Raw genomic sequence first — 60,150 nt, 5'->3', positions numbered from 1 at the left:
TTAATCATTATTACCTCATATCGGTGTCATTCCGACGTCGTTGGCCTCGTAAATCTGATAAATGATGATTCAGCGATACACAAATTGGCTTAATTATTTATTTGCTAACTAACTAAACAATAACACAGAAACACAGAAATACATATATCCTAACCTGGTTAAATAAAGGTGAAATATATATATTTTTAAACATAAACACACACAGTATAGGTTGATGTTCATGGGAATGTGAATACGTTGCACATGAACGACCGCTGATTCGAAAATAATTGCAATGTATATACACTGCTCAAAAAAATAAAGGGAACACTTAAAAAACACAATGTAACTCCAAGTCAATCACACTTCTGTGAAATCAAACTGTCCACTTAGGAAGCAACACTGATTGACAATAAATTTCACAGGCTGTTGTGCAAATGGAATAGACAAAAGCTGGAAATTATAGGCAATTAGCAAGACACCCCCCAAAACAGGAGTGATTCTGCAGGTGGTGACCACACACCACTTCTCAGTTCCTATGCTTCCTGGCTGATGTTTTGGTCACTTTTGAATGCTGGCGGTGCTCTCACTCTAGTGGTAGCATGAGACGGAGTCTACAACCCACACAAGTGGCTCAGGTAGTGCAGTTCATCCAGGATGGCACATCAATGCGAACTGTGGCAAAAAGGTTTGCTGTGTCTGTCAGCGTAGTGTCCAGAGCATGGAGTCGCTACCAGGAGACAGACCAGTACATCAGGAGACGTGGACGAGGCCGTAGGAGGGCAACAACCCAGCAGCAGGACCGGTACCTCCGCCTTTGTGCAAGGAGGAGCACTGCCAGAGCCCTGCAAAATGACCTCCAGCAGGCCACAAATGTGCAAACTGTCCACTTAGGAAGCAACACTGATTGACAATAAATTTCACAGGCTGTTGTGCAAATGGAATAGACAAAAGCTGGAAATTATAGGCAATTAGCAAGACACCCCCCAAAACAGGAGTGATTCTGCAGGTGGTGACCACACACCACTTCTCAGTTCCTATGCTTCCTGGCTGATGTTTTGGTCACTTTTGAATGCTGGCGGTGCTCTCACTCTAGTGGTAGCATGAGACGGAGTCTACAACCCACACAAGTGGCTCAGGTAGTGCAGTTCATCCAGGATGGCACATCAATGCGAACTGTGGCAAAAAGGTTTGCTGTGTCTGTCAGCGTAGTGTCCAGAGCATGGAGTCGCTACCAGGAGACAGACCAGTACATCAGGAGACGTGGACGAGGCCGTAGGAGGGCAACAACCCAGCAGCAGGACCGGTACCTCCGCCTTTGTGCAAGGAGGAGCACTGCCAGAGCCCTGCAAAATGACCTCCAGCAGGCCACAAATGTGCATGTGTCAGCATATGGTCTCACAAGGGGTCTGAGGATCTCATCCCGGTACCTAATGGCAGTCAGGCTACCTCTGGCGAGCACATGGAGGGCTGTGCGGCCCCACAAAGAAATGCCACCCCACACCATGACTGACCTATCGCCAAACCGGTCATGCTCGAGGATGTTGCAGGCAGCAGAACGTTCTCCACGGCGTCTCCAGACTCTGTCACGTCTATCACGTGCTCAGTGTGAACCTGCTTTCATCTGTGAAGAGCACAGGGCGCCAGTGGCGAATTTGCCAATCTTGGTGTTCTCTGGCAAATGCCAAACGTCCTGCACGGTGTTGGGCTGTAAGCACAACCCCCACCTGTGGACGTCGGGCCCTCATACCACCCTCATGGAGTCTGTTTCTGACCGTTTGAGCAGACACATGCACATTTGTGGCCTGCTGGAGGTCATTTTGCAGGGCGCTGGCAGTGCACCTCCTTGCACAAAGTCGGAGGTAGCGGTCCAGCTGCTGGGTTGTTGCCCTCCTACGGCCTCCTCCACGTCTCCTGATGTACTGGCCTGTCTCCTGGTAGCGCCTGCATGCTCTGGACACTACGCTGACACACAGCAAACCTTTTTGCCACAGTTCGCATTGATGTGCCATCCTGGATGAACTGCACTACCTGAGCCACTTGTGTGGGTTGTAGACTCCGTCTCATGCTACCACTAGAGTGAGAGCACCGCCAGCATTCAAAAGTGACCAAAACATCAGCCAGGAAGCATAGGAACTGAAGTGGTTTGTGGTCACCACCTGCAGAACCATTCCCTTTTTGGGGGTGTCTTACTAATTGCCTATAATTTCCACCTTTTGTCTATTCTATTTGCACAACAGCATGTGAAATTTATTGTCAATCAGTGTTGCTTCCTAAGTGGACAGTTTGATTTCACAGAAGTGTGATTGACTTGGAGTTACATTGTGTTGTTTAAGTGTTCCCTTTATTTTTTTGAGCAGTGTATTTACGCTTGTATGTCTTTGTCGTCTCTCTCTGTTGAAATCGATCGGTCTGTCTATGGGGAGTCGTCCGATGCAAGTCTCTGGTTGTCCACCAGAGGTCACAATGTCCTTAGTAGTAGTAGCCTTCTTTGTCTCTGAGTGTCCGTTAGAATGGATCCTTCAGATGTACCACAATGGTGATCATAGGGAAATGTTCTTCTTTCGTCTTCAGTCGAGTTTCCTAGACTATTTTACATAAACAGCTGCAGACTGTGAATGTCTTCACCTTCAGTCTTCACCTTCACTCATCGAGAGTGTGAGGGTCTTACCATTTTCTGGTCTCAATGGTTGATTATTCAGGGTACAGCTAGGACCACACACCGGCAGCAACCCGTCATGTTTTGGTTTCTAGAGATTTTCTTCTTCTCTCGTGTTGAGAGTTTCTAACCATTTCGTAACATTCAGCTCACTCAGCTCCTTTTATGCACTCTGGGAAAAGGGGCGCTCCATCATGTGGACACGAACTCTGACCTCAATCGGTCGTGGACACTAACTGCCACAAGTTTTGCAAGAAAGCAATACTCATTTAGAAGGCTAAAATCCAATTTCTATCTTTTCACAACTAGTTTCATATTTAATCATATACGTTTTACAACATTTAGATGCAAATCTGATATCTATATTGTGAAAGCTCTTAAAGATATAGTTATCTTGCCATTCCATCCCTAATGACATCACAAAAGCCTTCCACAAGAGCCTTCCACAAGCTTCCCACAATAAGCTGGGTGAATTGTGGCCCATTCCTCCTGACAGAGCTGGTGTAACTGAGTCAGGTTTGTAGGCCTCCTTGCTCGCACACGCTTTTTCAGTTCTGCCCACAAATGTTCTATAGGAAAATGATGTGGATATATTGAAGCAACATCTCAAGACATCAGTCAGGAAGTTAAAGCTTGGTCGCAAATGGGTCTTCCAAATGGACAATGACCCCAAGCATACTTCCAAAGTTGTGGCAAAATGGCTTAAGGACAACAAAGTCAAGGTATTGGAGTGGCCATCAGGGCTTTGTGATGGCCACTCCAATACCTTTGGAGAATAGATTTTTCTGTAGCCGAGCGAGATGTCCAGGTTAAAGTAAAATGTCAGACGTACTACCACTAGCTGTGTCGGGTGAAATTCCACATGCTTATTTGACGAGTTTCCTCTGAGAAGCAACCAGGTATATACTGTATATACTTTAGTTGTCAGTTGTCACGCAGGTGTTCCATTTAAAACCAAATTGTTATTTGCAGGGATTGTGCATTTTCTGTCAAATCTCACACTTCTTTGTTGAGTCCACTCTGTATTCTGATTCAGAGTCATTAACTATTACTCATACAAGAAACCAAAGCGACTGGCTGGAATTGGCTGAGCAGTAATGAATGCATTTTCTCGATAAAAGTCATTAATTGATCCATATAGTATGCGTCCAAAATGGCACCCTATTTCCAATATAGTGTACTACGTTTGACCAGAGTTCTATTGGGGCCCTGGTCAAAGTAGTGCACTATGAAGGGAATAGGGTGCCATGTGGGTCTCAGATGTAGTGTACTGAAGAAATGACAGGGCAGGAGTACAACCAATGGGGTTCTATTAATACAGACATAGAATATGGATATGGTCGGTACTACACACATATGGGTTTGAAGTAGGGTCTTTAACCTGGTAAGGGGATACATCTATAATAGCCTAGCTTACATCATAGCCTGATCTTAAGTTGATCATATGCTATATTATCGCTGAATGTGATTGATTTGGTTAATGTGCATTATGCAATCAAGTGTTTTATTTATTATGTATAATTCATTTTTGGCTCTGCTATCCTGTAAACTGTAACTAGGCCACTCAGGAACATTCAATGTTCTCATGGTAAGTAATTACAGTGTATATTTGGCCATGTGTTTTAGGTTATTGTCCTGCTGAAAGGTGGATTGGTCTCCCAGTGTCTGTTGCAAAGCAGACTGAACCAGGTTTTCCTCTAGGATTTTGCCTGTGCTTAGCTCTATTCCTTTTCTTTTTATCCAAGAAAATTCCCTAGCCCTTGCCAATGATAAGCATGCCCATAACATGACGCAGCCACCACCATGCTTGAAAATATGAAGAGTGGTACTCAGTAATGTGTTATGTTGGATTTGCCCCAAACATAATGCTTTGTGTTCAGGACAAAAAGTGCATTTCTTTGCAGTATTACTTGCCTTATTATAAATATGATGCATGTTTTGGAATATTTGTATTCTGCACAGGCTTCCTTCTTTTAGCTCATCATTTAGGTTACTATTGTGGAGTAACTACAATGTTGATGATACATCCTCAGTTCTCTTATCACAGCCATTTAACTCTAACTGGTTTAAAATCATCATTGGCCTTATGGTGAAATGCCGGAGCTGTTTCCTTCCTCTCCGTCAATTGAGTTAGGAAGGACGCCTGTGTCTTTGTAGTGACTGGGTGTATTGATACACCATCCAAAGTGTAATTAATAACATCAGCATGCTCAAAGGGATATTCAGTGTCTGCTTTTTTTCTTCTACCCATCTAACAATAGATGCCCTTCTTTGCAAGGCATTGGAAAACCTACCTGGTCTTTGTTGTTGAATCTGTGCTTGAAATTCACTGCTCAACTGAGGGACCGTACAGATAATTGTTTTTGTGGGGTACAGAAATGGGGTAGTCATGCAACTTATTATTTTACTCGTGAAGTTATTTAGGCTTGCCATGACAAAGGGGTTGAATACTTATTGACTCAAGAAATTTCAGCTTTATTTTTTATTATTTTGTAAAAATGTCTAAAAACATAATTCCACTGACATTACGGGGTATTGTGTGTAGATCAGTGACAATCTAAAGTTAATCAATTTTAAATTCAGGTTGTAATACAACAAAACGTGGAAAAAGTCAAGGGGTGTGAATACTTTCAGAAGGAACTATAACTGTCTTCAGCATTACGAATGACTCAGACACAAACTAGTCTGTAGCTGCAGCACTTCCAGTCCATATTTAGCCACAGACCTTTCTGATTGTCTAGCCACCACTCGAAGTGACAAATAACAGGCCGTGAAAATAATAACCAATGACCATATAGAAAAAAAACAGCAAATCTTAAGCTCTATCTGGCGTAAGACAAAGATATGGTGATATACAGTAGCCGCAAAACATCAAAGATATCTTCCGGAGTCGTAAGGCTGCCAACTCCGAACCACATATTGCCTTGGCGATGTGGATTTGAGTCTTGAATTCGGTCTCAGCCACTTTCTGTTTGTGGCCCTCATTTTTGTGTATCTCCTGCTCTACCTTCCCGCTGTCCTGTCATTCAAAAAAAATAAAACACAATTGTTGTCAGCTGTACATTCCCACTTTCCCCCTACTCTCTCTCTACAGTGTCTCCTCCAAGTCCTCTCCTATGCTGGTGGTATTTACCACAGGTAAGGACTCTCGGAGGGAGATGTCGTCCACCTGCTTGGCTCTCTCGTCTGGCTCCTCTGGGATGGATGGGGGCAGGCTATCCACCTCAGAGTTGCTGAACACGTAGCCGGGCAAGGTGGTGTGGGTGCCGACGCTGTGCCTGGCTTGGCTGCTGCGGTACACGTGGCTGGAGAATAGGGAGGAGGTGCCCGAGATCATGGCCGGCGGCTGCGGCTGACTGGTAGAGGTCTGGTTGAGACCGTACCGGTAGTTGGCACATGCCGCCGGTCCCTTCCCGTCAAACACCAGGTTCCAGCGGGTCCAGGTCTTCTTGATCTCTGCCTGGACCTGAAGAGAACAAGAGGATTGTGTGGGTCAGGTTATAGTACAGTATAGGTTGTGGTATTGTGTGGGTCATGGTATGTATGGTAGCCTATAGTACGGGTCATGGCAGAAAGTGGAGAGTTCTGACAACTTTTAGAACGGGCGCAATGTTAGAGCCTTTATCCTAAAACCTTTATTGATGTAACAATACAAGAACGCCTCCGACCATTCTCAATGAAATTACTTGCTGCAAACAAGAAAAACAGAGTAGTGAATTCAAATGTCGTTTTTACCGACTGGCATTCACAATGAAATTAGTTGACAACACAAAACTATGGAGACTTGAATACATATTATTGCCAATGCCAAAGTTTCTATTGTTTTGTGGTGCCAACAAATTTCATATTCGCTTTCACTGGACTTTTTCAGAGGTTTTAAAAGCTATCAGAAATAAAACAGCCCAAACCAGAAGCGTCAATTATCACTTAGCAACGAACATGGACAAGAGTAGGGGTGCTCTCAGAACATTCAGATCGAAATGACCAAACTCCCTAAATATTGTATATGGCTTCAGAGAGGACTTATAAATGAGGAAATTATAGACTTGGTTGTTCACCAGTTTGGGGGAAATGTAGTACTTTATTTTACAGTAGCTACTATTTTTACAATGGTATTTACCTGGTATTGACCAGTAAGTTATGAGGTAGTAACAATGGGTATTTTCTGGTAGCCTATTTTCTTACAGTACTTCAAACCCTGAAGGTGGGGATCACTGATGGGTACAATGCGTACGCACAGCATGCACTTGTGCACAGTATGAGTGTTCTATTGTTCTAATAAATTACATCACTAAGTTCCATTAGTTCTAATAACATATCTCTCGCTCTCTCATCATGGTCAGTTCCTAGAACTTCCTTCTATACTTATAAATGGGCAAGTGACTTAGGTTGAATTGGAGAGTCCAGCACGATAGATTCTCGAACGCGGAGAAGACCTTAAAGTGGAGAAGACCTTAAACCTTCTGGCCGGGTCTGGTCAATAGTACTCACCTCTCCATTGCAGTAGCAGTAGATAATGGACACAAAGAAACCCTGCGAAAAGGTGAAAGCGAGTTAGGTCAGAGGCATGTGTTGAAAGGTCCAATTCCGTCTGACAGTATAAATGATGTGACCTTCTCTACGAATGAGAGGTGTCCATGACCTTTGGAGAATAATATCGACATGATGTGCTCAGGAAAGAGAGCTCTTAGAGAAAAACAAATACATGATGGATGGGGTTTGTTTTGGCTGTATCTACTTTTCATCTTCTTTTTATTATACACAATTCCTTTAAAAAAAACATTCCATGTTTCCCTGGATCTCTACAAATCAGACCTCAAAAGTAGTGTAATGTTAAGATTGACGCACATCCTAATTTATTCATAGCTAGATTGTCATGAGGTGTGGTTTGATCTTGACATTAGACTACATTAGAGGTCTAAAAACATCTGAAATAATTGAAAGTGTAATGTCCCTTTTAGCAATGATGCTCAAATGTTCACATTTAAAATCGTATCAATATTGCTTTCTAGTGCTGAGCGATTAACTAAAATGTATGTTATTTTTCATTTTTTCGCACAACTAATTGACCGACGTGATTTCAATTATTTGAATTCTATTTCGTTTTTTTCTGGGAGCTCATTTCGCATTTCCTCACTGTAGTTTCTCAAATAGAGATAAATCAGAACAAGCCCATACGGTGTAATGTAGTAGGTACAGTTGAAGTCGGAAGTTTACATACACCTTAGCCAAATACATTTAAACTCAGTTTTTCACAATTCCTGACACTTAATCCAAGTAAAGATTCCCTGTTTTAGGTCAGTTAGGATCACCACTTTATTTTAAGAATGTGAAATGTCAGAATAATAGTAGACAGAATGATTTATTTCAGCTTTTATTTCTTTTATCACATTCCCAGTGGGTCAGAAGTTTACATACACTCAATTAGTATTTGGTAGCATTGCCTTTAAATTATTTAACTTGGGTCAAACATTTCGGGTAGCCTTCCACAAGCTTCCCACAATACGTTGGGTGAATTTTGGCCCATTCCTCCTGACAGAGCTGGTGTAACTGAGTCAGGTGGGTAGGCCTCCTTGCTCGCACACGCTTTTTCAGTTCTGCTCACACATTTTCTATAGGATTGAGATCAGGGCTTTGTGAAGGCCACTCCAATACCTTGACTTTGTTGTCCTTAAGCCATTTTGCCACAACTTTGGATGTATGCTTGGGGTCATTGTCCATTTGGAAGACCCATTTGCGACCAAGCTTGAACTTCCTGACTGATGTCTTGGGATGTGATGCCATCTATTTTGGGAAGTGCACCAGTCCCTCCTGCAGCAAAGCCCCCCCACAACATGATGCTGCCATCCCCGTGCATCACGGTTGGGAAGGTGTTCTACGGCTTGCAAGCCTCCCCCTTTTTCCTCCAAACATAACGATGGTCAATATGGCCAAACAGTTCTATTTTTGTCTCATCAGACCAGAGGACATTTCTCCAAAAAGTATGAACTTTGTCCGCATGTGCAGTTGCAAACCGTAGTCTGGCTTTTTTATGGCAGTTTTGGAGCCGTGGCTTCTTCCTTGCTGAGCGCCCTTTCAGGTTATGTCGATATAGGACTCGTTTTACTGTGGATATAGATACTTTTCTACCTGTTTCTTCCAGCATATTCACAAGCTCCTTTGCTGTTGTTCTGGGATTGATTTGCACTTTTCGCACCATAGTACGGTCATCTCTAGGAGACAGATCCTTCCTGAGCGGTATGACGATTGCGTGATCTCATGGTGTTTATATTTGCATACTATTGTTTGTACAGATGAACGTGGTACCTTCAGGCGTTTGGAATTGCTCCCGAGGATGAACCAGACTTGTGGAGGTCTACAACTTTTTTTCTGAGGTCTTGGCTGATTTCTTTTGATTTCCCCATGATGTCAAGCAAAGAGGCACTGAGTTTGAAGGTAAGCCTTGAAATACATCCACAGGTACACCTCCAATTGACTCAAATGATGTCAATTAGCCTATCAGAAGCTTCTAAAGCCTTAACGTCATTTTATGGAATTACTTGTGTCATACACAAAGTAGATGTCCTAACCGACTTGCCAAAACTATAGTTTGTTAACAATAAATTTGTGGAGTGGTTGAAAAACAAGTTTTAATGACTCCAGCCTTAGTGTATGTAAACTTCCGACTTCAACTGTAGTAGTAGTTTACAACAGGCCAATATTCAACATTGTTTAGTGCAGAAAACGTGCTAATTAACTACAATTACCATAATCCAATGGACGCCTACTTGTCCGGACACAAGAGAGAAGAACGCATGATCAAGAGGGATGGAGCAGTTGCATTGCGAGGTATCTCTAACTGAAAATACATGATCTAAGTGATTGATAGTTGGTATTCAGCATTCATAAAAGTATGCTGTATTTACTTTGAATAAATACTAAAATAGTGATTTTGTCAGACAGCATAGGCAGCAGCTCTATAGAGATGAGATGATGGCTTGGAATTAAATAACAAAGTATTCAAATAAAACAACTGTAATATTCCCAACAACAAATATTTTATTAAAGTAAAGTCATGTGAATAAATGATGGTTAATAAGTGATAAGAAGTAATGGGCAGTCACTGCCATTATGGGGATTTTATTCATATTCTGTGTTAATGCATAGTGCATTTCATGTAAAACATACATGTAAAAAAGAAAATACATTGAAAAACCGTGATTCTTTTTTTTTTTATTTAAACCGAAAATGAGCCGACCTCAAAAAGCACTAATCGCTCAGCACTATTGCTTTCTACAGTTCAAAAGCTATTATTAGCAATGTGCAATATACGACAGATCAGTTACATGCAATACAAAATAGGATCCCCAATTGGGGTGAAAGCGAGCACCTGGAAAGAGTTGAAAAAGAGCTCGCAGTACATTCGGACCTCCCATCCGACCCCTTTGAACGAGTGTGGCATGCCCACAAACACTATGTAGTGGACCCCGAACACCAGCACCAGCACTAGAGTGGACTTAGCCAGTTTCCTGTGAAAGAGACAGTAGAAAACTGTATAATCCTCTATTGAAGGAATCCTTTGTGCAGCCTCATACAACAATCAATGTACATATAACAAACCACCAATGAAACATATCTTAAAAAACAGACCTGCAACACGGTTGGAGATTATTGCAATACAATACATTAGGCCAGGGTTGGCTAAATCAATCTCTGGAGGGCAGAGTGTCTGCTGATTGTTTTTATTTCCTTTTGATGTGTGTCCAATTAAGACCTATACAACTGGCTGAGGGGAGTTCCTACCTAATCAATGCCCTTAATTGATCAATCAAGTACAAGGGAGGAGAGAACTCGCAGACACTCTGACCTCCAGGAATTGAGTTTGACACCCCTGCAGTAGGCTATATGAGAAAAGTCTGGTAAAGTGCATGGGATATGTGTCTGGAAAAGTGCATGTGATATGTGTCTAGAAAAGTGCATTTGATATGTGTCTGGTAAAGTTTTTTTTTTTTTTTTTTTTCACCTTTATTTAACCAGGTAGGCTAGTTGAGAACAAGTTCTCATTTGCAACTGCGACCTGGCCAAGATAAAGCATAGCAGTGTGAACAGACAACAACACAGAGTTACACATGGAGTAAACAATAAACAAGTCAATAACATGGTAGAAAAAAGAGAATCTATATACAATGTGTGCAAAAGGCATGAGGTAGGCAATAAATCGAATAATTACAATTTAGCAGATTAACACTGGAGTGATAAATCATCAGATGATCATGTGCAAGAAGAGATACTGGTGTGCAAAAGAGCAGAAAAGTAAATAAATAAAAGCAGTATGGGGGTGAGGTAGGTAAATTGGGTGGGTAGTTTACAGATGGACTATGTACAGCTGCAGCGATCGGTTAGCTGCTCGGATAGCAGATTTTTAAAGTTGTTGAGGGAGATAAGTCTCCAACTTCAGAGATTTTTGCAAATTCGTTCCAGTCGCAGGCAGCAGAGAACTGGAAGGAAAGGCGTCCAAATGAGGTTTTGGCTTTAGGGATGATCAGTGAGATACACCTGCTGGAGCGCGTGCTACGGGTGGGTGTAGCCATCGTGACCAGTGAACTGAGATAATGCGGCACTTTGCCTAGCATAGCCTTGTAGATGACCTGGAGCCAGTGGGTCTGACGACGAACATGTAGCGAGGGCCAGCCGACTAGGGCATACAGGTCGCAGTGGTGGGTCGTATAAGGTGCTTTAGTAACAAAACGGATGGCACTGTGATAAACTGCATCCAGTTTGCTGAGTAGAGTATTGGAAGCTATTTTGTAGATGACATCGCCGAAGTCGAGGATCGGTAGGATAGTCAGTTTTACTAGGGTAAGTTTGGCGGCGTGAGTGAAGGAGGCTTTGTTCCGGAATAGAAAGCCGACTCTAGATTTGATTTTGGATTGGAGATGTTTGATATGAGTCTGGAAGGAGAGTTTGCAGTCTAGCCAGACACCTAGGTACTTATAGATGTCCACATATTCTAGGTCGGAACCGTCCAGGGTGGTGATGCTAGTCGGGCGTGCGGGTGCAGGCAGCGAACGGTTGAAAAGCATGCATTTGGTTTTGCTAGCGTTTAAGAGCAGTTGGAGGCCACGGAAGGAGTGTTGTATGGCATTGAAGCTCGTTTGGAGGTTAGATAGCACAGTGTCCAGGGAAGGGCCGCAAGTATGTGATATGTGTCTGGAAAAGTGCATGTGATATGTGTCTGGAAAAGGGCATGTGATATGTGTCTGGAAAAGTGCATGTGATATGTGTCTGGAAAAGTGCATGTGATATGTGTCTGGAAAAGTGCATGTGATATGTGTCTGGAAAAGTGCATGTGATATGTGTCTGGAAAAGTGCATGTGATATGTGTCTGGAAAAGTGCATGTGATATGTGTCTGGTAAAATATGTGATATGTGTCTGGAAAAGTGCATGTGGTGGTGATGGAGTTTGAGAGGGACAGGATGGAAAATACCACATGCAGCTGGCATCGAGCTAAAATAATAGAATTTCTTGGCAGCCATCTTTATCTGACAGTCCCTTGCAGTGCTAGACTTGGACTGAAATATATGCTGGTACTCATTTTGGGTCCCGGTACTGTTTACATTTAGCTACATGTTCCGCAATAAGTTTGAGGTAATATAAGAGGAACAGGAGCTCAAGCAGTAGAACATTCGAGGTGCCGGTACTCCGCTCCGGTGAGCTCCGGCCCAAGTCAAGCACTGCTCCCTTGTGCATTTGTGCACTTTCCAAAAACAATCCCCTCAACAGATTTGTGATACAAATGTCAATAGCCAAGGAAGATTACACATTACAATCTGCAACGTTAGTATCAATATCGAGCCAACGTTTGCATCTAAATTGTTTGAAGACGCTCAGTAGTTTTTTTTATGGAATAAATCACGGCTAGAGAAAGAGAGTTAGAGGGAGCAAGAGGAAAAACAAAGTCTGCATCCCAAATGGCACCATGTTCCCTATATTGTGCACTACTTTTGACCAGAGCCTTATCAGTGTTAATCCTATCTACACCTGCGAGAATGGAGCGGCTCAAGACACAATGTGGATCTGAACTATTGTCCGTTGTTGTGTCTGTTTACTAATGACTGACAGGAGTGTTACCGCCTCAGCCTTCAGCCTTGGCACAGAGCTGCCAACCAACACATTACCCCAGACATAAGTGGGAATTAAACAAAGACTCAGGCAGCCCTATAGGGATGGCTTCACAGCATGTCAAAATGTGTCTTGCACTTAGATATGAGAAGAGCATGTACAAACACTGCAGCTGGGACAATGAGCTGGCAACCTCTGCAATGAACAGAGTAGTCAGGAAGTCCAGCACCATCATCAAGGAATACTCACCCCAGCCATGCATGGACTGTTCACTCCCGAAACGGTTACTGACCCAACGGTCTTAACCGCTAGGATACCTGATGCCCACAACTGGGTTTAATATGCTCAAGATTAGATTAGACCGGTGGAGGCTGCTGAGTGGAGGACGGCTCATAATAATGGCTGGAATGGATTCAATGGAATGGCGTCAAAAACCTGGTTTCCATGTGGTTGAAAAGATGCATTACTGTATCTCATGGCTACGATGCAATACATTTAATAAATAACATTTCGACAGCTACGCTGCCTTCATCAGAGTCACAGATTAACCTGCTCTAAATTCATAACCTGTATCCTAAGCCTGAGTAAATGACGTGAAAGGTTTGCAAACACATGGATCATGAATATAAAAGAAAAATGATTAAACTCATTAAAGGCACATTTAGAATAAGCTATTTCTATAAACTGCAAATTTAATGAAAAATGATATTTACACTATCTAATGTTTTTCCCCACAAAATCACATAAATAAGATTGACTAAAGCAACATGGCATTAAAGAAACACCAACCCTACCTGCATTGCTTCCGAGTGTCATATCTCCCAGCATTCGTCTCTCTGATTTTTGTGGCCAGCACTCGCACAATATTCACAAACAAAATAAAGTTGAGCTGAAAAACAAAAAAAAGCAAGCATGATTCACTGCTCATTGTAGTAGGCCTACCGTTCTGTAGGTGACATGGTCAGATTGTGTCACTGCATCAATGTTCTTAAGGTCCAAATACTGTAAATCCAAATGTATTGTCATGGACCAGAACTGACACATGCAGGAATCAAATAACATGAAATCCAACCAGGATTTCTAGAAAACCAAATCAAATATATTATTCTTATGTAGCATTTCCTCACAGATAAAATATGAAAGAGACAGCGGGAACTGAAGGCTTAGCCTGCAGCTGCACTCTGATTCACTCTGGTCCACACCGTCTGACTGTCTGGATCTACACTAGGGCCCCGAGGAGTAGATTTCAGCCGGGTCAGTCAGTCCTCTGAAACTCCTCCTACTGAACTAAACCCACTAATAATACTCTAAGGAGAGGCTCTATCAGCACATCATTTCAAAGGTCTGACCCACTGCTTTGGCATTCTCACTCAGGAGTCTGGATAGAAAAACTAATTGTGCAGTGCCTGTGGCCTAGCTCCCGGCTTAGACACATATTCCTCTCCCCACCGGATACCGGGTTTCAATCCCCACTCTACCCCTTTACTCTGTGAATCCCACCTGCCTGTCTCCCCCTCTGTCATTTTGGTCTCAATAAAGAAAAAAAGAAAAAAGAAAAAAAAACAAGATTCTGGGCATCGATACACAGCATATCAAATGAAAACCCTCACCGTTATCTCTAATCATGACATTTCTACCATGGTATCATTGAACTTGTACCATCAAAGGTTTGGATGAGATTACATTTGAATTGAAAGACAAGGCCTGTAGTCCACTTTGATTTCATTAGGAGAACCTAAGTCCTTGGTCCACCTCATGTGGCAGGTTAAGAGCAATAGTATTGAAGGAGATGCAAATGTATGTATCTCTGCTGAGACTGAGTCAGTGGTGTCAGTTTGAGAGTGTTGGTGGCTGACTAAGAGCAGACAGGGGAAGGTATACACTTGGCTTAGGAACTCAGGTAGGGGACAGGTATACTGTACACTAGGGAGTCACTAGGCCACTAGGGAGCAGGGACAGGTATACACCAGGGAGCAAGGTGTCACTCCACTCTTCCAAGGGGCAGAGAGAAAGCTTCTGGCCCGGAGAAAAGCAGATGAAATCCTCTCTTCGGATTTGAGTTCTTCAAGAGTATTATACATAACAAGAGTTACAGTCTGGGAGCTACAGTAAATAGCTTATGCATGATAAAAAGCCACCAGGACCATCACTTGTCAGCACTTGTATGCCAGCAGTTTTTGGCATCAGGCTTTCAACTTCTTTCTTATTTGTCTTGATTTAATTTCTTTACTTTATCTCCCAAAATAAGGACTTCGCCCAGAGACTCTAGGTGGGAAGTTGTGCAGAGAAAACTAAGCTACAAGCTTGACCAAAGTTGCTAAAACTTGAACATGAATCATGAATAGAGAATAAAACACTTAAAAAAAATATATATATATCAAGATAAGAGTCAGCAATGCAACCTTCTAGTAAGGTTGGGTGGGTGCAAACTACCGGATTCTCGTCTCATTGGCTATGATTGATGAATTGCGGAGAGGTTTTTACTGCAATTGAAGTCACTTACACCAATGGCTGTAAGGATGGGAACTTGATAGATCCATTTAATGTTACCCGCACTTAACTCCCAGCATCTGTTAAGAGAGAAAGATAGAGAGAGAGAGAGATAGAGAGAGAAAGAGAGCGAGCGAGAGAAAGAGAGAAAGAGAGCGAGCGAGAGAAAGAGAGAAAGAGAGAAAGAGAGAGAGAGAGAGAAAGAGAGCGAGCGAGAGAAAGAGAGCGAGCGAGAGAAAGAGAGCGAGCGAGAGAAAGAGAGCGAGCGAGCGAGCGAGCGAGAGAGAGAGAGAGAGAGAGAGAGAGAGAGAGAGAGAGAGAGAGAGAGAGAGAGAGAGAGAGAGAGAGAGAGAGAGAGAGAGAGAGAAAGATAGATAGAGAGAGAGAGAAAGAGAGAGAGAGAGAGAGAGAGAGAGATTAGAGTACATTTGTACTGCAGGAGTTCCTTACTGCTCTCAAAACAGTATGTCGTCGTGCAACAAAAGTGTAGTCTCTCTTGCCAGTCTCAGGGCGCTCCGCACACACAATGGCTGTGAGAAGAGGCTAAAAAAAGTGTAATGGTGTCATGTCAAAGGTGTGCAGCTGCAACATTAAGGCAAGTAGGCCGCTGACTGTGAATGAGAACAAGAGTACTGAGGTGGCAGGTAGCCTGGTGGTTAGAACGTTTGGCCAGTAACCGAAAGGTTGCTGGATCGAATCCCTGAGCTGACAAGGTAAAAATCTGTTGTTCTGCCGCTGAACAAAAACACGTTGGGAGATCCTATTTCCAAACCAGATGATTGTGGGCAGCCTAGACAGCTGATGCACAGAGTTGCTCAACAGGCTCCTGCATGCTATGCTGGGCTCCTCTACTTAAAGTGTGTTGCTGGAGGTGTCTGTGGAAGATGGTAGGTGAAGGAGGAAGTTGAGCGTCACTCTCACCCACCGTGCGTCTGCTAGCGTTGCCCGGACAACAGCCCAGGCGGCGACGAAGAGAGCAGGGACACCTGAAATTAGAGAGGACAATGATTGCTTACTGCCGTCTCAAGATCTTACAAGATTCAGTACACTTATTTAAGAAATAAAATTGATACTGGCAAGGGCAGTGGGATTTTTTCTTCTTCTTTTAAGATATAAAACTATTCCCACGCACCTGCAACAAGCAAACTCGTCTGTCTGAGTGCTTTTTCTATTTTGAATAACAGCTGTAGTAACATGTGGCCGTCAACAACATGAGCGCTGTTGTGATTGGGTGACTGCATGCGTATCTAAGACGGCAGAGCAGCTCACCCCATCCAACCAGGGTAAAGCCCCACAGGTATTTGGTGTCCGAGTAGAAGGCCATGAAAATGAGGCTGTGGAGGTACAGCCCTTCTACTAGGATCCAGTAGTAATTGGTTGCCAGGAAGTAAATGAAGAGCAACACAGTGATCTTGCATCCAACCTGGTAAAAACAACAGCTTGTTAAAAACACCCTGTAGTGCAGAGCTGTGGTCCAGTGGTAACACTTTCAGGTCCATACGCATACCGGCATGCTCCCTTCTCACTGTGTCTCCTCCTCGTCACTTCTCTCCCACTCTAATCTATCTATCAATAAAGCACAAATGAAAGGTAGTGATTGTTAGCCTAGCCCCACAAGATGAACCCCACAGAATGCTTTGTGACCGCAAAACATATCCCGGCTGATTGAATTATTAGTCGTAGCATGGATATCAGATGTGTTGGTGCCTACAGTTTTAGCTGCAAACAGATGTTTTTTCATCTATACACAAATAGTCACATCTGTATTATTTTTGTCATGATTTACCTGCTGAGTAATTTTTTCTAGTAATACAAACTAGATAGTTAATTAAATAGTATGTTTTTCTAGTAATACAAATTAAGTTCTGGGAAAAGAAAAAAACATTGAATATTATTCTCTGTCCCTGATGGTCTGTCGTGATGGAGATATTTGTATAGAGGAAATTGCCGCCTGCCTGGGGATATCCTGACATACAGGAAAAGAGCAACCGAGGTCTTCAAGTACATGACATTCTCAACCGTTGATCCTCTTTTCCCATTAATTTCCCACCGCGGCTAAGCTTAGACTCACAGTATGACAAACGGTACGAAGAGACTGTTGATAAAGTTCAGTTCAAGCGGAGGATTATGAGGACGACACAGAAGATGACTGATGCAGTGTTGTTTTTCATTGAAGTCAGATGGCGCTGCCACCGCAAGGTCGTCAACATTATCGAAGACGTTGGTTACGTGTAGCAGCGAGGAGCAGGGGTCGTGCTGCAATCGACCATGCACGCATGGGAGTGACATAGGTTTCAATCCCCGCCCCAGCCACTTTCTCCCCTCCACAAACTATACATCCACAGTACATCTACATTCTGAACTGTCGAAATAAAGATAAAAAATATGGGAAAAATTCTCTGGGCCTGTCTGAATACCCCTACCTGCATTCTAAATAGTACTCTGATTGGGTATACAAAAACAGAAAGATTTATAGTACGTGACATTTCTAAAAATGTATGCTGTAAAAGCCAGGATTTCATTTCATACGCTAGGATGAAGTCACTGCACACTGAAGATAATTGTCTTTCCGGACTCACGTGTTTGACTACAGCTGATAATCAGAGTACCAAAATAAACGAATCACGGGAAACAACACAATTGACTATCGCCCTGTAGCAGTCACTTCTGCCATTATGAAGTGCAGTCTAGTGAAGAAACACATATCACCTCCACATTACCCGACACCCTAGACCCACTGCAATTTGCATACAGCAACAATAGATCCACGGATGACGCAATCGCCTGCACGCTGCCCTCTCCCAGCTGGACAAGAGGAATACCTATGTAAGAATGCTGTTCATTGACTACAGCTCAGCCTTCAACACCATAGTACCCTCTAAGCTCATCATTAAGATTGGGGCCCTGGGTCTGAACCCTGTGTAACTGGGTCCTGGACTTCCTAACGGTAGGCAACAACACCTCCACTACGCTGATCCTCATCACAGGGGCTCCACAAGGGTGCTTGCTCAGATCCCTCCTGTACTCCCTGTTCACCCATGACTGCGTGGCTAAGCACATCTCCAACTTAATCATCAAGTTTGCTTACGACACAACAGTGGTAGGCCTGATTACCGACAACGACGAGACAGCCTACAGGGAGGAGGTGAGGGCCCTGGCGGAGTGGTGCCAGGAAAATAACCTCTCCATCAAAGTCAACAAAACGAAGGAGCTGATCGTGGACTTCAGGAGACAGCAGAGGGAGCACACCCCCATTCACATCGATGGTGCCGCAGTGGAGAAGGTGAAAAGTTCCTCGCTGTATACATCACTGACAATCTGAAATGGTCCACCCACAGAGACAAACAGTTCTTCAGGATGCTGAAGAAATTTGGCTTAGCTCCTAAAAGCCTCGCAAACTTTTACAGATGCACTATTGAGAGCATCCAGTTGGGCTGTATCACCGCCTGGTACGGCAACTGCACCGTCCGAAACCACAGGGCTTTCCAGAGGGTGCTGCGGTCGGCCCAGCGCATCACTGGGAGCACACTGCCTGCCCTCCAGGACATCTACAGCACCCGGTGTCACAGGAAGGCCAAGAAGATCATCAAGGACCTCAGCCACCCGAGCCACAGCCTGTTCACCCCGCTACCATCCAGAAGGCGAGGTCAATACAGGTGCATCCAAGCTGGGACCGAGAGACTGAAAAACAGCTTCTATCTCAAGGCTATCAGACTGTTAAATAGTCACCACTAACCGGCCTCCGCCCAGTAACCTACCCTGAACTTTAGTCACTGTCACTAACCGGCTACCACCCGGTTACTCAACCCTGCACCTTAGAGGGTGATGCCCTATGTACAGTACATATAAATTGAACACCGGTCACTTGAATAATGTTTACATACTGTTTTACCCACTTCATATGTATACTGTATTCTAGTCAAGGCCTATCCTATTTAACTATTGCTGTACAAATACTATTCTATCCATAATGTCTATACATGTCATCATATACATATATACACACACACTGAACCAAAATATAAATGCAACATACAATCATTTTACTGAGTTACTGTTCATATATGGAAATCAGTCAACTGAAATAAATTCATTAGGGCCCTAATCTATGGATTTCACATGACTGGTAATTCAGATATGCATCTGTTGGTCACAGATACCTTTAAAAAAAAAAAGTTAGGGGCGTGGATCAGAAATCAATCAGTATCTGGTGTGACCACCATTTGCCTCGTGCAGTGCGACACATCTCCTTCGCATAGAGTTCATCAGGCTGTTGATTGTGGCCTGTGGAATGTTCTCCCATTCCTCTTCAATGGCTGTGCGAAGGAGAACTAGAAGACGCTGTCGTACACATCGATCCTGAGCATCCCAAACATGCTCAATGGGTGGCATGCCTGGTGAGTATGCAGGCCATGGAAGAACTGGGTCATTTTCAGCTTTCAGGAATGATGTACAGATCCTTGCGACATGGGGGGCGTGCATTACCATGCTGAAACATGAGGTAATACCAGCGGATGAATGGTACGACAATGGGCCTCAGTATCTCGTCACGATATGTCTGCGCATTAAAATTGTCATCGATAAAATGCAATTGTGTTCGTTATCTGTAGCTTATTCCTGCCCGTACAATAACCCCACCACCACCATGGAGCACTCTGCTCACAATGTTAACATCAGCAAACTGCTCACCCACACAAAGCCATACCGCTGTCTGCCATCTGCCCAGTACAGTTGAAACAGGGATTCATCCGTGAAGAGCACACTTCTCCAGCATGCCAGTGTCCATTGAAGGTGAGCATTTGCCCACTGAAGTTGGTTACGATGCCAAACTGCAGTCAGGTCAAGACCCTGGTCAGGACGACAAGCATGCAGATGAGCTTCCCTGAGATGGTTTCTGACAGTTTTTCCAGAAATTCTTTGGTTGTGCAAACCCACAGTTTCATCAGCTGTCTGGGTGGCTGGTCTCAAACGATCCAGCAGGTGAAGAAACCTGAGGTAGAGGTCCTGGGCTGGCGTGGTTACATGTGGTCTGCGGTTGTAAGACTGGTAGGACATACTGCCATATTCTCTAAAATGACATTGGAGGTGGCATATGGTAGAAAAATTAACATTGAATTCTCTGGCAACAGCTCTGGTGGACACTCCTGTAGTCAGCATGCCAATTGCACGCTCCCTCAAAACTTGAGACATCTGTGGCAGTGTGTTGTGTGACAAAACTGCACATTTTAGAGTGGCCTTTTATTGTCCCGAGCACAAAGTGCACCTGTGTAATGATCATGCTATTCAATCAGCTTCTTGATATGCCACAAGTGGATGGATTATCTTGGCAAAGGAGAAATGCTCACTAACAGAGATGTAAACAAATTTGTGCACAACATTTGGGAGAAATACGCTTTTTGTGCGTATAGAAAACTTCTGAGATCTTTTATTTCAGCTCATGAAACATGGGACCAACACTTTACATGTTGTGTTTATATTTATGTTCAGTATATATACACACACACACACACACACACACACACACACACACACACACACACACACACACACACACACACACACACACACACACACACACACACACACACATTGCCTTCGGAAAGTATTCAGACCCCTTGACTTTATCCACATTTTGTTAGGTTACACCCTTACACCCTACACACAATACCCCATAAATCAGAATGCAAAAACAAGTTAAGAAATGTTTACCATTTTATAAAACCTAAAAAACTGAAATATCAAATTCACATACACTACCGTTCAAAGTTTGGGGTCACTTAGAAATGTCCTTGTTTTTGAAAGAAAAGCACATTTTTTGTCCATTAAAATAACATCAAATTGATGTTACAGTGTAAAATACAGTTAAAAAATGTATGTTGTAAATGACTATTGTAGCTGGAAACGGCTGATATTTTATGGAATATCTACATAAGCGTACAGAGGCCCATTTTCAGCAACCATCACTCCTGTGTTCCAATGGCACGTTGTGTTAGCTAATCCAAGTTTATCATTTGAAAAGGCTAATTGATCATTAGAAAAGCCTTTTGCAATGATGTTAGCACAGCTGAAAACTGTTTTGCTGATTTAGAAGCAACAAAACAGGCCTTCTTTAGACTAGTTTAGTATCTGGAGCATCAGCATTTGTGGGTTCGATTACAGGCTCAAAATGGCCAGTAACTTTCTTCTGAAACTCGTCAATCTATTCTTGTTCAGAGAAATGAAGGCTATTCCATGTGAGAAATTGCCAAGAAACTGAAGATCTCGTACACCGCTGTGTACTACTCCCTTCACAGAACAGTGCAACTGGCTCTAGCCAGAATAGAAAGAGTGGGAGACCCCGGTGCACAACTGAGCAAGAGGACAAGTACATTCAACTGTCTAGTTTGAGAAACAGATGCTTCACAAGTCCTCAACTGGCAGCTTCATTAAATAGTACCCGCAAAGGCCTTCCGAGTGGCGCAGTGGTCTAAGGCTGTGCCACTAGAGATTCTGGGTTTGAGTTCAGGTTCTGTCGCAGCCGGCCGCGACCGGGAGATCCATGGGGCGGCGCACAACTGGTCCAGCGTCGTCCGGGTTAGGGGAAGGTTTGGCCAGCAGGGATGTCCTTGTCCCATCGCGCACTAGTGACTCCTGTGGCGCAGTGCATGCTGACACGGTCGCCAGGTGTACGGTGTTTCCTCTGACATATTGGTGCGGCTGGCTTCCGGGTTAAGTGGGTATTGTGTCAAGAAGCAGTGCGACTTGGTTGGGTTGTGTTTCGGAAGACGCACAGCTCTCGACCTTCGCCTCTCCCGAGTCTGTACGGGAGTTGCAGTGATGAGACAAGACTAACTACAAATTGGATATCACAAAATTGGGGTAAAAAAACGTTTTTTTTATAATAATAATATTACCAGCAAAATACCAGTCTCAACATCAACAGTGAAGAGGTGACTCTGAGATGCTGGTCTTCTAGGCAGAGAAAAAGCCGTTTGCAAAGAAAAAGCCGTTTCTCAGACTGGCCAATAAAAATAAAATATTAAGATGGGCAAAAGAACACAGACACTGGAAGATTGGAAAGAAGTGTTATGGACAGACGAATCTAAGTTTGAGGTGTTCGGATCACAAAGAAGAACATTCATGAGAAGCAGAAAACATGAAAAGATGCTCGAGGAGTGCTTGACGCCATCTGTCAAGCATGGTGGAGGCAATGTGATGGTCTGGGGGTGTTTTGGTGGTGGTAAAGTGAGGGATTTGTACAGAGTAAAAGGGATCTTGAAGAAGGAAGGCTATCCCTCCATTTTGCAACACCATGCCATACCCTCAACTCATTTCATGTATGTTTTCATGGAAAACAAGGAGATTTCTAAGTGACCCCAAACTTTTGAACAGTAGTGTAAGTATTCAGACCCTTTACAGCCTCAAGTCACACCTGTATTTGGGGAATTTCTCCCATTCTTCTCTGCAGATCCTCTCAAGCTCTGTCAGGTTGGATGGGGAGCGTTGCTGCACAGTTATTTTCAGGTCTCTTCAGAGGTGTTCGATCGGGTTCAAGCCCGAGCTCTGGCTGGGCCACTTAAGGACATTCAGAGACTTGTCCCGAAACAACTCTTGCGTTGTCTTGGCTGTGTGCTTAGGGTCATTGACCTGTTGGAAGGTGAACCTTCGGAAGGTGAACCTGAAGCAGGTTTTCATCGAGAATCTGTCTGTACTTTGCTACGTTCATCTTTGCCTCGATCCTGACTACTCTCCCAGTCCCTGCCGCTGAAAAACACCCCAAACACACCCCCACAGCATAATGCAGCCACCACCATGCTTCACCATAGGGATGGTGCCAGGTTTCCGCCAGACTTTGTCGCTTGGCATTCAGGCCAAAGAGTTCAATCTTGGTTTTGTCAGACCAGAGAATCTTTTCTCATGGCTTGAGAGTCTTTAGGTGCCTTTTGGCAAACTCCAAGCGGGCTGTCATGTGCCTTTTACTCAGGAGTGGCTTCCTTCTGGCCACTCTACAATACAGGCCTGATTGGTGGAGTGCTGCAGAGATGGTTGTCCCTCTGGAAGGTTCTCCCATCTCAACAGAGGAACTCTAGAGCACTGTCAGAGTAACCATCGGGTTCTTGGTCACCTCCCTGACGAGGCCCTTCTCCCCGGATTGCTCAGCTCTAGGAAGAGTCTTGGTGGTTACAAACTTCTTCCATTTAAGAATTATGGAGGCCACTGTGATCTTGTGGTCCTTCAATGCTGCAGGCTTTTTTTGCTACCCTTCCCCAGATCTGTGCCTCGACACAATCCTGTCTTGGAGTTCTACGGACAATTCCTTGGACCTCATGGCTTGGTTTCTTGCTCTGACATGCACTGTCAACTGTGGGACCTTATATAGACAGGTGTATGTCTTTCCAAATCATGTCCAATCAATTGAATCTACCACAGGGGGACTCCAATCAAGTTGTAGAAACATCTTAAGGATGATCAATGGATGCACCTGAGCTCAATTTCAAGTCTCACATCAAAGGGTCAGAATACTTATGTAAATGTGATATTTCAGTTTTTAATTCTGTATAAAAATGTGCAAAAATGTCTATTATGGGGTATTGTGTGCAGATTGCTGATACATTTAAAAAAAAAATTGAATAAGGTTGTAACGTAACAAAATGTGGAAAAGGTCAAGGGGTATGAATACCTGCCGAAGGCACTGTATATTTATACTCCGGACTCATTGATCACCCTAATATTTCTATATTTCTCAATTCCGTTCTTTCCCTTTTAAATGTGTGTGTATTGTTGTGTATTGTTAGATATTACTACACTATTGGAGCTAGGAACACAAGCATTTCGCTACACCCACAATAACATCTGGCTAAATATGTGTATGCCACCAATAACGTTTGATGTGATTTAGATTTTTGATGTCTTGTATTCAATGTGTATTTGTCGACCCCCCTATGTTGCTGACACTTGAGAGCAAGCTTTTAAGCGCCTGTCATACAACAAACAAACTGACCTTGAAGTTGAAGGGAAGAACATCACTGTACTCACAAACTGGGAGTTGTCAAGGGGCATAGCAGAGATGGTCTTGTAGTTGTCCATGAGCGCTGTGTCAAATTCCTGCAGACCTCCGTTGGTGTGGACCACCTTGTCTTTGACAAAGATGCTGACGGCACGCAGCATGAAGGACATGAACAGGTGCATGTGGATGTAGTTCCTAGTGCAGTGGAGGCGTCTGCATGGCAGGCAGACAGGGGTAAAACACTCAAGGCTCAACAATCAATATATTCAATCAATGAAATACATTTTATAAAACCCTTTTACATCAGCAGTTGTCACAAAGTGCTTTACCCAGCCTAAACCTCAAAGAGTAAGCAAAGCAGTAGCAAAAGGACAGTGGCTAAGAAAAACTACCTAGAAGGAAGAAACCTAGGTAGAAACCTAGAGATAAATTCTAGGCATCGACACATTTGTTTTTGGCATTCAAACATAGTTTATTGTGTTGAGAGGATTTTGGAAATGTACTGTTAATACATATACAGTTGAAGTCGGAAGTTTACATACACCTTAGCCAAAGACATTTAAACTCAGTTTTAAACTATTCCTGTGTCACGTTCCTGACCTTATTTGCCTTTATTTTACTTTGTTTAGTTGGTCAGGACGTGAGCTGGGTGGGTAGTCTATGTTATGTGTTTCTATGTTTAGGTTCATTGGTAATTAGCCTTATATGGTTCTCAATCAGGGACAGGTGTTTGACGTTTCCTCTGATTGAGAACCATATAAAGGTAGGCTGTTCACACTGTTTGTTTGTGGGTGATTGTCTTCCGTGTCTGTGTATGTCGCACCACACGGGACTGTTTCGTTTTCGTTCGTGTTTGTAGTCTGTTCCTGTTCGTGCGTTCTTCGTGTTGTTATTGTAAGTTCGTAAGTTCAGGTCTGTCTACTTCGTTTATTGTTTTGTAGTTTGTTCAAGTGTTCATAGTGTTTTTTCTTGTTAAATAAATTCAGTATGTCATCATACCTCGCTGCGTGTTGGTCCGATCCATGCTCCTCCTCGTCTGAGGAGGAGAACGACTTCGACGACCGTTACATCCTGATATTTAATCTGAGTAAAATTCCCTGTCGTTTGTCAGTTAAGATCACCACTTTATTTTAAGAATCTGAAATGTCAGAATAATAGTAGAGAGAATAATTTATTTAAGCTTTTATTTCTTTCATCACATTCCCAGTGGGTCAGAAGTTTACATCCACTCAATTAGTATTTGGTAGCATTGCCTTTATATTGTTTAACTTGGGTCAAACGTTTCGGGTAGCCTTCCACAAGCTTCCCACAATAAGTTAGGTGAATGTTGGCCCATTCCTCCTGACAGAGCTGGTGTAAGTGAGTCAGGTTTGTAAGCCTCCTTGCTCACACACACTTTTTCAGTTCTGCCTACAAATTTTCTATACGATTGAGGAAAGGGCTTTGTTGTTCTTAAGCCATTTTGCCACAACTTTGGAAGTATGCTTGGGGTCATTGTCCATTTGGAAGACTCATTTGCGACCAAGCTTTAACTTCCTGACTGATGTCTTGAGATATTGCTTCAATATATCCACATCATTTTTGATCCTCATAAGGCCATACATTTTGTGAAGTGCACCAGTCCCTCCTGCAGCAAACCCACCCTACAACATGATGCTGCCACCCCCGTGCTTTACAGTTGGGATGGTGTTTTACGGCTTGCAAGCCTCCCCCTTTTCCCTCCAAAACAAAACGATGGTCATTATGGCCAAACAGTTCTCCAAAAGTACAATCTTCGGTTTGCAACATGTGCAGTTGCAAACCGTAGTCTGGATTTTTATGGCGGTTTTGGAGCAGTGGCTTCTTCCTTGCTGAGCGGCCTTTCAGGTTATATTGATATAGGACTCGTTTTACTGCTGATATAGATACTTTTGCACCCGTTTCCTCCAGCATCTTCACAAGGTCCTTTGTTGTTGTTCTGGGATTGATTTGCACTTTTCACACCAAAGTACGTTCATCTCTCGGAGACAGAACACGTCTCCTTCCTGAGCGGTATGACGGCTGCGTGGTCCCATAGTGTTTATACTTGCGTACTATTGTTTGTGCAGATGAACGTGGTACCTTCATGCGTTTGGAAATTGCTCCCAAGGATGAACCAGACTTGTGGAGGTCTACAATGTTTTTTCTGAGGTCTTGGCTGATTTCTTTAGATTTTCCCATGATGTCAAGCAAAGAGGCACTGAGGTAGGCCTTGAAATACATCCACAGGTACACCTCCAATTGACTGAAATCAGAAGCTTCTAAAGCCATGACATAATTTTCTGGAATTTTCCAAGCTGTTTAAAGGCACAGTCAACTTAGTGTATGTAAACTTCTGACCCACTGAAATTGTGATACAGTGAATTATAAGTGAAATAATCTGTCTGTAAACAATTCTTGGAAAAATTACTTGTGTCATACACACAGTAGATGTCCTAACCAACTTGCCAAAACTATAGTTTGTTAACAAGAAATTTGTGGAGTGGTTGAAAAACTAGTTTTAATGACTCCAACCTAAGTGTATGTAAACTTCCGACTTCAACTGTACAATATAAAACCTAATTGCATTGAGTAACCTGAATTGAATAAAATAACCTGAATTGAGTAAAAAACACAAAATTCCACGGTTTATAAAATCAAAATGGTTCCCCACAATCAGTTTCCTCAGACCATTTTAGTTAGTTTTACAGTGTACTGTGTTTTTTAATTTAAACTTTATTTAACTAGGCAAGAACAAATTCTTATTTACAATGATGGCCTACACCGGTCAAACATGGACAACGCTGGACCAATTGTGCACCGCCCTATGACTCCCAATCACAGCTGGTTGTGATACATCCTGGATTCAAACTAGGGTGTCTGTAGTGACGCCTCTAGCACTGAAATGCAGTGCCTTAGACCACTGCGCCACTTGGGAAATACTGAGGGAAGATGCTTGAGTAATACTTCCTTCTCTAATTGCATTCATGATATTGACAACTCATAATGAAAAGCTTTGAAATGTTGGATTCACGTCTCCAACTCAACCAAGAATCAAAGTTAAAGAATAGGCCAAAATCTAGTCTAATTAAAGTTTAATTTCATTTAGTCGTATTCTTTAACTTGTACAAAGCGTGTTTTGCTCTATTATTAGGGAATTATGACAGTCCTATTCTTTAACTTTGATTCTTGGTTGAGTTGGAGACATGAATCCAACAAATCAGTATTTAAGTAGTAGACAAACTGGAATTAAGGCCAGACTAAGTCAGTGGCACAAAAGATACATCTCATTAAATGTTGATATTTGGTTGTTTTGACAACCAAACACAATTCAGTTTTGGTGTGCAGTAACTAGCCTGTTAACTTTTCGACAAGTTAACAAATAATATGTAGGATTCACGTCTCCAACTAAAACAACAAAAATTAAGAATATGATTAAGCCAGTGGCTCAGATGAAACTATCTAAGCATTAGATATCTTTTAAATTTTTGATATTTGGCTGAGTTGTCAACCAAACACAATACAATAATAAATATGTAATACAGCAAACAGCCTAAAGTTAAGGCTATCTTACAAACTAATGTAACAGTGTTTATTCAACCTTGAAATAAGTCACACATCCATGGCCAAATGTTGAGGTTAGCCTACTGTCACTATAAATGTCTTCTTATGTAATCAAAGAAAGTGTGCATATTCAAGATAGCATGCAAAGGTCACAGGTCTGTGGAGATCTTTACAATTTATATAATAACCTGTGAAGAATCTTGAACAGCATTGATCACTTGCACTATGTACTTTTCATGTAATCTCATATAAAATCCAGGTAATTTGGTTGCGCTATTTGATGAATCTTTTTGTGTTTATCTTTATTTCACCTTTATTTAACCAGGTAGGCCAGTTGACAACAAGTTCTCATTTACAACTGCGACCCGGACAAGATAAAGCAAAGCAGTGCGACAAAAACAACAACACAGAGTTACTCATAAACAAACGTACAGTCAATAACACAATAGAATAATCTATGTACAGTGTGTGCAAATGTAGAATATTAGGGAGGTAAAGGCAATAAATAGGCCATAGAGGCAAAATAATTACAATTTAGCATTAACACTGGAGTGATAGATTAATGTGCAGATGATGATGTGCAAGTAGAGATACTGGGGTGCAAAAGAGCAAGAAGATAAATAACAATATGGGGATGAGGTAGTTGGGTGTGCTATTTACAGATTGGCTGTGTACAGGTACAGTGATTGGTAAACTGCTCTGACAGCTGATGCTTAAAGTTAGAGGGTTATATCTCCAGCTTCAGTGATTTTTGCAATTCGTTCCATGAAGCACAGTAATGACACATTAAGTTGTTGTATAAATAGAAAATATGACATTGTATTCCCATTTGAATTTTGTTGTGCTTTTAAATGGTTGAAAGTTCAGTGATAACACATTTAGATGACAACTAAACCAAATATCGAACATTGTTTTTCCATTGGAATTTGGTTGTGCTTATAGATGGTTGAAAGCATAGTGAAAACACATTGGGAATTCAACAAACCTCTGGCAGTTTTTTTGAGTGGGTGAATAAAGATAGAAATCTCATTGATCAACGTCTCAACCTAATATTACCCAAATTTCCACATTGAAATGGCATGCTGTGCCCAGTGGGTCTTCAGGTAATGCATTTTTTTTTCATCTTTGGGATGGCATTTCACAGAGAAATTGGAGATGAGTCAAGAGGATTGGCCAGGATATTTATTTTTACTTATCATTTACTGTGAGGCTGTTTTTGGAAAATGGTGATGAACAAATGAGGCCTAGTGCTATATGATCTCAGTGGCATTTACACAGGTGGATAGAGCAGCAAAGACTTTTCATTGAAGGGAACCCTGATACTAGGGAACTTGTCTATTCTGCAATGGTCTATGACTGAAAGGAAATGACTGGGTATAAGAATTTAAAAAACAATTATACACTTCTGGAGAAAGGACCAATTGTTGGGATACGAGGCTGTCTTACCTGAAGTAGCCTATGATGACAATGGCCCCTAGAAGAGAGATGAAGGACAGTGCATATCCAATGGTGTACATGACGTACAGCCGGTCAAAGAAGTCCTGCTAGAGAGAAATGGATATCTTACAGGCCTGCTACACTGTTTACGCCGGCAAAAAGTTAGGCGTCTAGCATAGAAGCTAAAGACCTACCGTTTTCCCAACGCCCCAGTGTAGCTACGCTGTTAGCGTGAGTCAGAGAAACTCAAGTATTGTCATGAGTCAAGTGTGCAACCCCAACAATGTTAATTGGAATCTTTGGTGTGACTGAAGTGGTGATTGGGATTACCTTTTCCTCCTCTTGACCAGGTAAAAGGAATCTCAAGCAGTCAGAATAATTGGACCACGTTCGGTTCAACCCCTCCACAGAAACCCAGGAACCGTTGACATCACACTTCCTGTATGCATGACCTGGACACACAAGGTCTGGTCATTTACATTGCAACATACAGGTAACTGCCAAAACAAAGGAAACACCAACATAAAGCGTCCACCACGAGCCAGAACAGCTTCAAAGCAAACTTGGAATGGATTCTACAAGTGTCTGGAACTCTATTGGAGGGATGCGACACCATTCTTCAAAAATAAATTATATAATTTGGTGTTTTGTTTGTGGTGGAAAACGCAGCCTCAGGTGCCGCTCCAGAATCTCCCATAAATTGAACACTTATGGGAGATTAGGCTGAGATCTCGTGACTGAGACGGCCATGGGGTATGGTTTACATCGTTTTCATGCTCATCAAACAATTCAATAGGTTAAATCCATTACATGTACATTGCTTGGGATGCTGGCCCATGTTGACGCCAATGCTTCCCACAGTTGTGTCAAGTTGGCTGGATGTCCTTTGAGTAGTAGACTATTTTTGACACACACGGGAAACTGTTGAGCGTAAATAACCCAGCAGCGTAGCAGTTCTTCACACAAACCGGTGCGCCTGGCACCTACTACCATACCCCGTTCAAAGGCACTTATAGTTTTTGGCTTGACCGTTCACCCTTTGAATGGCACACATACACAATCTAGGTCTCAATTGTCTCAATGCTTAAAAATCCTTCTTTAACTGTTCTCCTCCCCTTCATCTACACTGACTGAAGTGGATTTAACAAGTTACATCAATAAGGGATCATAGCTTTCACCTGGATTCACCTGGTCATGTCTTAGAAAGAGCAGGTGTTCCTAATGCTTTGTATACTCAGTGTATATTCTACAAGAATCAATGGGTGTATACCATTAATGTTCAAGTCCAAAAATGGATATAGCAACTAAATATTCTAGCTTTAAGGTAAAGTGTAAACAAAGACTTCTTTGGGGGTTTTATACCTTTCAACAACAAAAAAAACAAACTTTGCACCTAGCGCAAACGCTTAGTAAATCTGTCTCCATGAGTATAGCAAGTGTGTTGCCTATCTATACCCCAATACCTTGATGGTTGAAGTCGTAGATGTAGCTGGGGCAGGGGACCTTGGTTAGCGCTCCGGGGGATCCCTGGGGCCAACAGATCAGACCGTCCCAGCCAGGGGGACAAAGGTAATCTGGACACGTAGAGGAAAAGGGGAGTAAGGTAATGTTAGTGGTGGGCATCAATACTGATCATTCTATATGATATTGGTTTATTTGCATTTGATATCGATATACGGACGGCATATTATGACGTTGGTTTAACCTTCCTGTTAACTTACACTATTATGTAAAAACCCATACTGTACGTGACTGTTCCTGCATGCACAAACCCCTCTCATAGACCTTCTCACAGGCTCTCAACTTAGTGACTTAATTGCCTGCTGATTTGCCAAATCGTGGTGAATGGACTTATTAAACTGTAGATTTAGCTTTCACATAGGTTCCAATGAGCAATCAGAAAGCACTTGTCTGGACTTCACAGAGCTGTGGAGGTGAACAGAAAAGTAAAAACAATGTTTTTATAAAACCGATATATATCGATATCATATCAAAAAAATTCAAGTGATATATTAGTATGGATTTTCCATATTAGTGCCCACCACTAGATAATATACTATGGTAATATGCCAAATATGTAACATTTACTGACATATTGCCATTATACGTCAAATCTTCACAATCACAAACGTCAATATGTGTGATGTACATATTTGACGCTTTTACGTTCATAAGTGACATTATTTGGACATTGTGATGAAGGGTATCGTCATCAAGGGAACGGAGGCTCCCAGGCCTCCCATGGACACTCCTTCAGATAAATCTGAATTTAAAAGAAATCACTGCTATGGAACTCAAGGCATTATCATTGAAAGGTTTCATTGACTTGTTGCTTTTGTGCCTGTCCATGGTATGTGCTGGTAATCCTGCGGTCACTCGATTTTGATCCACTCAATTTAAGAAAGGGCAAATATCCAGCAGTGTCCACTCAGTCCACATCAATGTCATCAATGAGACAAGTTCAAGAAGGATCAATATACTACAACTCGGCTCCAAAGAGAAAAAATATTTCTTCCACTATGTCTATTTAAACCTCCTTGATTAAACACATTTCTAATATTAATCTATATTCCACGATGAGAGGGTGAGATGGAAAGACAAAGCTTATGAGTCACTCATTAGCGACAAGTGCAAGAACATTGCTCATAGTCATTACAGCTATATAAACTATCTGTCCACCAGATGAGTAGACTAGTGGGAGAGCACTATGAGTAATAGGTTGTCGTCTTTTGTCAGCTAGCCCTCCGGATGGTTCAGTGAAACAAGTGACTAGGGTGGGTGTGCGTCCCAAATGGCACCCTGTGACCTGAGACTGAGTAATAAAGACCTAAGTGGGAGAGAAAATAAGATGCAAATAGATTAGAAATAAATCCATATATTTTATGATTGCAATCCAGGTCTAAAGAGAAGTGGATATTTGTAGGTTTCAGTGTCTCAGCTGCAGTAGCCTTCCTATGTGTATATTGTCATACTTCATTATCTCAGAGCCAAATTGGATCTGATTATAGCTGGTTTGAGTCACATTATCATTTGAGACATCAACGCATGTTGTATCGATTTAAACTGACAGACAGGAAATGTGCCATATTGGGGTTTGGGACCCACTTGCCAGGTCAACACATGGGCGGACAGTGTGAAATACCTTAAAGTGGAACTGACAGTGTTTTAACTACTTTGAAGATATGAAACAAACAGACCATCATAATATCAGTCAAAAATATCAAATTCCCAGGTTATGCTTCAAAGCCAACTTGATGAGGTTTTAAAAATAGGTTCTATTTCACTCAAAATTCCATGACGTAAAGTAAGGCATTGTTGGCGGAATAAATGGATTAATATCCTTTAACAACACATTTTTTGGTAGTCCAAAAGATATTGCGATAAGGTTGTAAATCACAGATGGCCTGGTACATTGTTTGCTGCCTCCACCCATCAGGGATGCACCGTTTCAGTTTCAATGACCCAATATTTTGACAAAAACGGACAACTGTAACTAAGGCTGGTGTCACGCCCTGACCTTAGAGAGCATTTTTATGTCTCTATTTTGGTTTGGTCAGGGTGTGATTTGGGGTGGGCATCCTATGTTTTGTTTTTCTATGATTTTGTATTTCTATGTTTTGGCCGGGTATGGTTCTCAATCAGGGACAGCTGTCTATTGTTGGTTCTGATTGGGAACCATACTTAGTTGGCCCTTTTCCCTCTTTGCTTTGTGGGAAGTTAACTTTGTTTGTGGCATTAGCCCTGTTAAGCTTCACGGTCGTTTTTCTATTGTTTTTGTCGGCGTCATCCTAAATAAAAGGAATATGTACGCTCACCACGCTGCGCTTTGGTTTACTTCAATCGACGGCCGTGACAGCTGGGAATGTCAAATACAATCAAACTAGCAAGGACAATAGTCTAGCGCATGTGTCAAGCAAGGCCTACAGCCCGAATAGGACACACAAGCGAGTATAAATGAGTTGAGACATCTACTTTATGAAATGATGGCCCGATGTGCCCTGAATTGGTGAATTCAACTTCAATTGTGCTGCTTTCATGTGTCCCGTTTACAGCTTGCAGCGGAGAGAAAGTGTCGACAGACACATGCAACAGTCCTAGCTAGGCTACTAAAATGTTGCAGCCTGGCTTCGGTTTTTAAAGCTTTACAATGAATAACCAAAAAACAAAACCTGCAACAAAACACCATGCAAAGGAGAAACATGTTGGCCTGTTACGGAAACATTTGAGAAGTAGCCTAGGCTGGCTACTCAAATACAATACATTTTGAGTGCACCATACAGCAATGCTGCATTCAACAGCACTGGTGATTGATGCAGTGCAAAAAAATGAAAAACATGTTTTAAGTTATAGCTAGTTTTTGTTATTTGGAGTTATTCAATACTTTTTGATTAGGCTTGAGGCATATTATGCGCATCTGCAAATATAGTATCAAAGGCTAAACAAATATTAGTTATCTCTTGTTTTCATTTGTTAAGATGCTATATACAGCATCCTATGTACATAAGAGGAAATTATAAAGGGACATATTTTTCTAATACAACAATGGCCAGTTTGGGTCGCAGTTGCAAGTAGGCTACTGTATGTCTGGCCCACGAATTCATTGTGTTTTTTCAATATGGCCTGTGCGCTGATTGAGTTTGACATCCCTGGGCTGGTGTCACGATCGTCTTGATAAGAGAGATTGGACCAAGGCGCAGCGTGTGAGAAATACATCTTCCTTTTAATATTGATGACGAAGACGTAACACGAAAAGAAACACTCTTACAAAAAAACTAACAAAACAAACAAACGACCGTGAAGCTATGAACGTAGTGCACACACAGGCTACAAACGTATAACATAGACACAGACAATTACCCACAAAAACCTAGTGCCTATGGCTGCCTTAAATATGGCTCCCAATCAGAGACAATTAATGACATCTGTCTCTGATTGAGAACCCTTCAGGCAACCATAGACACAGCTAGACATCTATACTAAACATAAACCCAACTACTCTAATAAACCCCCTAACCTTACAACCACCCTAGACACTACAAAAACACATACATTCACCATGTCACACCCTGACCTAACTAAAATAATAATGAAAACAAAAATAACTAAGGCCAGGGTGTGACAGCTGGCGTATTTATTTATGTAGCTAACTATTTATTTAGCAAGTTAAAAACATATTATAAACTGGTTACCAACATAATTAGAGCAGTAAAAATCTATGTTTTGTCAGACCCATAGTATACGGTTGGATATACCCCAGTTAGCTAGTTAGCTAGCTGCTAGGAGGATGTCATGTCATTGGAGGAGTGAGTGAGTGACCAACTTTTTTTCTCATGTCGTTTTTCGGTGACTACATCTAGAGATGCAGGTGTCATTTGGTTAGATAGCAGGAAATGTGAATCGCTTTGCTAGCTAGCTAGTTATGCTGCACTTGAATGACTGTTATCCACAGTTAGCATATCTCTTTGTCAATAAAATGTAATGTATCTGTTATAGTCCCAAAAAGTACAACTACACTCTTAGGGGAAGAAGAGCTATCTACAACCTAAAAGGGCTCTTCGGCTGTTCCCATAGCAGGATGCTTTGAATAACCCATTTTGATTCCATGTAGACACAGATGGTTCTGCATGGAACCCAAAAGAGTTCTACCTGGAACCAAAAAAGGTTATTCTGTGCCTATTGGGACAGCCAAAGAACCATTTCGGAATCTTTTTTTCTAAGAGTGCACACTAAATCAAGCACAACTCGAACATTGTCATGCATTTTAGAGAATATATTTGACCAGGGTCTGGATACAACACCTCATACAACAAAGATTATGTTTACATAATCCCATGACATTAAGTGAACATGTTTGGCCAATTGTAAAGAAGAAGCTGAGCTCCACACACTACAGCATATTAGCACTTGTTTTCTTAAAACAATGCAGTAGATTACATAAACCTGCGTGCTAATATAATCATGATAAAAAATTAAAAAAAAGATTTACGAGTAGATTAGTTGACGTCTCGTTATTACCGTGTTTGACAGCTGCTTCTGGTTCTCTATTTCCACCCCAATTAAATAATGACCTATAAGAGCATTGACAATCATAAGGCTTGTAGCCTAATGAATGAATGTCAAATACTTACTGTAATAATGGAGTCTATATCATACAACTGTTTCATGTCAACATAATTAGAATATCATTTGTGCAATTTTATATATTTTTATTAGACTATAACGCCATTTGAATAAAAAAAATATTAACACAATCATGATAGGCTTGATTTAAATTACAATTTTAAACATGGACAATGTTCAGAAATATTGTACTTTCCTCTCTTGAAATTTCCATAGCCCTACTGTATTAAACCAAGTCATAATTAATGTATTACATAAATTAGAAACATTTTTTTTTTTTTACTCATGTACACCAACATGAATTTTCAGTACATAAAATGTGTAGGGAAAAATGCCACTGTAGATTTGTCGTGGTAAATGAGAAAATACTTTATTTCAGATGTATAGAATGATTCTCAAATACTGTAGATACAGCCGTCCTTAGTCTACTCAATTAGCATCTTTGAAGTTAAGCACCGCAGGAGTGGTAATATGATGGCTAATAATGGTTGCAACTGAGATCAGGTGTGTGGGTGATCTTAGCTCGTATTGATGGTTTAACGAGAGAACACCTGGCAGTAATACGGTGGCCAATAATGGTTAGAATTGGACCATTGCCTTTAAAGGGACAATCTCGGAATCAAACAACAACAGAGCTATATAATTGCTATATATCATCAATTTAAAGGCCCAAATGGATGAACCAATCACAGACTGCCCCGTCATCTAAAATTGAAAAGGGAACACAAGATTATTTAGATCTGGTTTAAGTTATCTGGAAAAACCAAATACAATAGACAAATACACCACTGATTGAGGGGAAGTGGGGTTATACAATTTTGTAAATGTTTATTTATTTTACTCTAATGAAAGGCAGCATATCATTTAGCCAATAAGTTGTTTCATTGATGTCATTTTGGTAAAACTTTATTTTATTAAGGGTCCATAATAAACTATTTATATGGCATTTATAAAAATTGTGTGATTAGTAAAGTCATTTTTCAGTCCCTAATCTAAAGTGAGCACTATTTATACTTAAATACCTTATAAATGTTTTCAGAGATCAGTGTAATTTCCTACAAAAAGATGCATGCCATTGGTAAACATTCCAGCAGTACCTGGTGTTGGATTCGAATTTTTTGAACATTGAGATATTAAATAAATGATAGAGAAGAAGCATAGAATATTAGGAGTGAAAGAGACTGGGTTTTATGTCTGAAGTTAATGGTTCTCTGTAGAAAGCCAGATGGCGTTGGAATGTGTTGGGGGACGGGAGGAGAGCACTGCGTTGATACAGGAAAGACAGATGGACATCTGTGGATTAGGTGAAGGAGGGGTTGAGGTCAGGAGGTGAGGTCAGATCCCCTGAAGGGAGTAATAAGGGTTTAATATCCTGTTACTCTTTTCCTGTAGAACCATAAGATTAAATGATTGGAGAGAAGGAGGAGTGTCTTAAGTGGGATATATATATATCTGTGATGTGAGAAATGTTGGGTTGTTTGAATTAAAGCTGAACAGAACCTTTGGACAGAATTAAACTTTGTTAGCTTCTCTAGTGTCCGTGTGTTATTTACTCTGATAAATAAGAACCTAACACTGGTAAAAGAATAAGCATGAAACACAGAATGTTTACAAACGTATGTGGACACCCCATCAAATTAGTGGATTCGGCTATTTCAGTTGCCCGGGTCAACTGTAAGTGCTCTTATTGTGAAGTGGAAATGTCTAAGAGCAACAATAGCTCAGCCACGAAGTGGTAGGCCACACAAGCTCACCGAACGGGACCGCCGAGTGCTGAAGCGCGTAGCGCGGAAAAATCCTCTGTCCTCGATTGCAACACTCACTACCGAGATCCAAACTGCCTCTGGAAGCAACGTCAGCACAAGAACTGTTTGTGCAAACGCACCCAAGCCTAAGATCACCACGCACAATGCCAAGCGTCAGCTGGAGTGATGTAAAGCTCACCGCCATTGGACTCTGGAGCAGTTGAAACTCATTCTCTGGAATGATGAATCGCGCTTCCCCATCTGGCAGTCCGACGGACGAATCTGGCTTTGGCGGATGCCAGGAGAACGCTACCTGTCCGAATGCATAGTGACAACTGTAAAGTCTGGTGGAGTAGGAATAATGGTCTGGGGCTGTTTTTCATGGTTCGGGCTAGTTCCAGTGAAGGGAAATCTTAATGCTTCAACATACAATGACATTCCATACGATTCTGTGCTTCCAACTTTGTGGCATTTTAGGGAAGACACTTTCCTGTTTCAGCATGACAATGCCCCCGTGCACAAAGTGAGGTCCATACAGAAATTATTTGTTGAGATCGGTATGGAAGAACTTGACTGGCCTGCACAGAGCCCTGACCCCAACCCCATCGAACACCTTTGGGATGAATTGGAACGCCGACTGCAAGTCAGGCCTAATTGCCCAACATCAGTGTCCGACCTCACTAATGCTCTTGGAAGCAAGTCCACATACTTTTGGTCATGTGTATATATATACACTTGTGAATAACTAGCTAACTAACATTTACAAATGTGGGAATAATTATTAATACATGGTGGGCAAACGGCCTTATAAATGTTTTATAATGGACCCTTAAAATAAAGTGTTAGTCATTTCTGCATCTCTCAGAAGATATAGCAAACTGTATTTTCATGTTGCCTCCCAGTGAAAACCGTAATACTTCCGTCATGACAAAATTTGGATGGGTATCAGATGCTGGTCTGTTTATATTTAAACAGTCACCAAACAATACATACACTCTAATTAGCCATTATACTCCAATATCTGTTTATGTTCTGATATTTCTATTCTCCCACCTGGTTTTAATGGCTGGTAGATTTTGGATCAAACACACAAAGAGGTTTGTTTTTATCCATCTCTCACACTGCTCTCCACTACAGAATGTGGGCGGACACATGGAGGATAATAATATGGAGAGCAGCAGCCAGAAAGAGAAACAACTGTGGGTTTGGGACTGGTAAATTGGCAGATTCAAATGAATGGAATAAATCCACATTTCAGCACCCACAGATTCTGTGGCTAGGGAGACACCACAGCATGATATCTGTGATCTTAAGTCATCTTTGCCTAATCAAACTGCAGTGGTCTTCCAAGGAAATAAAGGCTTTTCAAGAAGTTCCTCCCTCCGTTCTTCAAGAGTGCCTATATGGGAAAACGAAGAAGAATTTTTAGAAATGTTTTTGTTTACTAAGTGGTGGCCATCATCCCAGTTCTTTTCCCCCCTCCCTAAGACCACTTATGTAGTTGTAGTTTTCATCCATGCTGTATCAAAAGTTGTCTCAAGTTACCCCAATTAAAAATATATAATAATAATTTGGAGGTGGATAATAAATCCTTTGGATAAATATCAGAATACAATTTTTTTGCTAAAAGCATTACTCAATTCAGTAAATCTCATGTTGAACATTGACTGACAATGTGAGAAATGCAAGGAGTGCAGTGTGTCAAAGTGTACATGCAGCAGCACCACATCCAGTCTCTTTTACCAACTCCAATCTCTGACTGAGTGAAGCCTGGGAGAGCGTGGGCAGACGTGGAGCAGGCTAGTGTTGCCCGTCTCTCAAAACACAACCCCTTTTCCAATGCGCAGGAGGCAAAAACAGGTAAAGTTATGGGATTTGGTCTCTCCAGACAGGATGAAGTATGGTCGGCCGCTACGGTTACCATAAAGGTCTGTCTAGATCCACCTGGAAACACGCTGGCCAATGGGGCTCCGGTAAAGCTAGGTAGACCAATCATCTGCTTAGTGGGTACCAATTACAGAAACACAAACAAAAAAGTTGGTATATTTCCTATGCTGCCCAAAGATAAAACGATTTACGTAAGTCAGTGTTTTCCCACCTGCAGGGTTGTGTGTGGAGATGTTCTGATGGCACTCAACTTTGACATCATACAGCAGGTACATCTGCTCCTGTGCTGTGAGGCCGACCTCTGGATGAACCTACAGAGTAGATTGCAGCATTGATTCAAAAAGTTGCCCCTTCGATGATGAACTTGGGTCAGATTAGCATTTCCCCCACTAATGGTTAAGGTTAGGATTGGAGAGGGGAAGCTGATCCTAGATATGTACCTAGGGGAATCTTCACCCCAGAGATAATTTGGATCTCAAACATGACAATAGCAGAAATGGTAAAGTGGCTTTGATATAAAAACTTTGATCAAATCTAATGTCATAATTACAGTGACATACAGTATACCGTATCATAACACATACTTCATAAATTAAACATAAGTCATATACATCACAGTAAGCAATCGCTACACACACACGCTGATGCACTGTGCTCATAATTACGCCTCATTTAAATGCATTCAAGGAGAAAGTGGATGTTGAGTACCAGTCAACAATTTATATGCAAACACTGACTGATGAGTATGGAAGCGGGCATGGCTGAATAACAATACATAACCGATTACATTTCCATATGAAATAGCACCAAAGGAGGAAACATAATATGTGGGGAAAAGAAATTGGATTATGGCCACCATTTTGTAAATGATAATATTTAGAAACATCCATCTTAGTTTCCCCATTATTTACAGGATAAATATTTTAAAAGATAGACAGAGAGAAAATGGTAAAAGAGTAGAGGAATAGGGAATTGTGGATGCAAGTAAAAAAGCAACCAAATTCATTATGCCAAGATCTTTGTCAACTAGACTTGCAATAGCCTGCCTAAACATAGGCTAATGCTGTTTCGTCGAGGCATGGACTCTACAAGGTGTCAAAAGCGCTCCACAGGAATTCTTCCCACAGTTGTGTCAAGTTGGCTGGATGTCCTTTTGGTGTTGGACCATTTTTGATACACAGGGTAAACTGTTGAGTGTGAAAAATCCAACAGCGTTGCAGTTCTTGAAACACTCAAATGGGCACATACTACCATACCCAGTTCAAAGGCACTTCAATATTTGGTCTTGCCCATTCACCTTCTGAATGGCACACATACACAATCCATGTCTAAATTGTTTCAAGGCTTAAAAATCCTTCATTAACCTGTCTCCTCCCCCTTCATCTATACTGATTGACATCAATAAGGGATCATAGCTTTCACCTTGATTCACCTGGTCAGTCTGTCGTGGAAAGAGAAGGTGTTCCTAATGTTTTGTACACTCAGTGTATATAATCTTGCATCATGTTGCTGGTAGCCTATGTAAAATGGTCATGCAAATTCCGTATGTGTATGGTTTATTATATGCAGAGATGTATGCACAGATGTAAACCCTATGGATTAATTCCTCCACAAAAAATACATAAACAATATTAGTCGATTGGCTAGCCTACTTACCTGTGCGTAAACGTGTAGGTAAACTACATTCCAGCATAAAAGAAACTTCGCAAAGTAACTCAGAAGTATCGTATTCATTTTGAAGATAATTGGTGGACAGCGTTGCATACAGAGGTTTCGATAAACTCAAAAATCAGCTGTGTTTTTGAAGCACGCAGTAGTTCAGGTGTTGTGTCAAACCCGTGCTAGTCCGACTGTGTGTAGCCTAACCTACTCTGTGTATTTCCATCAAACGCTCTTGGAAGTCTGTTGAAAGAGGTTTTCCGGAGAAAGGGCGCAGAAATAGCGTAGCATTGGTCAGAGTTTTGATGTCTTCCGTCTGAAATAAGGATGTACCATAAACTTGTTCAAAAAGTTTACTGATCACTTGTGTACCTTAAAATATATAGGCTATATGACTGGCCATTCAGGCTACTTGTGTCCTGTTGTAGTTTTTTTCTCTGAAACACCATTTTGGTATGCTAAGTTTGCTTTACAGAGACAATTTGGGCATGTTGTCTCGTTAATTGCCATTAAAAATATATATGTTAAACACGAATACTCATTACGGTCAAAAAGTCGCAAGAAAATTCCAACCAGAATTATCCATAGGCTAGACGTGTAAAATCGAGTTTGCTGCTTACACCTGACAACCCAAATAACTATTAATCTCTACTGTAGCCTAGCCAACCTACCTACCTACAACTGCATTTCTCGGCTGAACGTGAGTAGTGGTGCTATCTATCTGTGGTGCTGAAATTTTGCGATGTGGGAAGAGATGTCGGCAGCGGTCTGCACGATTCAGTGTGTGTGTGTGTGTGTGTGTTCGCGTTCGCTCATGAGTGTCTTAAAAACGAATTTACATAAATTAAAAATTAATTAATTTTGGGAAAGTCATGAGTGTCTTAAAAACTAAATGACACAAATTAAAAATGAATGTTTTTTGAGAAAAAATTGTTTGCAAACAATAATGTTCATGTTGAATCTTGGTATGACTCAGAGTTTGTCAGATTTTGTCAAATTCTCTGTGTCTGTGATTGGAAGTGCATCACTTTTTTTACATTTTAAATTCATGATAAAGCCATTGATTCTTGACAAATATAACATAGAAATGCCTCATGAGTTTAAATCAACGGTTTTACCCCATCAGAACCCAAATTGTAAGCTTGTTTTACAAAAGTTTTGTAAATAATGTATTAAACACTGTATAGCTTCAAAACATGGTTGAAATTATCATTTTGATCTCATGGGTGGTCAGTCCTTGCATCCCTATGTAACGGATTTCCTCTTCGTCTGAGGAGGAGTAGCAAGGATCGGACCAATGTGCAGTGTGGTAAGTGTCCATAATGAGATATTTAATAAATCCACAGAACACTGAACAAAATAACAAAAGTACAAACAAACAACCGAAACAGTCCCGTATGGTGCAAACACTAACACAGGAAACAACCACCCACAAAACACAATAGAAAACAGGCTACCTAAATATGGCTCCCAATCAGAGACAACGACTAACACCTGCCTCTGATTGAGAACCATACTAGGCCAAACACATAGAAATATAACAACAAAACAAAACATAGAAAAACAACATAGAATGCCCACCCCAACTCACGCCCTGACCAACTAAAATAAATTTGCTGGTCGCCCCAACAGATCCACGAACGACGCAATCGGCATTGCACTAAACACTCCCCTATCCCAGCTGGACAAGAGAAATTCCTATGTAAGAATGCTGTTCATTGACTACAGCTCAGTCTTCAACAGCACAGTGCCCTCCGAGCTCATCACTAAGATCAGGGCCCTGGGTCTGAACCCCTCCCTGTGCAACTGGGTCCTGGACTTCCTGATGGGCCGACCCCAAGTGGTAAAGGTAGACAACAACACCCCCGCCACGCTGATCCTCAACACGGGGGCCCCACAAGGGTGCGTGCTCAGCCCCTTCTGTACTGCCTATTCCCCCATGACTGCCGACCCCGGCCGTCTCCAACTCAGTCATCAAGTTTGCTGACGACACAACAGTGGTATCCTGAATACCAACATCAATGAGAGCCTACAGGGAGGAGGTGAGGGCCCCAGCTGAGTGATGCCAGGAAAATATGTGTTTTTTTGTCTGACAAGATATATCTTCTTACCAGTCAGTTTTTATGTTAGAGCATTTCACTTGTTTCAAGCTTTTTAGTCCTTAATTATCTTAATAAGATAATATAACTTGTTACTAAGATTTTATTACTGGTTCTGAGTAACTTAATGCTTGAAACTAGAATGACCAGAATTATAAGTGCAAATTTGTGGCCTGCTGGATGTCATTTTGCAGGGCTCTGGCAGTGCACCTCCTTGCACAAAGGCGGAGGTAGCGGTCCTGCTGCTGGGTTGTTGCCCTCCTACGGCCTCCTCCACGTCTCCTGATGTACTGGCCTGTCTCCTGGTAGCGCCTCCATGCTCTGGACACTACGCTGACAGACACAGCAAACCTTTTTGCCACAGCTCGCATTGATGTGCCATCCTGGATGAACTGCACTACCTGAGCCACTTGTGTGGGTTGTATACTCCGTCTCATGCTACCACTAGAGTGAGAGCACCGCCAGCATTCAAAAGTGACCAAAACATCAGCCAGGAAGCATAGGAACTGAGAAGTGGTCTGTGATCACCACCTGCAGAATCACTCCTTTTTTGGGGGTGTCTTGCTAATTGCCTATAATTTCCACCTTTTGTCTATGCCATTTGCACAACAGCATGTGAAATGTATTGTCAATCAGTGTTGCTTCCTAAGTGGACAGTTTGATTTCACAGAAGTGTGATTGACTTGGATTTACATTGTGTTGTTTAAGTGTTCCCTTTATTTTTTTGAGCAGTGTAGTTTGCATTTAACCCCCCAATGTAACCATGTCTTCCTTGATTCTATTCAATAGTACATCTACACAAGATTGGCGGAGATCTGCTGATCTAGCCATGGCAAGTAGCCTGATAGCAACCAGTTTAGACCTGTGTTTTGGATTTATATTTCCTAGGGTGTAGTACAGCATTAACAACTTTTTTTTGATGCAAAGGATCCTAGTGGATTACAGATCTCTATTTCATCTGTGTACAGAACAGTCTGCAACGCATTCGTTTCCTCTGAAAATAAGAGATGTGATTTTAGAAGAGCATCATCAACAATGTCATGAAATAAACGTTCCCTGCACATCTGGGGTCCTTTTCAACCATAGACAAAATCCTTGGGTGTGATAAGAACTGTTCTAGACTTTTGACTAATGGTATGTAATGAAATAATTTGTCTTTGATGAAAAAATATTTTGATCCTCCACATTTGATCCTGCATATGGTTTCAGCAATTGGAATATCCTCTGTGTCCAAACAGCTAAACTGCTTCTTAATAACACTGTCCTGTCAAAATGTTGTTGCAACGCCGGGCAAAAGAGTCAATGAAATTGTCAAATATATCCATTGCATATTTTTCAAGTTGACCTGATGTGCTTCCTGAATGCTTCTTTAGCACTCCCTCCATCTGCTTCCTGAGGTTGTCCATTAGTGATGATTGATACTGCTGTAACCGAGCAACAATGTCATTCATGCCTTTCTGAAAATGAGAGAGAGAGAGAGGTGGTGATGTCATCAATCATGGAAGTTGGAACACACCATCGTGGATACTTATGACATACAGATTTTGCTTATGACATAATCATTAACATAAGGACATAAGGGGTCAACAATAGCAAGGTGGACAAACTAGCACTAAGAATGAACTCAACCATCACTGAACTACTACAGAATGCTCTGCATAATGTAACTAACCAAATTCTGTGTTCTGTTCAGAAAAAAACCTCTGAGTGTCATGCCCTGAACCTTAGTGATCTATGTTTTCTTTATTATTTTGGTTAGGTCAGGGTGTGACGAGGGTGGGTATGCTTGTTTTTTATTGTCTAGGGTTTTTTGTATGTCTAGGGGTGTTGGTAAGTCTAGGTATATGTATGTCCATAGTGGCCTGAATTGGTTCCCAATCAGAGGCAGCTGTTTATCGTTGTCTCTGATTGGGGATCATATTTAGGTTGCCATTTCCCTTTTGGTTTTGTGGGTTCTTGATCTATGTTTAGTTGCCTGTCTGCACTATCCATTATAGCTTTACGGCTCGTTTGTCACGCCCTGGCCTTAGTTATCTTTGTTTTCTTTATTATTTTAGTTAGGTCAGGGTGTGACATGGGGGATGTATGTGTTTTTGTATTGTCTAGGGGTTTTTGTATGTTTATGGGGCAGTGTTCAGTCTAGGTGTTTGTATGTTTATGGTTGCCTAGATTGGTTCTCAATTAGAGACAGCTGTCTATCGTTGTCTCTGATTGGGAACCATATTTAGGCAGCCATATTCATTGGGTATGTCGTGGGTGATTGTCTATGTCTAAGTTTTGTCTAGTTTGTATAGTGTTTTGTTTCGTTTCGTTTTCGTCTTCATTAATAAAGAAGATGTATTCATTTCACGCTGCGCCTTGGTCCTCCTCTCTTCCACCATACGACGATCGTGACAGAATCACCCACCAACAAAGGACCAAGCAGCGTGGTAAAAGGCAGCAGCAGCGATCGCAGGACTCATGGACTTGGGAGGAAATTCTGGACCCTGGGCACAACCAGGGGAATATCGCCGCCCCAAGTCAGAGCTGGAAGCAGTGAAAGCAGAGAGGCGCCGGTATGAGGAGCTAGAACGGCAGAGCGGCTGGCAGCCCCAAAGATTTCTTGGGGGGGGGGGGGCTCTCGGGGAGTGTAGCTCGCATTTGCCGGGCTGGAATGGGCATCCAGCCTGGACGCATTGAGCCAGCTCTACGTTCCAGATCTCCAATGCGTCTCCACGGCCCAGTGTATTCTGTTGCTCCTCCCCGCACTCGCCCTGAGGTGCTTGTCCCCAGCCCGGTACCATCAGTGCCGGCACCACGCACCAGGCCTCCAGTGCGTCTCCAGAGTCCAGTACGTCCTGTTCCTGCTTCTTGCACACGCCCCGAGGTGCGTGTCCTCAGCCCGGTACTACCAGTTCCGGCACCACGCATCAGGCCTCCAGTGCGCTTCCACAGTCCAGCACGGCCTGTGCCTCTTCCCCGCACTCGCCTTGAGGTGCGTGTCCTCAGCCCGGTACCACCAGTTCCGGCACCACGCATCAGGCCTCCAGTGTGCTTCCACAGTCCAGTACGGCCTGTGCCTGTTCCCCGCACTCGCCCTGAGGTGCATGTCCTCAGCCCGGTAACACCAGATCCGGCACCACGCATCCAGAGCTTCCGGCGACAGTACGCAGTCCAGAGCTTCCGGCGACAGTACCCAGTCCAGAGCTTCCGACGACAGTACCCAGTCCAGAGCTTCCGGCGACAGTAACCAGTCCAGAGCTTCCGGCGACAGCACCCAGTCCAGAGCTTCCGGCGACAGTACCCAGTCCAGGGCTTCCGGCGACAGTATCCAGTCCATGGCTTCCGGCGACAGTATCCAGTCCAGAGCTTCCGGCGACGTTTCACAGTCCGGAACCTCCAACGACGGGCCATAGTCCGAGGTCTCCAGCGACGATCCCCAGCCCGGGGTTTCCAGCGAGGGTCCCCGGTCCGGGGCCTCCGGCGATGATCCACGGTCCGGATCTACATAGGCGGAGGGATCAGTATAAAGAGGGGGGGCGGCATCCAGTACCAGAGCCGCCACCGAGGGTAGATGCCCACCCGGGCCCTCCACTATAAATTCAGGTTTGCGGTCGGGAGTCCGCACCTTTGGGGGGGGGGGGAGTACTGTCACGCCCTGACCTTAGTTATCTATGTTTTCTTTATTATTTTGGTTAGGTCAGGGTGTGACAAGGGTGGGTATGCTTGCTTTAAATTGTCTAGTGTTTTTTGTATGTCTAGGGGTGTTCGCCTTAGCAATCTCACTAGGATAAAGACCTCCTCCATTCCTGCCATTATTGAAAGAGATCGTGATACTTCACATCTCAAAATAGGGCTACTTAATGTTAGATCCCTCACTTCAAAGGCAGTTATAGTCAATGAACTAATCACTGATCATAATCTTGATGTGATTGGCCTGACTGAAACATGGCTTAAGCTTGATGAATTTACTGTGTTACATGAGGCCTCACCTCCTGGTTACACTAGTGACCATATCCCCCGTGCATCACGCAAAGGCGGAGGTGTTGCTAACATTAACGATAGCAAATTTCAATTTACAAAAAAAAACTACTGTTTACAGGCCTCCTGGGCCATATACAGCGTTCCTCACTGAGTTCCCTGAATTCCTATCGGACCTTGTAGTCATAGCAGATAATATTCTAATTTTTGGTGATTTTAATATTCACATGGAAAAGTCCACAGACCCACTCCAAAAGGCTTTCGGAGCCATCATCGACTCAGTGGGTTTTGTCCAACATGTCTCTGGACCTACTCACTGCCACAGTCATACTCTGGACCTAGTTTTGTCCCATGGAATAAATGTTGTAGATCTTAATGTTTTTTCTCATAATCCTGGACTATCGCACCACCATTTTATTACGTTTGCAATCACAACAAATAATGTGCTCAGACCCCAACCAAGGAGCATCAAAAGTCGTGCTATAAATTCTCAGACAACACAAAGATTCCTTGATGCCCTTCCAGACTCCTTCTGCCTACCCAAGGACGTCAAGAGGACAAAAATCAGTTAACCACCTAACTGAGGAACTCAATTTAACCTTGCACAATACCCTAGATGCAGTTGCACCCCTAAACTAAAAACATTTGTCATAAGAAACTAGCTCCCTGGTATACAGAAAATACCCGAGCTCTGAAGCAAGCTTCCAGAAAATTGGAACGGAAATGGCGTCACACCAAACTGGAAGTCTTCCGACTAGCTTGGAAAGACAGTACCGTGCAGTATCGAAGAGCCCTCACTGCTGCTCGATCATCCTATTTTTCTAACTTAATTGAGGAAAATATCAACAATCCAAAATGTATTTTTGATACTGTCGCAAAGCTAACTAAAAAGCAGCATTCCCCAAGTGAGGATGGCTTTCACTTCAGCAGTAATAAATTCATGAACTTCTTTGAGGAAAAGTTCATGATCATTAGAAAGCAAATTACGGACTCCTCTTTAAATCTGCGTATTCCTCCAAAGCTCAGCTGTTCTGAGTCTGCACAACTCTGCCAGGACCTAGGATCAAGAGAGACACTTAAGTGTTTTAGTACTATATCTCTTGACACAATGATGAAAATAATCATGGCCTCTAAAACTTAAAGCTGCATACTGGACCCTATTCCAACTAAACTACTTAAAGAGCTGCTTCATGTGCTTGGCCCTCCTATGTTGAACATAATAAACGGCTCTCTATCCACCGGATGTGTACCAAACTCACTAAAAGTGGCAGTAATAAAGCCTCTCTTGAAAAAGCCAAACCTTGACCCAGAAAATATAAAAAACTATCGGCCTATATCGAATCTTCCGTTCCTCTCAAAAATGTTAGCAAAAGCTGTTGCGCAGCAACTCACTGCCTTCCTGAAGACAAACAATGTATACGAAATGCTTCTGTCTGGTTTTAGACCCCATCATAGCACTGAGACTGCACTTGTGAAGGTGGTAAATAACCTTTTAATGGCGTTAGACCGAGGCTCTGCATCTGTCCTCGTGCTACTAGACCTTAGTGCTGCCTTTGATACCATCAATCACCACATTCTTTTGGAGAGATTGGAAACCCAAATTGGTCTACACAGACAAGTTCTGGCCTGGTTTAGATCTTATCTGTCGGAAAGATATCAGTTTGTCTCGGTGAATGGTTTGTACTCTGACAAATCAACTGTACATTTCGGTGTTCCTCAAGGTTCGGTTTTAGGACCACTATTGTTTTCGCTATATATTTTACCTCTTGGGGATGGCATTCGAAACATAATGTTAACTTTCACTGCTATGCAGATGACACACAGCTGTACATTTCAATGAAACATGGTGAAGCCCCAAAATTGTCCTCGCTAGAAGCCTGTGTCTTAAACATGAGGAAGTGGATGGGTGAAAACGTTTTACTTTTAAACTCGGACAAAACAGAGATGCTTGTTCTAGGTCCCAAGAAACAAAGAGATCTTCTGTTGAATCTGACAATTAATCTTGATGGTTGTAAAGTCGTATCAAATAAAACTGTGAAGGACCTCTGCGTTACTCTGGACCCTGATCTCTCTTTTGACGAACATATCAAGACTGTTTCAAGGACAGCTTTTTTCCATCTACGTAACATTGCAAAAATCTGAAATTTTCTGTCCAAAAATTATGCAGAAAAATGTATCCATGCTTTTGTTAGTTCTAGGTTAGACTACTGCAATGCTCTACTTTCCAGCTACCCGGATAAAGCACTAAATAAACTTCAGTTAGTGCTAAATACGGCTGCTAGAATCCTGACTAGAACCAAGAAATTTGATCATATTACTCCAGTGCTAGCTTCCCTACACTGGCTTCCTGTTAAGGCAAGGGCTGATTTCAAGATTTTACTGTTAACCTACAAAGCGTTACATGGGCTTGCTCCTACCTATCTTTCCGAGTTGGTCCTGCCGTACATCCCTACACGTACGCTACGGTCACAAGACGCAGGCCTCCTAATTGTCTCTAGAATTTCTAAGCAAACAGCTGGAGGCAGGGCTTTCTCCTATAGATCTCAATTTTTATGAAATGGTCTGCCTACCCATGTGAGAGACACAGACTCAGTCTCAACCTTTAAGTCTTTACTGAAGACTTATCTCTTCAGTGGGTCATATGATTGAGTGTAGTCTGGCCCAGGAGTGTGAAGGTGAACGGAAAGGCTCTGGAGCAACGAACCGCCCTTGCCGTCTCTGCCTGGGCGGTTCCCCTCTCTCCACTGGGATTCTCTGCCTCTAACCCTATTACAGGGGCTGAGTCACTGGCTTACTGGTGCTCTTTCATGCCGTCCCTAGGACGGGTGCGTCACTTGAGTGGGTTGAGTCACTGACGTGATCTTCCTGTCTGGATTGGCGCCCCCCCTTGGGTTATGCCGTGGCTGAGATCTTTGTGGGCTATACTCGGCCTTGTCTCAGGATGGTAAGTTGGTGTTTGAAGATATCCCTCTAGTGGTGTGGGGGCTGTGCTTTGGCAAAGTGGGTGGGGTTATATCCTTCCTGTTTGGCCCTGTCCGGGGGTATCATCGGATGGGGCCACAGTGTCTCCTGACCCCTCCTGTCTCAGCCTCCAGTATTTATGCTGCAGTAGTTTGTGTCGGTGGGCTAGGGACAGTTTGTAATATTTGGAGTACTTCTCCTGTCTTATCCGGTGTCCTGTGTGAATTTAAGTATGCTCTCTCTAATTCTCTCTTTCTCTCTTTCTCTCTCGGGGGACCTGAGCCCTAGGACCATGCCTGAGGACGACCTGGCATGATGACTCCTTGCTGTCCCCAGTCCACCTGGCCGTGCTGTTGCTCCAGTTTCAACTGTTCTGCCTGTGGCTATGGAACCCTGACCTGTTCACCGGACGTGCTACCTGTCCCAGACCTGCTGTTTTCAACTCTCTAGAGACCGCAGGAGCGGTAGAGATACTCTTAATGATCGGCTATGAAAAGCCAACTGACATTTACTCCTGAGGTGCTGACTTGCTGCACCCTCGACAACTACTGTGATTATTATTATTTGACCAGGCTGGTCATTTATGAACATTTGAACATCTTGGCCATGTTCTGTTATAATCTCCACCCGGCACAGCCAGAAGAGGACTGGCCACCCCTCATAGCCTGGTTCCTCTCTAGGTTTCTTCCTAGGTTTTGGCCTTTCTAGGGATTTTTTCCTAGCCACCGTGCTTCTACACCTGCATTGCTTGCCGTTTGGGGTTTTAGGCTGGGTTTCTGTACAGCATTTTGAGATATCAGCTGATGTACGAAGGGCTATATAAATACATTTGATTTGATTATTTTGTTTGTTTTGTTCAGTGTTCGTTCTTTAAATAAAGAAGAATGTACGCTTACAACGCTGCACCTTGGTCTCCTCCCTACGACGGCCGTGACACTGAGAGACGATGCTTGGCTCTGGCATTTATCACAAAAGCAGTGTCATGTGTTGTCAGATCCTAAAATAAAGTGGATATTGAATGTAGTATCCTGACATGTGCAGGCTGGACATTACTAGTTCATGACAAGTAGAATGTTTGTGACAGGAGATGTGTTTGCGAAGACTGACTATGAATGCTATTAGTATAGCCAAGTACTTTAAAAAATATGGTCAATTTCAGTAGATTGCCACCAACCAAGTAACTTACTTGTTCCACTGTGACAGCTTCATGTTGGTCAATGCCCCTTTGCCCTTCATCTGAGTCAGGTGTATGGAGTTGCTGATCAGTGGTGCTGGAGTTAGCTAGAAGCTGATCGGGTTGAATGTTGTCCTGTGTACCACACATCAAAGAAACAGATTATTATTTGAAATTGTATTTCGTTTCACCAATAGAGCTATTTAAGTGTTTTGTTCCTATTTATCATTGATTATTTTCACATTAATCCAGCTTTAGCCATAAGAGTCACTATCGCTAAAATTATCAAATAGCCTATGGACAGTATGACTTTGGTCCGTGTATTGTCCGTTCATTAAATTATTTTAAATTACATTTAATCTAACCATGCAGGCAGTGTTTCCTGTTATCAAAGAAACATTTCCTGGCCATCATTACAATACCTTTATCTAAAGATGTAGTTTTTTTTGTGTTTGCTGTTTGGTTGTTTTTACAGTGTGTAATGAACACAATGGGAGACAGAGAGCTGGTTTCAAGTGCAGGGTACAGCAAGTGTTTATTGTAAAGGTCCACAGGAGGAGGCAGGTAGCTGGGTCCAGGGGCAGGCAGAAGGTCATACACAGGCGGTCCAAAAGGCAACAGTACTGGCAGGGAGAAGGCTGGTAATGTAGTCCAGGATATCAGGTTGATGACAGGCAATCCGGCAAAAGTACACGCAGGGAATATGCAAAAAGGCGTCGTTAGTGAGGATGGCCAAAAACTATGATACACAGGAGGACTAATACGGAAAATATAGACATGTGTATCTAAATAAACAATACCTCACAATGATGGGGTGCAAAGAATTGAACTAAATAGTGTGTGTAAATGACATACAGGTGTTTGAACAGGTGATCAAAATTCAGGTGATTGGGATCTGGAGAGTGAGCTGCGTTCAGGGGATCTATGTGTTTGAGAGTGTGAGTTGGAAGCAGACGTTACACAGGGTGGTGTTCTTCGCCTTTATAATTACCATTGAATAAATGTATGTCATACAGGGTCAAGAATTAGACCTGTGTAGAGCAGGCATCTCCTCTGGTACTTGTGATTTCAGCCCCACTCCCACCCCCTTTCCCTCCTCCTCCTCCTCCTCCTCCTCCTCCTCCTCCTCCTCCTCCTCCTCCTCCTCCTCCTCCTCCTCCTCCTTCCACCCCCCCCCCCCCCCCTTCACCCCCCACCTCTCTCCAAACCCAAGAGACCAACATGGTGCCACCAGAACCGTACAGCTTGTCAGCCCACAGTATGTCTTACACACAGACACAGAGTTGGAGCAATCAAGAAACACCTTTTTTGAAAAACAGCGTGCTGGACAAGAGGGAGACTATATCCTTTCCAAAGATCTTCACTGTCGATTAATCAAGAATACAGTAACAAGCATGATTTCCATTAAGAGAGCAGCAGGGGATGACTTCCAGTATCCATGCAGCTGTGAACTCACTGTAATGGCGAAGCGTCTCGTAGACTACTACCCGATGCTGCGGGACAGATCTACAACCAGTGGAGCTGAGTAGGTAAGTCACTACTCAGGTATTCAACACATGTTTCCAAACACAGCACTGTTTGATACCTGGCAGCCAAAGTGCAAACATCTGACACTCAGATCAATCATCCAGATCAATCAGGGCAACATGTGTCTGCTTGTATTGTTTCATTTCTGGATTCGATTTTGTTTAATGTGGTTTATAGTACCAGCGGAAACATGAAACATTGGTCTTAATTTCAGGCTACATTTTTAAAATATTAATTGGTGGGGTTTGTTATGTTTTCTGGCATCAGAAATGACTGAGAGCCTACAGAACCAGGCGAGACATTATAAAACTCTATAGGAGATGTACAAAACCAAGGCCAGACCCAACCAGAAGGATGTTTCCCAGCTTCTGGACCTTGAATTCCAAGCAAGACGGGCCTTCATCGACTCTGATACAACTAAGGAACAGGACAGGCCTACCAAGATACTTCAAGCGTATCCCTGCTTCAGAGAACTGGATCATGTAAGCAAATGTATTCATTTTAAGTAGGCCTATGCTTCTTTAGCCTGGTTAACACCAGACTGAATCTCAAATGAGATACGATGTGGGAACTGAGCAACGTGAGAAGCCATAGCAGAGACAGGGGTAAACTACTTCTGGCAAATGTAAAACAGTGAGCTTACGAGAATTCGGTCTGGTGCTATGCCTTCAGCTAGATAGAGAGAGAGAGAGAGAGTTACACTGTCTGTCTCTCTCTCTTTGTCTGTCTGTCTGTCTGTCTGTCTGTGTGTGTGTGTGTGTGTGTGTGTCAGGTTATGGATGAACTCCGGCGGATCCTCGATCGCGGGAACTCCCGCTTCATACCTGAACCCGAAGACCCACTGGGGGACCTTTCACAACAAGGCACAGTTTTATGGAGTGTTCAAAAAGGTCATGAAGCCACCGCTGCTGGACAAAGGTAATTACTGGCACTGTTGACAATGGAGAATCCCATGAAAGTATTCATGTTTGTTTATCTGGCTGCAGTAAATCAAATGAGGCTATTTGTGTTTTTTAACAGTGAAACACTCAATTGCCATGATGAAGCCTTTGCCAGACATGTTCCCATCACCTGTGTCTCCACTCAAGAAATGAGGACATGCAAGTGAGGCTATGCTTCACATCCTTGAGGTAAGAAATGTGTACATGTATTAGAATTTTCATATTACTTGATCATAACATACAAAGAGTGTGAATTGTTTTTGTGGGGCATATTTGTTTTTCTCTTTGTGTTTGTGTCAGTCTGCAGAAGACCCCAACAACTTTCTTCAGGCGAGACCACTCTTAAGCCCATCTGCATACTGGCTATTGGAACATGCCTGTGCTGACCTTCCCAAAAGAGGACATCTATGCCAGCGTGACGTATCCTCTGGCGTGTTATTATGCCTTTCACCTCACATATCCTAAGTGCATTGCAACACTCCTCTCTGTGCTGCAGACAGAAGCCCTCTCGGACGCCATCCACGACCGGGACATGACTTCTTCATATAAAAAGGCTATGGCCGAGTGGAAAAAGATCATTACTGACTAGGGCTGCACGATACAATTTTTTCATTTCCAGTCCCGATAACAGAACTGTGTGTATCGACCGATCCGAGAACCGATCCGATAACCTTTAATAAATAGGCAGGGCGTTTGTTGTTTATTATAAGAAGGTTTAAAGCACTGTCACATTTGTTATCTTGACATAGGTCTTACATTTTCATTTTCACCTTGACCACCAATGACCTTTGTTGTTGTTGTTTTTGCATCCTTTGTTCTGCCCATGTCACATTCGTTGATGGAAGAATCAGACCAAGGTGCAGCGTGGTAAGCGTACATCATTTTATTTGAACACGAAAAAACAATAAACTACAACTGAACGTGAAGCTACATGCAGTGCAGAAAGCAACTACACACAAACAAGATCCCACAAACTAAAGGTGGAAAAAAGGCTGCCTAAGTATGATCCCCAATCAGAGACAACGATAGACAGCTGCCTCTGATTGGGAACCATACCCGGCCAACAAAGAAATAGAAAAACTAGAATGCCCACCCAAATCACACCCTGACCTAACCAAATAGAGAAATAGAAAAGTCTCTCTAAGGTCAGGGTGTGACAGCTCATAAGAAGCCGCTGGATATACTGAGTCCTCAATAAGGAAGTGAAAAGAAATTAGATGAATTATTTCTTTAAGCAAGACAATCTCATTTCTAATAGTAGTACAAGTACATTTATCTTAGTCAGGATTACTTATTTTAAGCACAATATGCTATTTTTCTGTAAATTCCAGGGTATATAGCCTTATTTCAAGACGATTGCAATAGCATTGGATACAAAATTTAAGCACATTTTCCTACATATTAAATATTTTCTTTGTATCCAGACAAATGTATTTGTGTAACGTCCTGACCAGAGTTCGTATGTGTTTTGCTTGTTTAGTGTTGGTCAGGACGTGAGCTGGGAGGGAATTATATGGTGTGTGTCTAGTTTGTCTGTTTCTATGTTGGGTTAAATGTGTTGCCTGATATGGTTCTCAATTAGAGGCAGGTGTTTGACGTTTCCTCTGATTGAGAACCATATTAAGGTAGGCTGTTCTCACTGTTTGTTTGTGGGTGATTGTTCCTGTGTCAGTGTTGGTGCTACACGGGACTGTGACGGTTAGTGTGTTTTGTCAGTTTGTATAGTGTCTTGTTTTGTTTTATTAAATTCATTATGTCTAATTACCACGCTGCACATTGGTCCTCTGATCCTTCTCGCCTCTCCTCGTCCGAGGAGGAAGAGCTTGTCACGCCCTGGCCTTAGTATTCTTTGTTTTCTTTATTATTTTAGTTAGGTCAGGGTGTGACATGGGTATTTATGTGGGTTTTGTAGTGTCCAGGGTGATTGTAAGGTTTAGGGGGTTTATTTAGAGTAGTTGGGTTTATGTTTAGTATAGTTGTCTAGCTGTGTCTATGTTGTGTGTAGTTGTCTAGGAAAGTCTATGGTTGCCTGAATGGGTTCCCAATTAGAGACAGCTGGTTTATGTTGTCTCTGATTGGGAGCCATATTTAAGGTAGCCATAGGCTTTAGTTTGTGGTGGGGAATTCTGTCACGATCGTGTGGGAGTGAGACGGACCAAAACGCAGCATGTGGAAAATAAGCCATCTTCTTTTATTATTGAAGAAGGCAAAACGAAACAAAACACTTACAAACTAACAAAACAACAAACGACCGTGAAGCTATAAACGTAGTGCACACACACATGCTACAAACGTTCAACATAGACAATTCCCCACAACAAACTAAAGCCTATGGCTACCTTAAATATGGCTCCCAATCAGAGACAACAGAAACCAGCTGTCTCTAATTGGGAACCCATTCAGGCAACCATAGACTTTCCTAGACAACTACACACAACATAGACACAGCTAGACAACTATACTAAACATAAACCCAACTACTCTAAATAAACCCCCTAAACCTTACAATCACCCTGGACACTACAAAACCCACATAAATACCCATGTCACACCCTGACCTAACTAAAATAATAAAGAAAACAAAGAATACTAAGGCCAGGGCGTGACAGAGCTAGACTGACGTTACAATTAGTTTTTAGTCTGGCCGCACTAGTTTTAAGATTTCTTTGCGCTCTTTGAGACTAGATATTTTTATTTTATTTTGACCTATTTTAAGTAATATTTCCCCAATTTTATAGCTTTTTTTTCTTGTTTTTGAGAGCTGACTTTTTGCAGTGCATCGTCGGGGCTCCAGTGAAGAGGGTCAAAAGCTTCAAGTTCCTCGGCATGCACGTCACTGACAACCTGAAATGGTCCCTTCACACAGACAGCATGGAGAAGAAGGCACAACAGTGTCTCTTCAATTTCCGAAGGCTGAAGAAATTGAGAGCATCCTGTCGGGCTGTATCCGTATCACCCTCTGGTACAGCAATTGCACCGCCCGGTGTCACAGGGAGGCCAAAAAGATCATCAAAGACCTCACGGAACATTCAAGAACTTGTCAAGTTTCTTCAAGTGCAGTCGCAAAAACCATCAAGCGCTATGATGAAATTTGCTATCATGAGGACCGCCACAGGAAAGGAAGACCCAGAGTTACCTCTGCTGCAGAGAATACGTTAATTAGAGTTACCAGCCTCAGAAATTGCAGCCCAATTAAATGCTTCACATAGTTCAAGTAACAGACACATCTCAACATCGACTGTTCAGAGGAGACTGCGTGAATCAGACCTTCATGGTCGAATTGCTGCAAAGAAACCACTTCAAAAGGACACCAATAAGAAAAGGAGACTTGCTTGGGCCAAGAAACACGAGCAATGACATTAGACCGATGGAAATATGTCCTTTGGTCTGATGAGTCCAAATTTGAGATTTTTGGTTTGAACAAAAAGGAGAGTGATGGAGTGCTGCATCAGATGACGAGATGGTTTGGGATGAGTTGGACTGCAGAGTGAAGGAAAAGGAGCCAACAAGTGCTCAGCATTTGTGGGAACTCCTTCAAGACTGTTGGGAAAGCATTCCAGTTGAAGCTGGTTGAGAGAATGCCAAGAGTGTGCAAAGCTGTCATCAAGGCAAAGGGTAGCTACTTTGAAGAATCTGAAATATAACACTTTATAATATAACACTTTTTTGGTTACTACATGATTCCATATGTGTTCATAGTTTTGATATCTTCACTATTATTCTACAATGTAGAAAATAGTAAAGATAAAGAAAAACCCTTGAATGAGTAGGTGTGTCCAAACATTTGACTGGTACTGTATATAAATGCATATTCCAGTCTCTGACATTGCTAGTTCTGATATTTCTCAATTTCTATTTATTTTCTGGATTATGTGAGTAGTGTTTCTTAATGCTAGGTATTACTGCTGGAGCTACAAACACAAACATTTAGCTGCACCTACGATAACATCTGCAAATCTGTGTGCACAACCAAAAACCCCAAAAATTGGATTTGAGCGCCAACATGTGAAGTTTAGAAGAGCATATAACATATTTGTTATCAAATAAAAGCTAAGATTCTATATTTGGGTGAAATGAAGGCATAGATACATTTTTCAACCATTTCCCATCTTAAAAATGTCTGCTTACAAAAATGGAAAAGGGGTCTTAGAAATCATCTACTAGAAGAAGTCTTAAAAGGTATTAGAAATACATAAAAACACAATAATCTTGAAGTAAAGGCCCCTGCAAACTAATATCATAATTTATACTTAGTTTTGCATAAATTATTTACCCTCTATAGGTTTAAGAAATATTGTCTAGTGTCTTCTGTCACCGTCATTCTGTTACCGGGTGTTGAGTCAACCTTGCTTACTGTAGTTCAATAACCAAAATAGATTTTTTTCAAACTCAAGGTGTCATATCATAGCTGACACCCCACTTTTTCTGCAGACATATTTGTATCTTTATTCAGAGTAGATATTTAACAGAATTTTTGGAAAATGTGGCTACGTAAAAAACTGAGGGAGATTTTGCTCTCATTCGTTTGCCAAGCTTTGCATCTGCGCTGTTCCTCAAGTAAATGTGTTAAGTAAAATTGTTAAAGTAGACTTCTGCATACTATATACAGTGCCTTCAGAAAGTATTCAAACCACATTTTGTTTTGTTACAGCCTGAATTTAAAATTGATCAAATTTAGATTTTATGTCAATGGCCTACACACAATACCGCATAATGTCTAAGTGGGAATATGTTTTTACAAATTTTTACAAATTAATAAAATATGAAAAGCTGAAATGTCTTGAGTCAATAAGTATTTAACCCCTTTGTTATGGCAAGCCTAAATATGTTCAGGAGTAAAAATGTGCTTAACAAGTCACATAATAAGTTGCTTGGACTCACTGTGTCACGCCCTGACTTTAGTTATATTTGAACGCAGCTCACTCATTATGTTTATTTATTTTCTTTATTTTTTTTCTTTTCTTTTTTAAATTTTCTCCCCTTTTCTCCCCAATTTTCGTGGTATCCAATCGCTAGTAATTACTATCTTGTCTCATCGCTACAACTCCCGTACGGGCTCGGGAGAGACGAAGGTCGAAAGCCATGCGTCCTCCGAAGCACAACCCAACCAAGCCGCACTGCTTCTTAACACAGCGCGCCTCCAACCCGGAAGCCAGCCGCACCAATGTGTCGGAGGAAACACCGTGCACCCGCCCCCCACGGTTAGCGCGCACTGCGCCCGGCCCGCCACAGGAGTCGCTGGAGCGCGATGAGACAAGGATATCCCTACCGGCCAAACCCTCCCTAACCCGGACGACGCTAAGCCAATTGTGCGTCGCCCCACGGACCTCCCGGTCGCGGCCGGCTGCGACAGAGCCTGGGCGCGAACCCAGAGACTGGTGGCGCAGCTAGCACTGCGATGCAGTGCTCTAGACCACTGCGCCACCCGGGAGGCGTTTTCTTTATTTTTTGGTTAGGTCAGGGTGTGACAAGGGTGGTTTGTTTAGTTTTTGTATTGTCTAGGGGTTTTGTTTATCTATTGGGATTTTGTATGGTCTAGGGGTATGTAGGTTTATGGTGGCCTGAATTGGTTCCCAATCAGAGACAGCTGTTTCTCATTGTCTCTGATTGGGGAGCCTATTTAGGTTGCCATTTTCTATGTTGGTTTTGTGGGTAGTTGTTTTCTGTTTTGTGTTGCTGCACATTACAGGACTATTTCGTTTTCGTTTCACTCGCTTTGTTATTTTGTTTAGTGTTTCTGTTCTAATAAAAATAACATGAACACTTACCCCGCTGCGCTTTGGTCCGATGACTACTCTTCATCTGAAGACGAATATCGTTACACTGTGTGCCAAAATGGTGTTAAACTGGATTTTTGAATGTCTACCTCAGCTCTGTACACATACAATTTTCTGTAAGGTCCCTCAGCCAAGCAGTGAATTTCAACCACAGATGTAAGGACAAAGACCAGGGAAGTTGTCCAATGCCTCACAAAGAAGGGCACCTATTGGTAGATGGGTAAACATTTTTAAAAGCAGACATTGCACATCCCTTTGGGCATGGTCAAGTTATTAATTACACTGTAGATGATGTATCAATATACCTAATCACTACAAAGATATAGGCGTCCTTCCTAACTCAGTTGCTGGAGAAGAAAAATGCTCAACATGAGACCAATGGTGACTTTAAAACAGTTACTGAGTTTAATGGCCGTGATAGGAGAAAACCGAGGATGGATCAACAACATTGTAGTTACTCCACAATACTAACTCACATGACTGAGTGAAAAGAAGGAATCCTGTACAGAACAAAAATATTCAGACATTATTCCTGTTTGCAATACGGCACTAAAGTAAAATTACAAAAAATGTGGCAAAGAAATTAACTTTATGTCCTGAATACAAAACATTATGTTTCGGGCAAATCCAACACAACACGTCACTGAGTACCACTCTTCATATTTTCAAGCATGGCGGTGGCTGCATCATTTTATGGGTATGCCCATGTTATGGGTATGCCTGTTGTCGGCAAGGACTAGGGATTTTTTTAGGATAAAAATAAATGGAATAGAACTAAGCACAGGCTAAATTTGTGAGGAAAAGCTGGTTCAGTCTGCTTTCCAACAGACACTGGGAGACAAATTCACCTATCAGCAGGACAACAACCTAAAACACAAGTCCAATATACACTGGAGTTGCTTACCAAGGTGACTTTGAATGTTCCCGAGTGGCCTAGTTACAGCTTTGACTTAAATTGGCTTGAAAATCTATGGTAAGACTTGAAAATGGCTGTCTAGCAATGATCAACAACCAACTTGACAGACCTTGAAGAATTTAAAAAAATAATAATGTGCAAATATTGTACCATCAAGGTGGTACCACACA

General features: G+C 42.3%; 1 protein-coding gene across 1 annotated transcript; it reads right to left on the bottom strand.

Annotated features, from left to right (window-relative positions):
• Positions 1–5,161: 5,161 nt before the first annotated feature.
• LOC129859526 (parathyroid hormone 2 receptor-like) lies at positions 5,162–41,343 on the bottom strand. The gene is made up of 13 exons (XM_055929387.1): positions 40,623–41,343; positions 39,178–39,277; positions 30,678–30,788; positions 29,545–29,666; positions 29,224–29,321; positions 24,246–24,429; positions 16,500–16,653; positions 16,156–16,216; positions 15,244–15,310; positions 13,535–13,629; positions 10,008–10,146; positions 7,130–7,171; positions 5,162–6,104 (listed from the first exon to the last, which is right to left on the bottom strand). Exons 1-13 carry the CDS (start codon positions 40,728–40,730, stop codon positions 5,727–5,729), a joined length of 1,659 nt encoding a protein of 552 aa, XP_055785362.1. The 5' UTR covers positions 40,731–41,343; the 3' UTR covers positions 5,162–5,726.
• Between the last annotated feature and the right edge of the window lie 18,807 nt (positions 41,344–60,150).

The sequence above is a fragment of the Salvelinus fontinalis genome, chromosome 7, assembly GCF_029448725.1.
Source record: "Salvelinus fontinalis isolate EN_2023a chromosome 7, ASM2944872v1, whole genome shotgun sequence".
In the NCBI taxonomy this organism is placed as follows: Eukaryota; Metazoa; Chordata; class Actinopteri; order Salmoniformes; family Salmonidae; genus Salvelinus; species Salvelinus fontinalis.
The sequence above is the reverse complement of the archived record's forward strand: the minus strand, read 5'-3'. Positions and strand labels throughout refer to the sequence as shown.

Bases quoted from the DNA above. Each gene is read 5' to 3' on its own strand.
- LOC129859526 (XM_055929387.1), bottom strand. From the start codon at position 40,730: ATGCAACGCTGTCCACCAATTATCTTCAAAATGAATACGATACTTCTG. The intron at 29,322-29,544 runs GTAATCCCAATC...ATTTCTCTCTAG, and splicing joins CTGGTCAAGAGGAGGAAAAG to CAGGACTTCTTTGACCGGCT. The intron at 7,172-10,007 runs GTGCTCGCTTTC...ACCTTTTCGCAG, and splicing joins TCTTTTTCAACTCTTTCCAG to GGTTTCTTTGTGTCCATTAT.